This window comes from Gopherus evgoodei, chromosome 7 (genome assembly GCF_007399415.2).
Source record: "Gopherus evgoodei ecotype Sinaloan lineage chromosome 7, rGopEvg1_v1.p, whole genome shotgun sequence".
Lineage (NCBI taxonomy): Eukaryota > Metazoa > Chordata > Testudines > Testudinidae > Gopherus > Gopherus evgoodei.
Genome location: NC_044328.1, coordinates 107,248,398 through 107,319,371, shown reverse-complemented (window position 1 = coordinate 107,319,371; position 70,974 = coordinate 107,248,398). Strand labels below are relative to the sequence as shown.

The 70,974-nt window shown below is 46.2% G+C and overlaps 3 protein-coding genes across 6 annotated transcripts; all 3 read right to left on the bottom strand.

The window, feature by feature from the left end:
- Positions 1-5,720: 5,720 nt before the first annotated feature.
- Positions 5,721-8,811, bottom strand: LOC115654672 (histone H2A type 2-B). The gene is made up of 2 exons (XM_030569268.1): positions 8,750-8,811; positions 5,721-8,484 (listed from the first exon to the last, which is right to left on the bottom strand). The coding sequence occupies exon 2, from the start codon at positions 8,403-8,405 to the stop codon at positions 8,025-8,027; it is 381 nt and encodes a 126-aa protein (XP_030425128.1). The 5' UTR covers positions 8,406-8,484; positions 8,750-8,811; the 3' UTR covers positions 5,721-8,024.
- Positions 8,812-12,122: 3,311 nt separating this feature from the next.
- On the bottom strand, positions 12,123-22,981 carry HMCES (5-hydroxymethylcytosine binding, ES cell specific). 4 transcript variants are annotated; one of them, XM_030569608.1, is made up of 7 exons: positions 22,877-22,981; positions 20,771-20,967; positions 18,635-18,778; positions 17,352-17,471; positions 16,251-16,411; positions 15,432-15,624; positions 12,123-14,008 (listed from the first exon to the last, which is right to left on the bottom strand). In XM_030569608.1, the coding sequence occupies exons 2-7, from the start codon at positions 20,951-20,953 to the stop codon at positions 13,805-13,807; spliced, it is 1,005 nt and encodes a 334-aa protein (XP_030425468.1). In that variant the 5' UTR covers positions 20,954-20,967; positions 22,877-22,981; the 3' UTR covers positions 12,123-13,804. The 4 variants fall into 4 exon arrangements, with proteins under 4 accessions (XP_030425468.1, XP_030425472.1, XP_030425469.1 ...); XM_030569612.1 differs by having other exon boundaries at positions 15,567-15,624; XM_030569609.1 differs by lacking the exon at positions 22,877-22,981 and adding an exon at positions 22,837-22,861.
- A 1,457-nt stretch (positions 22,982-24,438) lies between these two features.
- On the bottom strand, positions 24,439-60,275 carry LOC115654666 (coatomer subunit gamma-1). Its single transcript, XM_030569240.1, has 24 exons — positions 60,187-60,275; positions 57,870-57,922; positions 56,891-56,971; positions 55,511-55,582; positions 54,472-54,551; positions 47,349-47,424; positions 47,066-47,158; positions 45,993-46,079; positions 45,687-45,844; positions 44,876-45,009; positions 43,902-43,969; positions 42,832-43,020; positions 42,248-42,343; positions 40,420-40,663; positions 38,908-38,983; positions 36,867-36,970; positions 36,174-36,299; positions 35,634-35,702; positions 34,544-34,686; positions 33,004-33,175; positions 31,475-31,572; positions 29,263-29,401; positions 26,432-26,530; positions 24,439-25,662 (listed from the first exon to the last, which is right to left on the bottom strand). The coding sequence occupies exons 1-24, from the start codon at positions 60,221-60,223 to the stop codon at positions 25,532-25,534; spliced, it is 2,625 nt and encodes an 874-aa protein (XP_030425100.1). The 5' UTR covers positions 60,224-60,275; the 3' UTR covers positions 24,439-25,531.
- Positions 60,276-70,974: the final 10,699 nt, after the last annotated feature.

Sequence of the window (70,974 nt, the reverse complement as noted above, 5' to 3'; positions counted from 1 at the left end):
CTTAGCAGAGGTCACAGTACTCATAACTTATTGTAAAGGTTCAGCTAGCCATAAGGTGAGGACTGATGCCCTTTCCTCGTTACTTGTAAGCAGGACTTTACAATTGGAACAGTAGATTTGTCCTCTAACACTACCTTACACATACACCCCCACTGGAGTACACTATTTGCCTACATGGTCCCCATCAAATTGAGTGAAATTGATTATAGCTCAACTTCACTTGCTATAGAGTTTTGTCTTCACAGGCTAGGTTTTAAGCCTTTGCCCATGCATCTTACTCTCAGCACTTTTGCACTTGACTGATTAGTCGTTCAGTGTAACAGACTCATCATTCCTAATAAAACATGAAGGACATCCATGCAGAGCTTTCCTTAGTTTGGAGCCCAGAAATAACACAGAATTGTTTTTCTATGCATTGTTTTTTTGGAAGGGTACGAGCAGGATATTTAGTCTACAGCTGCCCATTTACAGCCAACACCAGTAAAGTTGCTAAAAATGTGAAGTTTTCAGAGATATAAGCCAATTGCTTCAACCTCACCCTTCAAGAGCAGAGCCAGAGCACCTAAAAAGGGAAAGCTAGAGCATAAGCAGCAAGCTTTAAGCATTTCCCTTCCTATACTATAACAAGGCAGAAGAATTGATGCCCAGGAAGAAATGCACTCATCTCTTGCTATAGCACTCCCTTCTCCTATCTGCTTAGGTTTTTAATCATGGCACTCGGCAAGATTTCATTCCAGCCCTTTTATCCAAGATCCTTTCTGGGAAGCAGTCTACAGACGCTGTAATAAAATGCAGAAAAAAAAATAAAGAGTGGGTAGGAGATATCTAGGAAATAGAAAAGATGAGTGCAGGACACCTAGCTCTCAAATCCTATGTCCAACTCTCATAAGATTTGGGGTTACATGACCTCTGCCACATCAAGAGTATACTGCAACAAGCAACCATGTTGCATGCTGTAAGATGGACAGCTGTGGACTATTACAGTAGAATATACTTTTGTATATAAAGTAGGCTCCAGTCAGGACTCATCTAGGAAAGGAATGTGAGAAAGCAAAAATGAAGAAGCTGAGTAGTGTGGTTGGCAGAAGGAAAGTCTCTCACTCATTTGAAGTGCTACAGGTATCTATGGTCTCCTGTAAATAAGCATCTTCCCTAGCTGTAAACTCCAGGCAAAAAGGGAGCCAGTAATCATTAGTCAGAGGGGTAGCCGTGTTTGCTGATTTTACAGATCCAGACAGAGTCCTGGGGCATCTTATAGACTAACATGTATTGCAGTATGAGCTTTTGTGGGTGAATACTGACTTTGTCAGATGCATGTTGTGGTGCAGCCGATGAAGTGGATATTCACCCACGACATGCGTCCGACGAAGTAGGTATTCACCCACGAAAGCTCATGCTCCAATAGACTAACAGACGTATAAGATGCCCCAGGACCCACTGCTGCTTTTAGTAATCATTAGGTGAAGGGAAGTACTGTGTTCATGTCAGTAATCAGAACTTGTTTGAGAGTAACAAGCTTTCAGGATCTAAGGGTCCTACTAAAATCTGGTTTTGGAAAGACTGGGATAAAAATCTTCAGAGGCCAACTCCTGCAGCCAAATGTTCCTGGAAATTAGTAGCACACCCTTCTTTTGCTTCTGAGTGATAAAGGCAGAAAATTTTTCATTAGAAATTCATCTCTTTTCTAACATTGAAGACTATAGTGACCAGAGGCCTAGCAAAATTACAAGAGTCAAGAGAACGAGGGATTTTTAGGTAGGCCATTGAAAGTTCTGTGATTTGAGTTCACTTTTTTATTTAAGCCTGTTTAACTCTAGGTTTTCTCCAAAAATGTTGATCAAATGTTAAAAGATTCAACAACCCTATTCCTGGTCATGTAAGAGGTAGGGAGCTCAGGATATCCATCCAAGATGTTTTTCCTCAAAAAACAGGGGAACCACATGAGATATTCCTGATATTTAAGGGCTAGTCTACAGGGGAAGTTGCACCAGTTTAACTTTAAACATTTTCAACCAGCGTAATTAAGCCAATGCAAACCTCTACATGTTCACTTAAGTTTGGTTTGAGTATAACTTATTGCACTTTAAACTTAACTCCATTCCCAACAGACTTATTAAAAATCAAAAGAAGCCACTTACATCAAAATAAGCTTGGCTACAGAGGAATCTGCACTGCTTTAAATTCACATATTAGGTTATGCTGCTACAGCTTCCCCACGTACACCTAGAAAACCACCCAAAAAAAACAAACCAGCAACAATTTAAAAAACAAGCCACCCCAACTCCCCACCCAGCCCACCTGTTGGGCCTTTCCTGTAGAGTATAGAGAAACAAAAAGCCAAAGAGGCAATACAAACCCAGTTTAAAAAAAACCAAAACCAAACCTTTGTGACTGATCTTTAAGTGAACTTAGTCATCACTCTTTTCTGCCCGAAAGCCCTAGCAGGCAAGTGTGTCATAAAAAGGACTGGATGGCTTCCTGACTAGGTGCTCATCTCATCATCACTGCTTTAAATCTAGCCCAGGTTAGCAGTAGTTGTAGAAAAAGAGAGTCCTCTGAGTGAGCTTATTTCCAGGGGCTCATCAGTCTGAGAATTAGTACTTTCAGTCCAGTTCATAGTTTAATTATTTGCGTTCCTGACTGGAACCACCTCCCACAAGTTCTAGGTGATGTTAGTGTGCGCGCATGCACACACACCCTTGCTCCAAAGAACTTCTAATCTAAAAAAACATGAAAATCTGGGTAGCCAACAGAAAAGCAGAGCTCGCTGGACTTACAGCATGATTCCATTCCAGTTTCTCCTTCACTTGATGACCCTGCCAGTTTCCCTAATGTTATAATTAATAAGGGCCCCTGATTAAATCCATACAGAAATCCAACACACACACCCACCCACCCCTGGGCATCAGCAAGCTCTGGGTAAAGCCCTAGGAGCTTACCTCACAAGAGCACTCCCCCCCATCACCTGCAGCAATGGTTCCTGCAGACCAGGGCAGGCCCATTGATAGGACAGCACGGAGAAGACAGTTACTGCAGTTACACATGGAAACCCAAGTCATGAACCAGGACTCCATTGTGCTAGGCCCTGTACCAAGAGAACAAAGAGTTTACTGTATAAAGACAAGAGATGGCAGCCAGAGGCAGACACGGAGCACAAAGAAACAATACAAGACTTGCACTGTCACTGGCCTTGGTGTATACAATCTGTGGGCAGACAGGACTGCAGTCTACTACACCATCACAGCACAGAAGCAAAGTAAATGACTAGATGAAAATGGTCCTTCCTTTACATCAGAGCCCTCTGATTTACTGCCACAACTTGTGCTCCTTGTTATACAACTATACAGAAGGGGGAGTGGGGAGGGGTGAATTCTATTCTATCAACAAAGTCATAAGCTAAGTCTGATTACAGAATCTTTGTAATTGACATGCAGAAGAACATAGCTTGATTTTCAAATCCCAGGTGGAGTTGCACAGCTGGGGGATATAAACCTGCAATCACAGAGAAGTTAAAACAAGAGATTTGCTAGGTTAAGTCAGTCACTTCAGTGCATTGTCCTAATGCAATTTTCACTATTACCATCTGCCAAGGTTATTGTGGTGCTATAAAAGGAACACATTTAGAAGCAAGTCTGGGGTAGTTTCCTTAGTCACTAGGGCCCAAATCCTCAAACAATTACAGTGGCAGTTGGGTGCCCAAACACAGTGGGAGCTAGGTACCTAATACCTTTAAGGATCTAAACCAGACAGTCAACAGGCCACCAATTATTTGAGTATGGTCAAATACGGTCAAGTATTGCAGAAAGAATGACCTGATGTAGGCAGGAGCCTACCTTTTTGACTGTTTTGCATTTTTCCTGAGTTAAAATAACTCAGTTAACTTACTAGGCTTAACTATTTAAGGGTAAGTCTATCGGAGACCATAAAGTCTTACTCTTAGTTACTGTTTTAAGAAATCAGTGCTTTCAAATATTTGACTTGCCCAACCCTAATCTGGGCCCAGATGACAACACGCATTTTTGTAGAATTTAAAGGATGTTATTAATTTGAAATCTAATCAGTTTTAGAAGAGTTAGAAGCAGTTTCAGTTGCCAGACTTGTCCAATACGCTTCTGATCATTGGGTTTTTCTGTTAATGGAACTTTTCTTCTTCTGCACTGCTATGTAAAATAGCTTCCTGCATGTATTTGTGGGTAACTGTGCATAAAATGCTGCCAAATGCACAAGGCAGACTAAAGGAAATTGAGGAAAACATTTTCTTCCCTCTTTGAGCAATAAAGAAAATCTCATGGCAGGCTACCAGCTGAAGTCTCAATACTATAAAAATCTGACAGTTAAAAAAAATACAAGTTTTTAAAGTAGGTTTGGAATCCAAAATTGCACAGTATTATTATTTGACTAGTGCAGACTGGGATGGAGTTTAAATACCCACAAGTAAAGTGCAGCACTTACCTGTGCTAAAGCCAAACCCCAGCTAATAAAAAAATAAATCACCTGCTTTTATCAACTGTATCTGTTAAGAACACATCAACCTGCCTTCCACTGGATGCAGAGCACAAGAGAAACCAAAATCCTTTCCTAAATTGAAAGAGCCAAATAGGTGGTTAGTCAGGCACTTCTGACACTTACCTAGAATTTAACAGGCAGAAGGCCCAGTGGTTGGTAGTTTTCATTATTACCCCCCTTCCTCCACTGCCAGGTTTCCAACCCCCATTCCTTCAATGGTTTGTCTCTGTCACACCCCCCCCCCCCAACTGTAAGCTCTTCACAACTGGGACAGCCTTAGTTGTGTTTGTTTAGTGCTCAGAGCGAAGGGGCCCCAATCCTTACTGGTGCTATTGGCATACAAATAATTAAGTTGCTCAATATCTTCTATTTACAGGCTCTTTAAAAAAGACAACCAGCATTTTTTTTTTCTTTCCAAGCTTGCCTGCATCCTCTCCAGGGGCGCTGGAACAATTTGTACAGTGGGGGTGCTGAGAGCCATTGAACCAAACTGTAAACCCTGGATAGAATGGAAACCACTTCAAGCCAGGGGGTCCAGCACCTATGGTCCTCTCACCCTGCACCCTTCTCCACCCCACCCTGTTTTCTTTCAATTGCCTCCCCGCCCATGGAAGAGAAAGTCAGGATTACAGTCTTGCCATTCCTGGCTTTGCAGATTGACATCCTAGATGGCTCCTGGCACATATATTGCGAGCTCTCCACCTAAGTACAAGTGGAAAAGGGTATATGAAACTTAAGTCTGTACAGGAGCTGAATTTCTAGTGTAGAACTCTTTGTATCATTTTTATTTAAACATTCTCTAATAAACTTTTACATCTCAAGCTTCTTATCAGCCAACTGAGTAAGCGTTCCAGTCCATCTTTGCTTCTCCTTGCAGGACACACCTTCTGAGGGAGATTCAAATTTGCCTCACTAGCTGGATCATCAAGCCACTCTACATTGCCAGCAGCGGGGAGAAAAATTTGGGAGGATGACTTATGTGTAATCCCCTCACCTATCTGTGTGAACAAGGTGGGGTGAAAAGTAAATATACCATCCATGGCAATTGGGATTGCTGAACTAAATCAGGTATCTCCCCCCATCCCTCCCAGGAAGACTGAATCCAAATACAAAGTTACTGACATAAAAATATAAGCCTGTTTCCTCAGATATGACAATTCCAGTGCAAGCAAGAGTTAGGTGACGTGGTGATAACAGACAGCAAGTTTGACATACATTCAATACTGAACCAGTTTAATCAGATTTTGGGTTTGCATTGTTCTTTTTTTCAGTATCACAAGTTCTGCATTTTCTAAGAAATACAAAGCAATCTCCTTTGAGTCACATAGAATGCTGGTCCTAGAGAAACAGAAGAACACAAGACACTAAGATACAGAGACATTTTAGAATCTCCATTCTCTAAACAATGGTTTGTATATAAAGAAAAATTCCTAATGGCCTCCCGCATCCACCCCAGTATGACATAATGCTCAGTTTACAGAAGGAAAAACCCAGTTGGGTCCCATGCAACAGCAGTAAGATGCAGCTGCCCAGAAACAAGACAGTTTCCCCCAGGCCAGCGCTGAGAAGGGGTGAAACCACAGAATTCCCTGTAGCCACGCCATATCAAGTTTACTTCTCCATTATTACTAATCAGTATTCTAGTAATATATCTTTTCCACATTCTACAATGGAGTGAAAGATCCCTTCATAAAACCACTTACAGGCATCCAAATTCATCTACTCTAGATAATATAATTGAATGAGAGCAAGTTATTTCATCTACAAAATTAAGAACTGATTTGATAGGTGGAACACATGCTACTTACAGCACAGACACAGTTGTCCATTGCACTTTAAGAAGATTATGAAGTTCTGCTGTCCAACAGCCTGGACACTGCTGCATGCACATGATTCTATCAACCTTCCACATAAACTGCGCTCACAATAAGGAACAAGGCTGCTCTTTATACCAATTTCTATCAGATCACAGCTACTGTGTGTCACAGGGACTGCTAGGCTGACTTTCATGCTCATACATTATCCAAATAGCCATTTAATAACCACCACATTAACTATATATTTGCTTTATGTAAATTATAGGTTTTTAAAAAAAGAGAAACATTAATCCATTAAGGAGGATTACTGTTAACAAATGTATAATTAGTACTTCATTTTAAGACCCAGAAGTAGTGATGAACAAAAACACTATGTCATTCTAAAGTGCAATTAGGGTACAAGTGCTAAATTCTCAATAAAAGTAAGAGGTTCTGCAACATAAGGCTATTAATCTGACCAAAAAAGGAAAAACCAATGGCAGCTTCCATTCCCTGCCAATGGTAAACTCATGACCTTGTAATGCTCTTTTAGAGTATTTTCAAGTGCACCCTTTCCCCCCAAACCATACAGGGCCCACACCAACTAATGAGAACTAACTAAATCCTGCTAGTCCACTGAGTGCATGAACTCAGCCAGACAGCTACAGTAAGGGATTCAAAACTTAACAGGAGACCCAAGTTAGAGCTCTTTTACAGTTGACGACATCTTAGCTCATACCACTGGACAAAACAAGATGTGGTATCTGAATGACCAGTTCCTCCCAGAAACAGATACTACTTTTTCACATTTGGAAAGTCTCCTGGCCTCCCACCCTCCTTGTACTTACTAAGTCCATTTGTGATCACATTTCTGGGGATGTGCAGCAACAACAGGTAAAATTATCACCCTCCTGAACTTCCCTACCTCCTGCACGGAGCAAGGTGAGAAAGTAAAGTAGATCATTCGTGCAAAAGTTAAGCAACAGGGAGAGATCACCCTCCATGATTCTCCCACCCCCGCCCAAATAATATCCAGGTACAATACAAAGGAAAGGCATGGTATCTTCGATTACATCCACAAAACACAACATAAATAAAAAGTGTATTGATCAAGCCCAGTCTTCCTGCTCCAGGCTGGAGTTTTCACTGCGCAAAATATTTTCCCTTGCAGTTAGTTACACCCTCCGGAGTGGGAGGGAAAGAGAGAGAACCAACCAACTCTTCCTTCTCCCAACTGCTTCTTCCAACCGAATATAAGCAGGTCCAGAAAAACAAGCCACCAACCCCACAGATGCTGCTCTGAGAACAGAGTTGTTGACCAGCAACCCTGGAAGGATAGCTTTGCAGCCTAACAGTCCAGAAAGCAATCTAGGAGCACCAGGCAGGGTGCTGGCACCCAGGAAAGGGCTTTTTTATAATTAATTATTATTTCAAATTCAGATTGCTTGCTTGCTTACCTCCCTCCTTGCTGGGGGCTGGAGAGAAAGGGAAAAAATCACAGGCTCATAATCATTCTGTAATAAGAGCTACATCCTCCCCTGCTGCAGGACTGCAAAGCTAGCACATGGGGGTCAGGAGGGTCATGCCCCACGGCAGCAGTGGAGGGAATGTGGGGGTCGCGGGGGAGAGTGGGCACACGGACAGCATACGAGGGGAACGCCAATGCTGGCTGCACCGCCTCGCGGAGCGATTGACTTTCTGGGAATGCGGGTGGCTCGGGGCTCACTTCTTGGAGCTCTGGGTTTTCTTGGGCAGCAGCACGGCCTGGATGTTGGGCAAGACGCCGCCCTGGGCGATGGTCACCCCGCCCAGCAGCTTGTTGAGCTCCTCGTCGTTGCGGATGGCGAGCTGCAGGTGCCGGGGGATGATCCGCGTCTTCTTGTTGTCCCGGGCGGCGTTACCGGCCAGCTCCAGGATTTCCGCCGACAGGTACTCGAGCACGGCGGCCAGGTAGACCGGTGCCCCGGCCCCGACCCGCTCCGCGTAGTTGCCCTTCCTCAGGAGCCGGTGCACGCGGCCCACCGGGAACTGGAGACCAGCCCGGGAGGAGCGCGACTTGGCTTTGGCTCTCGCTTTGCCGCCGGATTTCCCTCGGCCGGACATGGCGGGGGTGACGCGGCAAGCAGAGGCCGATGCCGGCAGCTGCCGGCCGGGAGAAGAGGCGCCGAGCCGGTCCCGGGGCCTAGGGAAGGGGACACAACACTGTTATAACGCGCAGGGGCAGCCAGCCCCGCGGGCCACGACCCGCTCCTAGAGACCGCACCAAGAGCCGCCCGCCAGGGCTACAACGTGCCCGCGGGCTGCAGCGCCGAGAGGCCCGGCGACCTGCACCCAGCCCAACCGGCTACATGCCCCCGCCTGCAGCGAACCACACCGCACAGCGGCGCGCATGCAATTAAAATAAACCCTACAGGGACTAAACCCCCAGGCACAGCCCTGGCCCTCACCACCGCACTGAGAGCGATCCGCTCTGCTAGACGCCCGCAGCTGCAATGACAATAATACTTACAGCCGCTAGCGGATATAAATCCAAACCCAGGCCGCCGGCCGCTTCCCATTGGCGGCAGTGCGAGCCGACCAGGCTCCCATTGGCGGGTATTCCGATCCCTGATTTGCATAGGGCTCGCAACGCCCTGTACTCGGCTTTGGATGGGGCTGGAGTGGCAGTCGAGACGCTGGCTAGGCGGCCTGCAAAGAGGGCTGGTGGTGAAGCATATTAATGTGCAGCAACAGCAGCTGTAAGGAGACGGGAATCTTTGGCTGCCTCACAAAGCGATGCACTAGGGAAAGGAGATTTCTTCCCCTGCTTCGGCTATAGTGCTTTAAGTAGTCACGCTAGGCGTCTTTGGCGTCTGATCTGCTTCCTATCAGGCTCGGAGAAAACCCTCCACGCTTGTGTTCACCTTCTAGTCCCGCTATAAACACCAGTTCCTTGCACTGCACTGTGCCCCAGTAGCTCTGGGACTCCCGGCTGAGCCTCTTTCTTTTTGGGTACAATATTCCCCTCTCTTCTTGCCCATGTATGGGCCAAATCACTTTAGTATTGGATTGAGGGGGAGGGAGAGAGTCGTCACAGGCAAGAAAAAAATATATTTTTCTCCTCTATTGTTAAGAACAATGTGGGCAGGTAGATTTTGTGCCAGGGCAAATGACTACTGCTCCTGTCTTTCAGAACAGGGCACCCTAGCTTTGTAAGCAGGAAACTAAGAAGGAGGAAGCCTCACTCTAGCCTTTTGGCACCACTTTACCTCTCTTGAATATCAGCTTCCACAGCTTTAAGACTTTCCCCAGGACTGCTATGAAGTATATACACATGTGGACCACTTAAACTTGAATAAATGTTTATAAAACATTTGGAAGGGCTGTATCAGTGTTAAATGCTCTAGTAGGAATAAACATTAGACACAAACCTGGCTGTATGATCCAGACTCTGCCCCTCCTGTTCAACTCTGCTATTTTGACCCATCATGAATTTTGGGTAGCTCCAAACTCCAGGCTTATGCTCATGAGCAATACTTAAGTGCTAACCTGGGTTGAAGCACACCCAATGGAAGGGGAAGCAACTGGCCACCAGGTTCCTATATTAAAGTAAAAAGAGGAGTGTGCAGATTATCAGTTTGAACAGCTGTAAGTACCACCACTGGTACCTGTCCTGCTTGTGCTGGGAAGATGGACAGCTTTTGTCTACAAAACAGCAGGACTCTGAAATGAAGAGGTTTTTTTTAAAAGATCTGCCAACATAGTGACACTGTAGACCACAAACAGAAGAGCAGCCAGTAGATCACTCTCTCCCTACTTGAGCAAGCTGTATTTCCCCTAGGGGAGTACCATGGAGGAGCAAGCAGTCTCTCATCTTCTCATCTTCTCAATAAAATCAAGGACAATCAGCAAAATACAGGGGATCCCAGCTCTCTTGTAGATCCCAATTTTGGTAGGGCAGATCTGCTATCTTGGCTAATGTAAACACAGCCTTTTTTCAGCAAATAAATCCCACCATTTCTAATACTGGAGTAGTTCCATCACTGGGAGCCCTAGTGTACAGCAGCTACATCATCATATAAATCTACACGACACAGCGGTTAAAACCCTAGTTGCTGCTGCTTCCACCAACTTTTTCTATATTAGGGCTTCCATTTTGCTACCACCAGTGAGGGAGTGTGAAACTTTTCAGAAAAAAGGCTAATGTAGACATGTCCACATTGTCCGTCTTTGATCAAACCGATAATGCTACTACCTGCCCTTCTAGAAAAAGGTCTATTATCTCACTGTGCAAACACCTAAAGAAAATCTCATTTAATTTCAGTCTCCTGCTACCTTAACAGGATGGGCTTTTTCCTTTCCCAAAACTAATAAACTTCCCTGGCTAGTGGCAATGGGTTTGCAAGCCCTTGGTTTTAGGGGCTAGGTTTTATACTCGCATGTAAAAGACAATTCCTCATTCCTGAGAGATCAACACTAAAAAAAAAATAAAAAATTGTTTTCTAAGGTTACTGACACAGCTGCTGGCAGAACTGGCATTTGGCTTTCAACAGAAGGGCTTTATTTGAAGCAAGTATATGAGCTTCAGGATGAGATTATGGCACCAAGTATGTTCATTTAAAAAAAATTAACAGTTTCTGAATGGAGACACATTTGATTTGGAAATAGACATAAGTTTAAAGGTGTTTAGAAATAACAGTTATAAATATAGTTATTTAGTGATAACACTTCTGGTGCTTTCTACCTGCAAAATGCTCTACACATAATTAGCCCTTATGAGTGTTGGGGGAAGGATTATTCCCCATTTTACAGATGGGAAAATGGAGGCAGAGAGGGATTATGAGTGGCTCAAGGCAATAAAGGAGTATTAGGAGGATTAGAATTCAGGTATTCCTGATTGCCAGGTCTGTATTCACCTCATGCCTCCCTCCATTAGTAGCAACAGGGAGTTTAAAAACAATTATTAAATGCATGCTTGTTACTTTTTGTAGAGTCTGTTCTGTAATGGTTGATGTTTACAGCCAATGCACTGAAGAAAGACAGCAAAATCATTCTGTCTAGAGAAGAAATTACTTGGCAGGGGAAGAAAACTATTTCTCATTTTCTGCACGTTGCTTGCTAAAGTACATAGATGGTGTTGAGGCAAAAGTTTCAGGGACCACAAATCAAGCCCTCTGATTCTTCCAGTTTGGAATAGGGCTGAAATTATTTTGTCTTGAGAGATTAATGATGGAAATGATAGGGAAATAGACTGCAAAACTGTTTCTGGCTAGTTTACGTTAACCATAGACTAGGGGAAACCCTACATCCACCCAAACTACTGATGAGCTAGCAGGAGACATTCCCTAGCTCCTCAAAGATGTCAGAAATGGGGCTCAATGGAGCATTTCCCAATGAATGTAATGTAGCGAGTTATGGTCAGATTCTCATATATCTTGGATACAGTTTGCTACTTTTAAAATAACTCACTTCCCTGCAGCATGGATTTGGTTCTCCCCCATTTAATGGTATCTCACCATACTCCTGTTTGACACTCCAAGGGCTGCTGCTCAACCGCCCATCCCCCAAGACTCTCCACAGCAGCTAAGCATCTGTGGAGCTCCCTTAGAACAAAGCAGTTCTGAGTGGAGCCATCAATCTGCCTTCTGAGAATATTTTAATTTGTAAATAAACTCTTACCTCTCCAGGAACTTTATCCAACCAAAAGTCTTACAGCTCACTATACTCTACGAATTCTCTCTTTTCCCAAGAGTGAGGAAGACACATTATTCACATTGCTTGTGGAATGGATGATTATGGATTGATAACAAGTACAGAGAGACAGACTCACGGACACATCACAACAAGCCAACTGATCACTTTTTATTTTCTACAAACTACTACTTCAAATACAAATAAGTGATGCTCTCCAGAGAACTCCCACATGCTAAGGGCTTTGCTCTAACATTTGACTCTCACTGTTTGTTCAGGTCCCAGACCAAATACAAAAAAATATACTTTAGTGACAGTCCAGTGATCTACCTACTCAACAGAGTGATTGTTCCCTCTCTGAATCAAGAATTCAGAAAATACTCTCTAAATCTTAAAATCCTATTAATAAAAAGATTGCACAAACATTATGGCCAAGACAAGGTTTCCCACACTACTCCCCCCAAAAAATAATAAAGCTAGGAGTTATGGCTGCCACAGGAGACAGATTAAACCCAGTAATTCTCAGGAACCTACTCTCTAAGGTCATGCCAACGCATTAAAGCTTGTTTTTCAGTGGTACTGAGTACCTGCGGCTTCTACTGACTTCATTTGGAGCTGTGGGCACTCAGCACTTCTGAACATCAGAACTTTTCTCTTTAAATTTACCAGTGTTGCTACTGTCAATGTGAGATCTGGTGTAGACAATATGCTGCCATTTTACCACTGTGTCATCTAACCCTGCTCAGAGCATGGTTAGACAAAACTGGTTAAAATACTGATTCATGCCTACATTATAACTTCCATTGCTGCCACCAGTGGTAGCAACAGTGGGAAATTTGAGGGGATACTTCTAGTGGCTTCCATATTATATCACCACTGGGAAATGGTTTTCAAAGCAGCCCTTGACAATAGCACACAGACTCCTTAAAGACAGGTCAGCCTGTCAGAAATGGGACAGACAATGCGCATGGAAAAGGACTTAAAGGTAAGGCCACTTTTTACTTTCACCAGCAAAAATGACTTAAGGCATTTCTCTCTTATTCTTACACACACACAAACACACAGTCCTCCCCATTTCCACAGCAGAATGCTTCCTCAGTTTTAAAAGGGACCTGTATCCATGGCACTTACTTCCAGGATCCTGAACTTCCTCCTTTCCACATCAGGATTCCACTGTTCTGGAACCCGTATGCAGAGGCCCATACATGTTGCTGTGCTGACATAAAGCAAGGCAGGTTACCCCAGAATTTCCTGACCTTGGGAAATGGGGCTTTGTCTCTGATTTAAATACCAATTTAACATAGGTTATTTTGTTCATTTTTCAGCTGCAGAAGTTCTTAAGCATCAAAAGTGTCCAAAATAATCTATATAGAACAGACACTATATAGGAGAATTAACACAAAGGAGAACCAGTTGAATACCACTGCAGGAAGAATTCCATGCAGTTTTTCTGTTCCTCATCCAATGGGAAGAGCATGGACTGGGTTTAAGCGCCTCTCACACATGTACCTAATCCATAAATGTTCCCAAGGCAGGTCAGTGACAAGCACTGGGCTACAGTGAAAAAGTTGGTGGGAGGTGAGCATTTCACATTAAATCTATGTCCCTGCTAAGGGACGGCAACAAAGAAAGTTTTAAAAACCAAACACTGCTCTCTTGAATCAGTAAATCATCAGCACAAGAAGGGAAACAAGCTACAAAAATCACATGAGTGCTAGAGATCATGTTTAAATGCTCAATGCAACAAGGTCACAGGAATCTCAGTACCAGTCTGCAGGATCTAACAGGCTAACATGCTGCATCTACTTAGGAACACAGAACTGAAAGTCAGTTCATTGAGTTTTGGGCTTCTTTGCACAAGGATCCCCTTCTTCCTTCTTCAGCCACTGTTGCATTAAGGCTGCACTGGTTCTCTTGGGTGCAGCGATTTGGATGAACTGGCTGGACCATCTTGGCAAATCATCTTCCTCTTTCTTGGGAGATTTGTTTTTCACCCAATCCAACATCATTTTGCTGCTAGTGCTGACTTTGGTTTCCTGGCAGGACAAATTACAATAAGAAGAACAAGAACCACAGAAATAGCTGGTCATATATGCAAGGCACATCGGAAAATGCCCACATGGGTACCAAGTCAATGAGCTGGGTCCATTTTCAGAATGGGGAAGGTGCAGCAGCAACATCACTCCCTACAGTTACACAGCCTTGCAGAAGGTCCCCATGGAAGTCCCAGTCAGATTAATCCTAAATGCCATTCAGGAAAGAATATACTGTACTAAGCAGAGTGATCCTGACACTTCACAACATGGTTTATTTCTGGAAAAGCAGGAAAAGGAATGGGAATCCTAGAGGGGCTTTCACTGCAGTGACTCTCTCTCCAACTGAGGATGGATGGCTGCCTTTGGAAACATAAAAACAGCCATACTAGGTCCAAAGGTCCATCTATCCCAGTATCCTGTCTTCCAACAGTGGCCAATACCAAGTGCCCTCAAGGGAATGAGCAGAAAAGGTAATCACCAAGTGATCCATCCCCTGTCACCCATTCCCAGCTTCTAACAAACAGAGGCTAGGGACACCATCCCTATCCATCCTGGCTAATAGCCATTGATGGACCTGTCCTCCATGAACTTACCTAGATCTTTTTTGAACCCTGTTATAGACTTGGCCTTCACAACATCCTCTGGCAAGGAGTTCCACAGGTTGACTGTGTGTTGTGTGAAAAAATACTTCCTTTTGTTTGTTCTAAACCTTCTGCCTGTTAATTTCATTTGGTGACCCCTAGTTCTTGTGTTATGAGAAGGAGTAAATAACACTCCCTGATTTGGGAGTTTCTCAGAGCCATCCTGAATCAATTAGAAGGAGTAGCTCAAGAATCTTACATGGCATAATCTACCTCTCATCCTCAAGCGCTGAGTGAGCTCCCAGCCCCTAATGAACATCTAACAAAACATGTGATTTATTCTCTTATATTCTATGGCGTGGCCTCCCTCCATGAGTAAAATTTTTGAATACCTTATTTTTTATTGCATTTTTAGCCCATTACACAACTTTGATGCATTATTTATTCTGTCATATAAGATGATAAATTTGCATGCTAGGATCTGCAATCTGTATTTATATTTTACTTCAAACATTCTATTTTCCCTTTTGTCGCTATTAACGAAAACAGCACACACACACCCCGAGCCTGGTAACCCTTAAGCCTGGCACTCCAGACAGTCACCTGCCCCTAAATCCAGCCCTCCATTTTCTCCTCTGTAAAAGGCCCTTCCAGGCTGAACAATCTATGCATCTATGAAAATGGGTATAAATTATCTACCTGACAGGCAGGATTAATCCATTAACGTTTGGAAAGAGCAGCGGAACCCCCACTTAGACAGAGGACAAAGTACAATTATATTTATTATTATTAAACAGTATTATGGTAGGGAAGTCTGTTTTGTGTCAACCACCAGATCTTACCATCTTTGGTCCCAACCCAATGGGAACGAGGCATTCTGGTGTATTGTTTCTGGAGTTGTTTACTATAGTGGAAACCGGGTGGAAAGCAATGTTCTCTGTGGAGTGGATGAGCCTAAGGGCTTCCTGTGTTGATACCTCTGTAAAGTCCAACCATTTCCTGATGGCCTCATCCCCATCCAGGATAGCTGGCATCCTAAACATGGGAGGAGATGCAGAAATCTTAAGACCACATAGAGAAACACAACTTATCCGCCATGTGGCAGGACTGGGTGATTTGGGTGAAAGCCAAATTAAGATCCAGAATTAACATGATCCAGATTCCAGCTATCTGGGGATTAACTGTGTTGGCAATAACTCTTATGTTAAGAAAAGGCTAAAAGGCATACAGACCTCATTTCTGAAGCCGTGGGGAAAGGACTGAGCAATGCAATGTTTTTCTGTGAGGCAAACAGTGTGCTAACTTCACCAAAGCAGCCTGCTTCCCCAGAGGAGGCAAAGGGTCTGTCAATCACTAGGCAGCCCTATGAGCAATTCAATTCTTATTGCTACCAGCAAGGGGCCAAACACAGTGATTTATGGCAAGAGCAAAATTCAGTGACCTGAAACAAGTCAGTAATGTTCTAATGTACTTCTCTAAGGGGATCAGGCAGAAAGAGCATGGAAGAATTTCTGGCCTGTGTGTTCTTGGCCACCAAGGCTATGTATGTACAGTCATACTACCTGCTCCACAGAGGTAAAAGTAACGTTTTCTGCCACACACTCCCCACTAATCTCTGCCAGTCTAAACTCTACCAGTCATAGCCAGTCATTCTCACTTGCCTGTTATGGATAGCACTTAAGCCTTTAGACGCATCTACTGTGATGATGGTGTAGGTGTACAATGCATCCCCTCCATCAGGAGGTTCCCAGCAATCAAAAATCCCAGCCATGGTGAGTAACCTCCAGCCTTTCCACTCTTCATCATCATCTTTCCCATCTGCCTGGAAAAAAAAAAGATACAGAATGATCACAATCTTTCCTAACCTCCTTCCTGTGCTAGGCAATTTCAATACAAAGATATTTAAAGGCTATCTGATACCTCACAGAAAACACTGAAAACCAGTGTAGTTCAGCTACCCGTGACTCATTTGCTATTTTAATTACTCTTCTCTATTTCTAGGGATGTTTACACAAAAACTTTATTAGGAGCATCATCTTACACTGATACTTTTCCACCTCTCAAAGTCAATATCCTCCACCTGTGCATCGTAATCTGTTACTTTGTAAATTATTGTGAAGTCACAGAAGAGGAGAAAGGATAAGCAACAGTAGCAGAGAAGATATTCCATGTAACAGATTACATTTCCATGAAAAAATAAATAATGAGGGGAGAAAGCACAACAGACAGAGAAGAGTTTCTGAGATTACTCAGAACTCTGCTCTGTGAAATTTTAGCAAGGCCCACTGACTTCAACGGGAGCACTTTGTGCTCAGCACTTCTCAGGATCAAGCCCTACGTTAGAACAGTGATGAGCACACTGTAGATCAAAAGGCCATGCACAGACTGCAGCGTTGGGTGTACCAACACATATTACAGCAACAGTTCCAAACATAAGAGACGTTAATCTTTCTGCATTTCAGGACTTTAATATATAGGGGATGACTACATGACTGCAGGACATCTTCCATCACCGCCAAAGCCCTCTTTCCACCTGCCTGGAAGTTAGGCCTCACCACACATTCAAGCTGCGCTGTCTCCAATATCCTATGCCTGAACCTCAATCACAAACACAGCTGGAGCGAGCAGGAATTTACAAAATAAATATGTTTTTCTTCAGGATAAGTGACAACTGATTAATATTTCTAAAGCCTTTGCAAACCGAAAAGTGCTATATTGCATTGCTGAATATTAAAACAACATTGTTGCTGGGAATCCAGTACCATTTCTTGCTTGGGCTGTGGGAAGTAAATGAAATAGGGCTGCTTCTTTCCATTGTGCTGCTGCCATTCATAGAATCCATCTGCCAGCACTACACAGCGCTTGCCCTTTATCAGAGGTCCCTTTGGGAAGAGAAGATTTGACCATGTCACAAATCAAAGCAGATGGCAGCTTGGAAGGTATTAAAATAAAAGAAACATGTTTGTCAGGAGGGGAGGACAAGGCCATGGCTGAAGTATAGGGAACACATTTATTTATAACCCTTTTCGTATTTTATAACTGATCCTCAAATGCATAGACATAAAAGCTGTAGGTCCATACTGAGGTTCTGTTCACATAAAACTATGCTCTGCTATCAGGGTGTATGCCACTATTAAAAGCTCTTGAGGAAGTTAGAGCCTTATTATGTAGTTAATTACTGTATATGTGTCTTATACATAGTTATCTGGTAGTGTCCCCTAACCACCTAGGAATTAAAATGCATTAATACATGGTGGTGGCAGCATGAGAACTCCACACTAGCACAAGATGGAAATCTAGTCATTCTATTCCATTCAAGAAGTTTGATTTAGTTTAAAATATGTCACTGTAGTAATTGGCACTCTGTCTACTCCCTTTCATTAATATCAATGGGAGATAGGCACTTAAATCCCCACCCCACACCAAAATTAAGTTGGAGGTCTTCTGCAAGTAATACTTAGGGTAATTCTGAAAGTCTCTATTTCACTGAAGGTTATGAGCAGTAAGACAAAATAATCCTTCATGTTCTCACCTTCCATCATTTACAGCATGACAGAACCCCTTTTATAGACTCCCACCAAACAGTACACCCACCTTCCAGCTGAGGGGGGTAGTATAAGTCTACCTCTGGAACTCTTTGTGCTGCTGCTCAATAGGCTTAGCAGACAAGCTTTTTATTAATTTCAAGTAGAATTTTATTCCAAAAGCTTTCTTTTTATAGAGCCAATGCCATTGTTTTCTCCAGTCTGATCTGTACTTGAACCAAACAGTGGGTTATCTTAAGGCCACCTGGTCAAATACAGCATGCGAAAAGCTATCACTTGTCGGGTACTTCTATTTCAATGAAACTGAGATGCAAGATTTTACAATGTGTCATTCAGAAGGATTTATTTTCTGTGCAACAGGGTGGTGGTGGCCAATTCTTGTTAGGAAGAGGTTTAGATCTCTGGTTTACAAGTCATTAGTAGCACTGCTAGGAGCTGATGATTATAAAATCTTCTCTCTCTCTCAAGACTTATTAAACGCGATAATATTGTAAACTTACCTTGTAGGAGAGTTTCTCCATCATAGTATCGCTGCGACAGTTGGACGTTTTATACTGCATTTTGGAAGGGTCATCGTCTCTAAACCAGGCTGGGACTAATCCCCAGCGCATAGCTGCAATGACACGCTCAGAAGAGTCAGCATCCTGTCACATAAAATAGAAAAACACCTCATGCAAGTACATGCAAGACAGGAGCAGACAGCAAATTACAAAGTAATCAGAGCATATCATAGCTCTCTGCCTTCTCCATTATATAGTGGAAACTACAAACAAATCACAGCAAACTCACTCACTACAACTAGTGGCAGAGAGCCTAACAAGAAAAAAGGAGCTTACAGATAACTTATTAAAGTAACATCTTACATTTTACGAAGAAAGGTTACTTTCTGACGAGAAAGAAACGTTTGGTTACTGTTCTGCTAGTTACTTTTCTTTGCAATTCTATCACTTCTGTTTTGTATGGGTGTGAGAATATACTCTGTGCTGATACATGACTGCAATCGAAAAATGATTAAAAAGTAATCAGTAATTATTACTCCTCTGAGAAAGTCATTGAAAATATGCAAGGGATTAATTTTCAGACCCAGCAATATGCAGTAAGGCTATTTTAAAAAAATAAATATTAACACCAGTGGTTATAAGGAACATTCACTATATAATACAATATTTGCGTATAATAGTAAATTTGCAATTTTTACTTAACTAATACTATTCAGGGATCTTCCACTCTAAGCATATTATACATTCTGCCCTACTAAAAAAAGTCCCAGCAACACTGTCATCTTAGGGCCTTTCCCAATGCAGTGAATAATTATAAAAGGACACTGTTAGGTTCCTTATATTTTTTATTTTAAAAAAAATTCTTACAAATGTTACAAAAATAACTTTGTTTTAATAATCTGAGCATTTTTAAAGTCTAACTTCCTTTCACTGTTCACATTTTTGCATTTTTTCTCAGCTTGGACAATGGAAACAGACTGTGGGTTTCACTTCTGCTTCTAGTCAAATTCACTTTCTGATTCTCAGGTGCTAGCCAAAAGCTGCAATGTTTGGGTGGTTAATACCACAGGGAAATGGTTTGTTAAAAAAAGTTCCCAATGAACAAAACTACACAGAAACATTTCTATTGGCCTTCAGTTTTGAAAAACCTTTCAGGCCTACAAGCAGAACAGAAAGCAGCAAAGAAAAGCACAAATCCAATTGTTTCTGCTTCAACATTGTAAATAAAGTGTGTCACACTGTCCCCAAATAGTGAATAAGCAAGGAAAGTAGTTTAATAAAGATGACTGGATGATCAGATGTTTGCCTGTGTTAATAGTTAGGCTGCTGGAACGCTCGAGACACTACTATCATATTGACCAATACCATCTCATTGTTTCCTTATACTCCTCCATCAGTCTGCCTACATCCATCTGTTGTCTCTGGTCTTACACACTGATATTAAGTTCCTTGAGACAGGGACAATCTTTTTTGTTCTCTGTTTGTATAGCGCCTAGCATAATGGGGTCCTGGTCCATAAATGGGGCTCCTAAGCACTACAGTAATATAAATAATAAATAGATATGTTTCAAGCACCATCTTTTTCTTCTTTGTGATCTCATCAGCTATTGCAGGAGAATTGTGGAATTTTAAGTATAATATTTAAGCAGTAAAGGAAGAAGTAGTTTTCAAATGCTGTGTTTTAAAATGCTGTACAGGTGTATTGGTTTAGGATGATAAAGTGTTAATATTTTTAAATTTAATCTTTAAACATTTCTGGTTCTATAAATCTAAGCAGTTGTAACAAATAACTAATTCCTGACATTTCAGCAGAACTTAAAACACCTTTTTACTGTAGAAGTGGGAACACATACAGAACTATTAATATGGCAAGCATGTGTACTGAAAAGCCTGAAATGTCAGTATGAATTCCTGCAAAGCAAATACTAGCAGTAGGAGTCTGGAGATACAGAACTAAAACTAAACTACTAAGGCTTGAAGAGACTGAAACCTGTGATACTCCAAAATATAAAGACATTTATATCAAATTGGTCAAGTACAGTTGTGAAATATACAGTTACCCCCCTTCAAACTACTATTCATTGTATATGATGCACCATAATGCATGCTGAGTAATTTGTTCTGCTTGAAGGCTACCTTCTCAAAGTGTCGTCGGGAAACCAGCACAGGGCTGTTGGACTGGGGACTCTTGTTGTAGGAGGGGCTGTATTTATCAGCATCTCTCCATTCAGGTTGTCTTATTCTACCATGGTTATCACGGTACACACAGGCCCGGCGGATGCGATCTGCTCCCAGAGCACAGGCCGTGCGCCCACACATTCTTCACAAGTTTCCTAAAGGAAGAAGATATTATATGCTGTGGAACAATGGCCTAAAATCTGACTTCAGGTGACAAAGCATGATCACATTTCTCCTACATGCATGTCTTCCCCTACAACTCAGCCTATGGCAAGGTGTCAGGGGTTTATTATTTACCGAGCCCAAAAGTGTGCTGATACTGTAAAAAAAATAAAAAAAGACCCTAAGACTTTAATGATCTAAGGAAGCATACAATGAACAGATGAGAGTACAAGTGGTGAGTGGCTAAAGTGTCATATTTAACGCACACCACATAGTTCCATGGGCTTTTTAATACTTAATTCTCCCAAACCTTCTCCTCCACTTCTTTCAGTGGGATAACTAAGGACTGCAGTTGAGTAACATTCAGAGGGGGGCTGGGAGGCCACATGCTCAAAGCTATCTTTAATTGTTACATGGTGCTCAGATAGAAGAAATAGGTGCCTTGAAAAAAAAATAAGATGGATTGGTTTTGCTGCCCACTAACATATCCACTGAAACAGACCTCCGGACACAGGCTAAGGGAGCCCTTTGTTCCCCTGTGTTTACTTTAACCATACATTTAAATCTACAGGAATCAGTAAGTCAGGGGATGCCCCAAGCAGCACAGCTCTGGGAAAGGGGGAGTGGGAATTGCTACTCTGGGTCACTGGTTGTTGGACTGGGGTTTTTGAGGGCCAGCCTGGTAGAGTATGGAAAAGGGGTCCCCTGCTCAGACAGAGAGGAGTTTGGAGAAAGTCAGGGGACTGAGAGGGGCTGCTGATAGGGGGAGGGGGAATTGTAGGGGGTTCCTGGTGGGGGAGAAAGGGGCTGAGAGAGTTCGGTGCAGGACTCACCACCCAGGGACTGTGGGGGTCTCTGGTGGGGGAGGGGGAGAGTTCCTGCCCAGCAACTGAGGGGGTTTCTCATGGGGGGCAGAGAGGTGGGGGGGGGAGGTTCCTGCCCAGGGATTGAGGGGTTCTCCAGTGGGGCGCTGGGGAGGGGTTCTTGCCCAGGGACGGAGGGGCTCTCCGGTGGGGGGGGGGGAGATTCCTGCCCAGGGACGGAGGGGCTCTCCGGTGGGGGGGAGGTCGGGTCCTGCCCAGGGACGGAGGGTCTCTCCGGGGGGGGGGGGAGAGTGCGGGGCGGGTCCTGCCCAGGGACGGAGGGTCTCTCCGGGGGGGGGGGGAGTGCGGGGCGGGTCCTGCCCAGGGACGGAGGGTCTCTCCGGGGGGGGGGGTCGGGGCGGGTCCTGCCCAGGGACGGAGGGGCTCTCCGGGAGGGGGGTTCCTGCCCAGGGACGCAGGGTCTCTCCGGGGGGGGTCGGGGCGGGTCCTGCCCAGGGACGGAGGGGCTCTCCGGTGGGGGGGGTCGGGGCGGGTCCTGCCCAGGGACGGAGGGGCTCTCCGGTGGGGGGGGGGAGATTCCTGCCCAGGGACGCAGGGTCTCTCCGGTGGGGGTCGGGGGCGGGTCCTGCCCAGGGACACAGGGTCTCTCCGGTGGGGGGGGGGGGGTCGGGTCCTGCCCAGGGACGGAGGGGCTCTCCGGTGGGGGGGGTCGGGGCGGGTCCTGCCCAGGGACGGAGGGGCTCTCCGGTGGGGGTCGGGCGGGTCCTGCCCAGGGACGGAGGGGCTCTCCGGTGCGGGGGGTCGGGTCCTGCCCAGGGACGGAGGGGCTCTCCGGGGGGGGGAGGGGAGATTCCTGCCCAGGGACGGAGGGGCTCTCCGGGGGGGGGAGGGGAGATTCCTGCCCAGGGACGGAGGGGCTCTCCGGGGGGGGTCGGGTCCTGCCCAGGGACGGAGGGGCTCTCCGGTGGGGGGTCCTGTCCGGGGTACGCTGGCCCCATGGTGGGTTTCTATTGGGCTCGCCTCGCCCTGGTCTCTCCCAGGCCGCTCCGCCGCCCAGCCCAGGGTAGGTCCCGCTCACCCGGCCGTTACCGACACCTCAGCCCGCCCGCTGCTCCTGCCGCCAACAAGCCGGCGGTGGCGGGTCCGAGCCGCCGCCTGTGAGAGGGCAGCGGTGGGCACGTGACGGGGATGGTGCAGCGCCCCGCAAGGCTCTGCCCGCGGCACCGCCACCTGGCGAGGGTGGGGTGAGCGCGGGGGCAGCCCCTCCCATCCCCGCCGCAGCCAGGCGGGGCAGTCCCAGCTCAGCCCCCGCGGGAGAGCCGGGCCCCACGCTGGGCAGTGGGACCAGACAGCAAATGTGAAAATCGGGACGGGGGGTGAGGGTAATTGGAGCCTAAATAGGAAAAAGACCCAAATATCGCGACTGTCCCTATAAAATGAGAAATCTGGGGAAGGGCCATGTTCGGGAGCTGTCCAGGGCCAGGAGGGAAAGCGGGGGCAGGGAGGCCTCCAGGGCCAGGAGGGAAAGCGGGGGCAGGGAGGCCTCCAGGGCCACTGCTACCATTTAGGCAGCCTAGGGCGCCAGAATAATTGGTGGGCAGCATTTTGCCGGAGGGGGCGGCAGGTGGCTCCGGTGGCGCTGCCACAGTGGTGCCTGCTGGCGGGCGGCTCCGCGCGTGGCTCCAGTAGACCTCCCACAGGCACCACGGCGGCAGCTCTACGGGAACCGCGGGACCAGCGCGTGGGGTGGCGAAATTGCCGTGCGCCGAGGGCACTCAAACCCCTAGCGCCGGTCCTGGGTGCCTCAACCTGTCTGCTCTCTCTAGAGCTGTAGGCCCCCAGCTCTGCTCTGCTGTGGGGCTCTGGGCACAGCCCAGGTGCACCCATCACCCATGAACCTGCCCCCAGTAGCGCTCTGCACCTTGTAACCCCTCAGTCAGGCCTAGATGGTGAAGCCATATCAACCTCATCAGAACGTGGGGGCCAGCCTGAGCTGGTGGAATGAGCATTCCTGGCTCCCTGCCTGTCAGCTACACATCTCTGCCAAAGACCTTCCCAAACCCTCCCTTGTGTGCCTGCAGGCTGTGCAGTCAGCTGCCTGCTCAGCCTTGTGTTTTGCTGTAATTCTCATAGTGCTGCTGCAAATGCAGCAAAGGGAAATAGGACCACTCTAGTAAGAGGAGACACAAGAGCTCATTCTCCTAGCTGACAGACAGCTGCAGAAGCCTCAGGCTAGCACAGGGCGTTGCACAGGTGCATTTGTTTCCCTATAGTGGCCAAAGCCACAGGACCAGGAGCGACAAGGTTTGCTTTAAAACAAACAAACAAACAAAAAAAGAAGAAAACTGAAGTGGGAGGCTCATGCAGAAGGTGATGAGTAAGGAGAACTCCTTGAGTATTAGCACGGGATATGGTGAACACCCCAGTAGGGTGGTGAGAAAGGTGAACAGAAGAGGCAATGACAAAAAACTGGTGCTACCCTGGATAATCCCTCTGTTTAAAGCATGCAAGACAGGCATTGTCTATGACAATATCCCAACCAGTCATACATGCCTTGTCAGTCTTGCAGTACTGAGTTGGTGCAATGCCTTTGGCTACACCTTTAGACCAATAATAAATAATTATGTAAATTCCATCAGAATCTTTTAATACTTTGTTTAATGTTACATTATATGGTGACATTTTGCATAAAAAAATACAGGCAGAGTAGAACAAAGATCAATTATAGGTGCTAGAAACAGACTTTTCTCCTGTTTTCCCCTTATCTGGCATAAACTCATAAGCTAACCAAAATGATGTCTCCAGAGAGGAATGACAATAGCTCTGGTTGATATATTACATACTGTCTGATGTTACACATCACCATATTGCTTCTTTCATACTCAAAAATCTAACTGGTCACTTTTCCTCAGGATACTACACACCAAAAAAATCACATAATCCTCTACCACTTATACAGTAGGCTTTCAGTGGTGGATCTAACAACAACTGAGAAACCAGTTACTGATAACTAGGGGAATGTGAACAGCCAAACCAATTATACACAGTGTGTTAATTGATTTGCACTTTACACAGACTCTTTCCTTGTGACAGGGTTGTGCAAAGCTACAGCTAGGCACTTATTTTCCATTTTTTGACTGAATATAATTGCAAGCCAGCCAATCCCAACCCACTATGTTGAGGGATAAGTACCCTGGGAGATCAGCCTGTCATTTTCCATGAAGATAGCAGTGGAAGGCAGCCAAGTTCTATACCTGCAGGAGAGGGAATTTTATAATTTTATTTATTTATCATGTCCTGTTTTTAAGAGTCTTTTAAAGACATAAAAATACTAGCAAAATTAGTGATAATTAAAAGCACACTAATTTCAGATTCCAAGTGACCACTTAATGGGTTTGATAGTGTTACCATAATATGAATTGTTAAATAAGGCTTCATTGGAAACACAGGACCCCCAGACTGCAGAGTTCAGCAACTTGGTATTAAATGGGCTGATTCTTCAGAGGAGTTTATAGATTTAAGTGAAACTGAATGCTTCCTAAAACCTCCTGTCAGGGCATAAAAAACACCACAATTTTATTTAGAAAAACCCAAATAACTGTCCTAGTTTTTACTAATGATAAAAAGCTGCAGTAAGTGACTGTGATTCCAATTCAGTGTCCAGAACAGAGGGAAACCAAGAACATTCTCCCTTTATGGGCCTTATGTCAGAGTGCAGTCTCAGAAACACAGTTTAGCCAACCGAGGCCATGATTATGTCCACAGGAAGCTCTTCTCCACTGCGGGCTGTGACCTGCATTGTTACAGTGTCTGTCAGGACAAGACGAGAACGCACCAAGAGATCATGGCCACCCCGAAACACACCTGGAACAGCGAGGAGAAGAAAGAGAATAAAGTGCTTGAATGCCACTAGCTCATCCATCAAATTCTAAGGATACTCATGTGACTGGAGCAAGGTCTGCTCTCCAAAAAGCATCAGCTGAACATAGTCCAAAAAAATCCCCAATGCAGCTAGATAGTTATAAACCCCACAGCAGCACATTAAGGTACCCAGATGAGTTAGTCACTAGTATAAATCTTTCAAAACCCCACAGACACACAAATTAAATTTATATTTTAGACTCAAATGGGGAGAAGATCAAGACATTTCTGATATCACCATCAGTTGCTCATCCAGTGTGCATCTTAGTTTAACATCTAGAATTACATTCAGTTGTTGCTCAAGTCCTCCTTGCATCTCCCATAGAATACTTCAGTTCACCTCCTTCTGGAAATCCAGGAACTCCCACAAATGTTGGGCTAACAGCTCCCTGAAGATCATGCAGGCCGGTTCTGAACTCAATTCAAACTATCCCAGGGATTGGGCTTGTCCCTAATCCCTATCCCTATCCCCAAGTAATTCTTCTGATCCCAACATTATCAGCTGCCCTGAATTTGAAGGGATAGGGAGCACAAGAGGAACAGGCCAATGAATGTTATCTGAGGCTGTGGCAACTGAGTGACAGGCTGTGCACTGGTTGGGCTAACATCCTGAGCACTACTGTTCAGTCTCAAAACAGACTAATCCCCAGAGTTGCCAAGAGTGCCACATAAGGTGGGGCAGAGATCCCAACAGAGAATCCTAACACTTTACCTGCCAGGTACAACGTGTGAGAGTTCTTGTTGTCTGGCACTTTATCCGAACGCTCGCACGGCTGCATCCCCAGGAACTTCACAATATTACTGACTGCCTCTGTTAAAAGAAATAACAGAGGGTCAGTTTCATGGGTTTATTTAATATCATTATTTTAACAGTGTTCAAAGGTACAATAAGGCCCTCCTCCCAATACAGAGAAGAGATGTGGTCTCTGCTCCAAGGGGCTTACAAAGTAGCTCTTCAAGCAGAGAGTGCCTCCATATGTGTTCGTACAGGGCCCAGCTCAGTGGGGCCCTGATTCTGAGAGAGATCTTTGGAGACTAATGCAATACAAATCATAAATAATACATTTTGTACATGACACAACAAGGGTGCATGGGTAACATGAAGGTGAGCAGGAAGGAGGACAGGGACAGCATCAAGATGACTCCACACTAATTCAGCAAGGCTAGTGCACAGCAGTGGTATAACTTATTTGAGGAGATAACGGTGGACAAAATGAAGATGGAGACAATGAGCTTCTTTCAGGCTTTGCAGGAGACGCAGGTCTTCAGGAGGGATTTCAAATAAGAGAGGGTTGTGGCTTCGAGTACTAGCTCAGGGAGGGTATTCCATGCATGAGGTGACATGGAAGACAGCACAGAAATAGCCAAAGAGAAGAGACAAGGGGCAGCAAACTAAGGACTAATCCCCATCAGGCAGTGACTATTAAAGGGAGCAACACCAAACTGCATGATGAGGGCCCAATATGAAAGTACCCTCAGAAGTTGTCACCTCAACAGACTTCAGTGGGCTCTGGAAGAGGCAAAGACAGAATCTTTAAAATTAAAATAAGTAAATAAAATAAACTGAGTGTGAGGATGAGAACGAGAGGTCATTTCAGGATCCCTTCTCCCTAGCTTCATATTACCTCTACGGTTTACTCCTCCTTCCTACCGTTGGGCCCTAAGACGCAGCCTCTCTCCTCTTGTGCAAGGACAGCTAGAGTAAAGGCTGAACCATGTTCCAGCTTCTTGAAAAGGGTGTTGCTCAAGACCATTGCAGGGTGCTCCCTTCCTCACCATACGGCATTCCCAGTACCCTCAGGATACTCAGAATTTAGGATGTGCTTCCATCACAACAATGACCAAACCAACATGGTTTCTTTTGAAATTAAAAGTAGCTTTTTGTCATGAAAGGCCAATACTGTGCACAACAGGACAAATCCAATTCTATGAACCTACGCCAGAGATGAATTTGGCCCGTCACAAGTTTACTCAAAAAGAGGTCTGTATTGGACCGTAGACCTTAACTGAGCCTCAAGCAGACCATAGGGAGCCACAGCTCTAAGGGTATATCTACGCTTGTCATAACTCTCCTACTCAGATCTGAACCTTAGAGTTCAGAACATGAGAAGCTAGCATGAAACCTTCAAACTTAATTACCAGCTTGGATCTGATATCGCTGCCACCAGCCAGAATTCCAGTGTCTGGCTCACTCTGGTCTCCCCAAAACCTTCCCTGGGGAATCCCAAGACTCAGATGCCCTGAGTCTCACCAGAAAGGGAAATAACCCATTTCCCTTCTCCCTCCTTACCTCCTCCCAGATTTCCCTGCCCTGGGTACTCTAGGAGATTCCCTGCTTCAAGTCCTTGAAACACAAGTACCGAGAGATCAATCTCTCTCTCCCCTCACCCAGAGGGTATGCAAAGTCAGGCTTAGTAAATCTAACACAAAGAGATTCTCTCTTCCCCCCTATCTTCTTCCTCCCACCAATTCCCTGGTGAGCTGCAGACTCAATCCCCATGAGCCCCCACTAAAAAAAAAATCCACAGGTCTTAAAAAGAAAGCTTTATATAAAAAGGAAGAAAAAGACATAAAATGGTTTCTGTATTAAGGTGACAATATACAGGGTCAATTGCTTAACAGAAAAAATGAATAAACAGCCTTATCCAAAAAGAATACAATTTAAAACATTCCAGCAACTACACACATGTAAATACAAAAAAACAATATAAACCTATTGTCTTACTATCCTTGTACTTACAACTTGGAAACAGAAGATTAGAAAGCCTGGAGATAGAAAGATCACTCTCAGAGCCGAGAGGGTCACCGAACCAAGACAAAGAACAAAGAACTCACACCCAAAACTTCCCTCCACCCAGATCTGAAAAAGTCTTGTTTCCTGATTGGTCGTCTGGTCAGGTGTTTGGTTCCCTTTGTTAACCCTTTACAGGTAAAAGAACATTAACCCTTAGCTATCTGTTTATGACACGCCCCCCAAATTGCAGACAGTGGGGAACCTCACTGGCGGCAATTTCCTCCTAGAACTTTAAAATAAACAGATTAATACAACACATGCACCTTTACATATACCACTAAGTATATAACTAACAGACTTTTATATTTTAAGAACACTTTTTAACTACTGGATTGTGGGAAACTTTCACGAGAGAGTGCATGAGCTACTTTGTTAGAAGCTCCTGAAATGTGCTGGGCAGCCAGACTTTCACTAGCTCAGCTCAAGCTAGTGTGCAAAAAATAGCAGTATGGGTGTTGCAGCAGTGGCCAGGGCTTGGTCTAGCCTTCCAAGCTCAGACTCATGTGGGCACGTGGGCCTGGACTTGGGCTGCTAGCCCAAGCCGCCACTAGTGCTGCAACATCCACACTGCTAGTTTTAGCATGCTAACTTGAGCTGAGCTGAGCTAGTGCGAGTCTGTCTACTTGTTCTGGGAATCACACCTCTCTGCTGCAGTGCAGACAGATATACTCTAAAAGGCCAGAGTTCAGACTCTGCCTCTTGCAAGCAGGGAAATGCGAGGAGTTCTGTGGGGGTCTGGGGGTCCTTACCTTCCAATGTTTTAATGGTGGATAAAGTGAAGGTCTCTTCCTTTTCAAACTCATCACCAACCTCGTCCCAGGCTGCGCCAAAGTTTGGCTTCAGAACCCTCTGGATGTGATCAGCTACTGTCACCTCAATGTCTTCAAGCTGATAGGGAAAAAAAGTTTTACATAAATAAGATAGTTATTGTCGGGGGAAAGCTATAGACTTGGCTCACTGCAATCAAGTAAAGATGGTGACATTTACTTTTGATCATGGATTTTCTCAGAATTAGCTTCCTGCCTCCCTTCTGATTTATTTGAGCAATGATATTTTGGTACAATCTGTTTTGATTGGGTACTGGAGTTGGAAGAGCCTTCAGCTCTTCCATGCCCAGGGTTTTATGACGGTATTTCCCATTCCGAGCACAGCTTTCAACGTGCCAAAGATCAAAATGTCTGAGAAAGATCAAAAGAAGGGACAACACAAAAATAAAATTTAACAAAATAGAGGCAGGGGCTTGGACTAATGCAAGATTTACATTTCTGGAATACTGAGAAACTTCTCTATATTCTGCATCCCAGCTCATCATTTCTGAGATCAATAATGTACAGTGCGATCCCCAGGTCCAAGAAGGACTGACATCGGAGTCTATAATGGAGAAGGGTATATGCCTACATTTGAGACCTTCTCAGGAAGTATCATACCTGATACCATCCACCAGTGAATGTTCAATGAGCTGAGCTGCTGTTGTGGCCACATTTATGGGAGGTGGAACCTGCCTCACTGGATAAGCCCATCTCTCCAGTGCATATACACCTGGAAACACTCCTCTGAAGGATCATGATCAAAATCTCCTCATAATTCTAGTTTAATTAATGGATGGACTATGGTTGTTACTTAAAATTTCTCAAGTGCCGTAGCAGAGAGAGATGAGTGTCTCGTATAACTTGGTACAGAGAAGGGTCTAGCTGCGCAGTGTCTTTTGGAAAATCCTCTCTATTCCCTCTGCTTGGACAAAGCTCCACCGGCTCTTACTACAGCTCATGCTGACTAGTACTGCCAAGTAGTTTCTACAGTCAGATACTCATGAGTGCCCGGTGAGAAAGGGGCAGGGAAATACAGGAGTCAACAGAACAGGTTAAGGTTCAGACACATCACATCATCTACTCCAAAAGGCAAACAAAGCCACCCTGTGTGAAGCGACCAAAGCCGCTGGCTAAGTTCAAGGTAACTTTTCGCTCCCAATGAGCAACCGAGACCTCAGCATGAAGATTGGTTTTTGTGCTCAAAAGCTCTGTCTGGATATAGCAATGGGCTCAGACAGAAGCCCTTACACAGAACCCTAATACAGCCCTTATCTCACTGTCAAGAGGAAGGAGCCAAGGTTCCCTTCCAGGCTCAAGGGCCAGCAATGGAATTTTCCTGGTACCAGACTCAGACTCTGGCCTATAAAGTGAAACTCATTCAGTGCAAGAGCTGGCCAAACAGCATCCATTCATTAAAGCAGACACTGTGTTGGTGGAAAGTCATGCATCCGACGAAGTGGGTATTCACTCATGAAAACTCATGCTCCAAAACGTCTGTTAGTCTATAAGGTGCCACAGGATTCTTTGCTGCGTTGGTGGAGCCCACTGTCCTGTTTTGAGCACCGACAGGTTATTTTTAAAGTAAAAGCACTTTTTCAAGAACAGAAGGAGCTTTATTTACCCTCCAACAGAGAGTTCTAGTTCACAGGAGGGCTGCCCATGCTGCCCAAGGTGTGAGAAGGAACCATGCCAGCTTTTCCACACAGCTTTGCCAACACCCTTCATTCCTGATGTGTGACAATGCATGCTAACCCAGGGCAACCCAATCTGAGGGAGACACCACCGCCTCCCTAAAGGCAGATGTCCAGTGTAGGTAGATACGTGTATGAAGAGTACTCATAGGAAGGTACTCCAGCTTAGGCAGAGTAAACCATCTTTCCATGCTGAGATTTTACAGCTTGTGAAGCTCAGAGCTTCATTAAATTTGTGTTCTGGCCCCAACAATCAGAAGAGAAGCTGCAGAGACTGGGGAAACTCAGGACAAGCAACTTCTGTCTCTCCATGGGAGGAACCCCACACCCCTCTTCACAGAAAGTGCCCAAAGCTTCTGTGGTCGGATTACATTTCAGAGGAACAGGCTATCAGTGCACAGAAAATACAAGGGAAACAAAAGCCCCTGGACCTACTGAAGCTCCAGTTATCAGATCCTTACCACATACTCATCCTCATAGCCCTCATCGTCCATTTCACCAGTGTTTACGTCACAATCCTTGACAGTGAATTTCATCATGCAGCTGAATGTACAGGCCACTGGGGAAAGGGGTGGCAAAGGAAAGGCTCATGTTACCATCTCACATGCATTTCTCTTCAAGATTAGGAGCATGGTGCAGTGTTCAAAATAGGGGACTGGAAGAGTCCTGGGTTCTATCCTCAGTTCTGCCACTGACTTGCTGTGTGAACTTGGACAAGTCACTTCCCCTCTCTGTGCTTCAGTCTCCCAAATGTGAAATGTGTACACTCTATTTATTTTGATTTAGTAAATGATTATAGATACAGGGGATTGTGAGAATTGTTTGTAAAACACTGAGATCCTTAGATTAAGTTATATTATTCTTCATGGGAGGATCTCAAATAATGTTAGGAATGCTCATTAAATAAGCCTCTCTGCCCCTGCGAGATACTCAAGATATTATCTAGGAGTCACTTCAACTACCACTGAAATGTCACCTCTGCATTGCAACACAGCAGCTGATTAAAACTTCTTTACAAATTAAGGCAGGCAGTGATGAACTCTCTCAGATGAAACAGACATTACCCAGTGAAGAATAAAAGAGATATAGCAGTCATCAGTTGTGTTACTACAAAGAAAACCAAGACTGAAGCGTGGAGAAAGCCCATTTCACTTTCCGATTGGTGAGGTCATAAGTGAGCTGGAGACTCAGCTGTACCCATTCTACTATGCATTCCAACTTCAATCCACCTACTGTAGGTACTTACATGGCTCCCGTTCCCATAGTGACTGAGTGCACTACAAACATCTCATAACATCCTCGGGAGGCAGAGCAGTATTATTATCCCAGTTTCACACATGGAGAACTGAAGCACAGAGAGACTAAGTGATATCTGTGGCAGAGCAGGGAACTAAATCCCAGTCTTCTGAGTCCCAGGCTAGTGCCCTCACCACCAGATCATCCTTCCTTTCTTTACAAGTTGCCTGAGCAATCTCAGCTTTCAGTCATAAAATCCATTAAGGATACTGGTAAGGGCATTTCCAGTGCAATGGGTATCTCAGGCCTATGCTGCAGGGGAAAGACAACTACTTTTAAGAGGTAAGATTAGGCAAGAAGGAATTTAGCTTCTGGTAGTGTGGGACCCTCCAAATGTAGCTCCCAGGCCCACCCCACAGACCTCATCAGTAGCCAGTGTCACAGTAATTGTTACATTCACGCCAAGCAGTCTTCCTAGGGTCTGAAAAGAAGGGAGACAAAGGGCTGTGCACAGCCTCACTCTGAAATGCTCTGAAGCAAGTTAACCTAGAAGATGCGGGAGGAATTCTTCCAGGAGGGGAGCCTTGAGAGGTTATATTCCACAGAGTAGTGAAGAGAAACTGTACTCGGTGCTGTTGGATGGTGTGTTCATTTACCAGCTATAGTAAATGGCTTGTACATGGGGCAGAGGGTATAGGGAATACAGTTTGGGTTATTTGAGGGGAATGGCAATCTACGAGGACAAGCTGCTTACCTGCAGTGGGGTCCTCTTCAGGCAGTGCCACCAGCGTGTAGCAGATACCAGGCTGGTTATACAGTAGGCTTTTGGCAGGTATGTAGCCAATGACCTCATACCCCTCTGTCGGCTCCATCTGTACTGTGACGTTTTCCAGGATCTGATCATTCAGTGTATTTGTACAATCAAACTATACAGGGAAGGAAAGGGAAGCAACAGCTTGAAGCCATTAATAATGGACATAATAGGAGATAGTGTTTCAGGCAGAGGAGTTGCTCAGTGTGATTTTTAACGCTAACTCCCTTTTGCAATATCTGCTACCTAAATACAAACTCTGTTCTACTGGATGTCAACTTGTGTAGTCAAAGGACCTTCCTGTGAAGGCTGAATTAGACATGTACCACATAGAAGCTGGCATTTATACTTTTTCAGTTGAGAAGTTAAAAACCCCAATTAATGCAGAGACCTCTGTAAATATTTAATAGGAAAAGAAATTTAAAATAAAGACACAATGGCCCAGTGGCTCGATCTTAGCCTTCGGCCTGACAGGAATCAGAGGGTAGTTGTTCTCTTTCAGTGCAGTATTGTGTCTTAGTGCTTTGTGCAGGGCAGTTTTAAATGTCTCCAGAAAGACAGCTTTCCATTACTTCCCCAGGGAAAGTATTCTAAGATCTTCAATATAAGGAAGGCTAGATTGACACATATATAGCTTACATTCTCCTTCCTCAATTTCATACAAATGCAGTATCTCAGAGTTGAGTTGGAGTGGCCCTTCTAATGGCTAGAGCAGAGAAGAGGGAATCAGGACACCTGGCTTCTATTTAGGCTCTGCCACTGACTCATTATATGACCTCAGGCAAGTGTGTGTGTGTTCACCTGGGTGTAAAATGGATGTAGATAATGAATGTGTGTCTCTGTAAAGAGTTTTAAGAGTCTCTGTAAAAGGAGTTAGGTAAGCATAAAATATTCATACTCTTCATAAACTAACTAGCTGCAAAACTTCTCATGCCCTGGGCCACTTGGAGTCTCAGATGCCCAGGTGAAAAGTTGCACATGCATCATAAAGAATGTCTTTTAGACATAGTAGGAGCATGCTGGGGGCATAGCCAAGTAATACAGAGGGAGTATATACATTATTCATGGCTTAAATGAGTATAAGTCTTCTCTCCTCTTGGACTGTCTTTCTATTGTAACCTTCTCACACTGTCAAATTAAGGAAGCTTCACCCTTTCTTGACCCTGACTCCGAGACCTCTGGTTGAGGAACCTTTCCGTCCAACCCCATAAACAAAGTAGCTCTGCACCGCTCACATACACACTATGAATGAGAACAGCACCACCTAGTGACTGTGCACATGCTTTAGATGTACAATATGCACACATCCTTAGGTTAAATTCAAATTACTTGGGCCCAGAGTATGGAAGAAGCGGTCTCAATACCATTCACCTCTGCTACATATTGTGAACTAAACAAGACACACCACTGGGAAGAAACAGCCCAGTGGGTAATTAACAATTAGGAGATTATTTTTACAACCCTGTAGCAGCAGCCTACGCACCTGGAACACCATGTGGTTGACAAATGTATGCTTGGTGCAACGGATCACATACTCAGTCTCAGATTCTGTAAGAGCCACAGGCTCTGGAGAGGACTTGAAGAGTGGGCCCAGCCCTCGGAACTCTGGGATAGCTGCCAGTTGCTCTAAAACAGAGTTAACAGAAAGAAATGTTTCTTTTTCAGAACTCGCATGTATCAGGTAGCAGGTCTCATTCAGAGGCTCTAAGAAGCACTTGTTAAGTCATCTGAAAGTGTTTTAGCAAAGAGCTACCAGCAACTAAATACATTAATTAGGACATTAAAATCTAGCACCAAATTCTTTCTATGGACATCCCAGCCATCCACCTAAGCAGGAGCCAGACATGAGTATGCCCTGAAGGTAGAGCTGGGCCCCAAATATCATGAGTGAAAGTGCCCAGAACAGAGAGAGATTTCAAAGCTCAATTAAATCCTGCTCATCTTTGTAATAAATCACTGATCCAACACTGTGCACAGGGATAGATTCAGGGTGAGTGTGACCACACTGACAGGAGCAGTGAAGGGCCCCAAACTTGGTCCCAGGGTGTGCTTGAGCAGGGGGGACACGAAAGAAAGCAAAACACCACACACATACAGGAATTAGAGGCTTAGATCAGCCAATCTCCTGGGTCTGGTATTGATCGGTTATTGAGTGCACACATTCACCATTCCTGCTGCATATATAACCTGAAAATCAGAAGCATTGTTGGCCCTTCAAGTTTGGAATTCCCTCCAGATAAGGAACACAGGAATTGCCATATTGGTTACGTCTAATGGCGCATCTAGTCCCCATATTCTATCAGTGGCTAGTATCAGAAACTTCAGCAGATAGGCAAGAAACACTGCTGTGGGCACTTGTGAGATAACCTGCCCCCAGGAGAAGATCCCCGAACCATTACTCCACTAGTTAGAAGTTGGCTTGAAGCACAACGGTCTATTTCCCTTTCATGAGGGCAAACTCAGATGGTGAAAGACTACAGGATTTAGGCAGGCCCAACAAATCACATGACCGCTACGTCCGCACCTCTTCTGCCTACACAGGGTTAATGAAAGATGCCCCACATTCTGCTTACCTTGGAATATTTCTTGCCTTGTTGCTGCCACCTTCTCTGGCTGTTTGACCACAGTGACAGGAATACTTTCTGCAGGGACAGAAGCCAGAGAAATTAATTGACAAGCTCACTAGCTCACATACGTAAAACATCTTGATAGGGACTCCTTCAAAATATGAAGGAAGCCCATTTTTTGTCTTGCTACAGACTCCATTACTCTCAGTCCAAGTAATGCATCCTATTGTACTCAAAATCCTAACATTACTTCCAAAATAGCTTTGGAACAACAGTAGCTTCAATGAGGATTATGAGCGATTACTATTATAAACAGGAGGATTATAACAGAATCCTAATCTGGGAGCAACTGAATTTACCAGCATGGATTTTACAGAAAATAAACACCCCAAAATTCAAACAAGATGGATCTTAACAATGCACAGCATCACACAAGCTGGAGATAAAGATGCCCATGAGGTCCCATCCATTCCATCTCCTGAGGGGATGTTGAAAGCAATCAGCTTTAATACTGGAGAGGAGTGCCCTCTGTTATTTCATGGGTACCTGTTCTTTGTTCTGTGATGGGAGCAGTTGCCAAAGGAACAGATTTCAGGTCAAAGGGTTTCTCAGAGGGTTCCAGGGTATACTGCTGCAGCGCCCTCTCCAGGCCAGGGATGGACACTGTCAAGCCTGAGGAAAGAAGGGAGATCACTGAAGTCACAGCAAACACCAACTCTGTGAGCCACTAAGTCAGAGTCCAACTAAAATCTCCATCTCTGCTCTTCTTAATTGGCTAGTGTAGTAGAAAGCATATGTACCCAGTGTTCATGCACTGGACATACTGAATCCAGAATTTCTGAAAATACTATGAGGACATTTATGCAAATGATTATCATCCCCAGAGCAAACCTGTAAGCTGCAAACATTTGGAATGCATTTGACAATTCTGTTGTAACCACTTTCCTCAGGGCCTGAATCTGGGTGTCTGATGCACAGCCATCACTGCACTGCAGCCTGAGAAGTCAGCCACGCTACTGCATACATATGAGCAGATTTGGAAAGGACAGCAGAAATGCATGTGTCCTTCACATCAAGAGGTAACCTACCAAATGTCTTTACCCTGCCCTTACCATTCATGCAATTACAGGCCAATTGACATATTTATGACAGTCTGAAGAACGTTCAAGGAACCAGTCTGTTCCCTAGGGACCTTCGGTAAAAAAAATGCAGCTTTATTCTGAAAAGCCTCCACATTACCATTCAGGATGTAGCCAGCATTGAGAGCTTTCTGCTTCTGCTCCAGGACATTTAGGTAGAACGTGGCTCTGTCCCTCACTTCATTATCATCATCCATCACGCACCTGAAGGCAAGACAAAACCCAGCTGTGAGCATTGTGAATGTATGCAGATGACTGATTTAACTTCGTGATGGCTTACAGAAACTGAAAATATGCGCTGTAGAATAGGGTAAGTTGTGGCACTGGTGATCATACTAATACGGCAATAAATCAATCAATAGTTTGCCTCCTTCCGACAGCCATTCTGGGAAAAAAAAACTTCAAAAACAGACTCCAATGAGAAACTGCAGAATTGGAATTAATTTGCAAACTGGACACCATTAAATTAGGCTTGAATAAAGACTGAGAGCGGATGCGTCATTCCACAAAGTAAAAACTAATTTCCCCATGCTAATTTTTTTTCCTTCTTGTCAACTGTTGGAAATGGGCCATCCTGATTATCACTACAAAAGTTTTTTTTCCTCCTGCTGATGATAGCCCACCTTAATTGATTATTCTCATTATAGTTAGTATGGCAATACCCATTTTTTCATGTTCTCTGTGTATATGTATCTTCCTACTGTATTCTCCACTGCGTGTATCCGAAGTTTAGCCCACGAAACCCTAGATCTACGCTACTGAATTTGAATGAGGAGCACTTGTGGCAATTTAAAGACTAACAACTTTATTTGAGCATATGCTTTCATGGGCTAAAACAGCTCACGGAAGCTTATGCTCAAATAAATGTGTTAGTCTCCAAGGTGCCACAAGTACTCCTCGTTCTTTTTGCTGATACAGACTAACATGGCTACCACTCTGAAACCAGCAATATTAGAATCTGTCATGGGAGGCAGTGTTCTATATACACCTCTACCCCGATATAACGCGACCTGATATAATACGAATTCGGATGTAACGCGGTAAAGCAGTGCTCGGGGGGGGGGAGGGGGGGGCGCTGCACACTCCGGTGGATCAAAGTAAGTTCGATATAATGTGGTTTCACCTATAACACAGTAAGATTTTTTGGCTCCCGAGGACAGCATTATATCGAGGTAGAGGTGTACCCAATAGTGGCTCTAGGACTGTCATAAACATACAGCTAAGGGTAGCATCAATCCCTCCTTACCTGTAAGGGGTTAGAAACTCAAATAACCTGGTTGGCACCTGACCAAAAGGACCAATAAAAAAGAGGATACTTTCAAATCTGGGGAGGGGGAGGGGAAGGTTTTGTTTGTTCTCTCTTGGACAAAGAGAGACCAAGCAGGTAATCCAGCTCCTACTGAAATGATGCATCTAAAATGATAGAAATTGTAAGTAATAGCAAGGAAATGCATTAGATTATCTTTTGTTTTAGCTTGTGAATTTTCCCTATGCTAAGAGGGAGGTTTATTCCTATTTTGTAATTTTGAAGTTGAGCCTAGAGGAGAATTCTCGGTGTTTTAAATCTTTTATTACTCTGTAAAATTACCTTCCATCCTGATTTTACAGAGGTGCTTCTTTTACTTTTTCTTTATAATAAAGTTCTTCTTTTAAGTGTCCTAAAAAACCCAAGGGTCTGGTCTATGCTCACCTTGTTAACCTATTGGTTGGTATATTATTCTCAAGCTTCCCGAGGAAAGGGGGTGAAGGGGCTTGGGGGATATTTTGGGTGAGATAAGCTCCAAGTGGCCCCTCCTGAATGTTTGTTTAAATCATTTGGTGGTGGCAGCAATACCGTCCAAGGACAAGGAAAGGAATTTGTGCCTTGGGGAAGTTTTTAACCTAAACTGGTGGAATATAAGCTTAGGGGGTCTTTCATGCAGGTCCCCATATCTGTACCCCAGATTTCAGAGTGGGGAGGGAACCCTGACAAGGACTCTGCACCCAAAATACTGTGGAAGTCCAGAGGTCTCATTATATTCTACCAGGTGGGTCAGGAGCTCCAGTATGTCAAGAAAATCCCAGGTGTGACAAACATTTAAAGTTCTTAGGAAGAATCTCTGAAATGTCTGCTGGGACAGAGGGCAGATGATGTAGCTCACCTTTTCAATAACACTAAGATGCTGGGTAACACATCCTCGTTCTGGGCTCCAAATTTAGCCAGAGCACTTACTGCACCTGTAGCAACAGCAGGAAAACAGGATCAGCTGGCAAAGTTAGCAGCTGGAAGTTCCCTCTGTTTTGTGATCTTACTTTAATGCAACAGTTTGAGAGACAAAAGACAAAACTAACAGCAAATTTGTTTTTTCAAGTTAATCAGAAGCAGGAAGCCTGCCAATCAGACAATATAAATTACTCAAGTTAGTTAAGTCTAAAGCAGACTGTGAAGAGTTACAAAGGGATCTCACAAAACTGGGCAAGGGCAACAAAATGGCAGATTAAATTCGATGGTGATAAATGCAAAATAATGCACATTGGAAATCATAATACCAACTATACATACAAAATGATGGGATCTAAATTAGCTGTTATCACTCAGGAAAGATCTTGGAGTCATCATGGATAGTTCTCTGGAAACATCTGCTCAGTGTGTAGCAGCTGTCAAAAAGCTAATATTATTATCTATCCCTTTCCTAATGGCTCATAAGAGAGAAAATATCATAATGCCACTATATAAATCCATGCTATGCCCATACTTTGAATACTGCATGCAGTTCTGATCTATCCATTGAAAAAAATGTACATTAGAATTGGAAAAAGCATAAAGAAGGGCAACTAAAATGACTGTGAGAAGAGATCAAAAAGACCAAGACTGTTCAGCTTTTAAAGGAGATGACTGAGGAGGGACATGATAGAGGTCTATAAAATTATGAACGGTGTGGAGAAAGGGAATAGGGACGTGTTATTTACCCCTTCATGTAACATAAGAACCAGTGGTCACCTAATGAAATTAACATGCAGCAGGTTTAACAAACATAAGGAAGTACTTCATCACACAATGCACAACCAACCTGTTACCAGGGGATGTTGTATAAGCCAAAAGTATAACAGGGTTAAAAAAAGAATTAGATAAGTTCATGAAGGATAGGTATATCAATGATTAGGCAAGATGCTCAGGGATGCAACCCCATGCTCTGGGGATCCCTAAGCCCCTAACTACTAGAAGCTGGGACTGGGATGGATCACTCGATAAACTGCCCTGTTCTAATCACTGAAGCATCTGGCACGAGCCACTGTCAGAAGACAGGATACTGGGCTAGATGGACCAGTGGTCTGACCCACTGTGCCCATTCTTATGTAGAACACAGGGCCAGGCATAGTGCAGCAAAGTGCCAGCAAATCTTCCTCCATCCATCTCAACCAAAACATCAAAACCTGCCCACTGTGTATTCCTCTACATGGAGATTAGCACACTTGCTAAGGGATGTTGGAGTTTCCTTACTATGGACAAAGGGTTGTTAGGGACTAAGCTGAGTGCCAAATCGTATTTGAACTCATTCCACAGAAGGTAAAAAGCAAGTGGATTAGCCCACTGAGAAACCCTTTACTTGAAGTTCAGTCACAGAATTTACTCAGCCTTGAAGGACATGCATCTTTCTAGGCCAGCACGTTACCTGCACGGACCTCCTCATGCTCCAAGACGACCCTGTTGTAGATGAAGCGAATGTATTTTGAAGGATTATTGGTCTTGGGCCCTTCCTGCCCCAGCAGATGAAGGATACGGGTGGCCAGAACAGTGAACTCGCAGTCCTCAATGAACTCGCACAGGTGAGACAGGCCAGTCTCTTTGCTCTCAGAGTTTTCCTCAATGATGCTGATGATGCAGTCCACAATGGCTCGCTTGTATTCAAAACCACCCTATGCAGCAGAGGCCAGTGAGAAAATTCAGAGGAGGCCAGAAGTTCTAACTGGGAATGTTAACCAGCCAGGGAGGGATTCAGTTAAGAGAGAGATCCGCAATTGCTGACTTTTAACCTGCGTTTGGGTAGCAACACTGCCCCACTCAGTCAAGTCTGCTCAGCTACTTCCATATGTGTTCTGCACCTCAAAAAAATTGCACTGACAGAACCATACTGGGTCCAGCTCTTATAAACATGACAGGAATTGGAAGCACATCACAACCCTTAGTTTTTCAATGGGACTTTGGAGTTACTTCTGTGCTTACGTAGGAACTGCTAATATTCAAGGTCTCTGTGCAGCTAGCTCTAAACAGAGAACAATTACAAACATACCGATTAAAAAGCAAGCCTTAAAGAAGGGGCTGCAGCTGAAGGATTTACATCTCTTTTAAGAAAGCCCCCATTTTGAGTCACTCTGCTGGTAGAAACATTACATAAAACAGCTATATGAGGGGAAATAATCCCTCTTCCCACACCAGACATCCAAGTATGAATCACAAAAGCAACACATTAGGTATCAAATCAACCACTGCAGGGCCAATCAAATACAATACATTAGAGTAGGAAGATGAAAGATCAGTAGCTCCCCTGGCATACCCTGCAACTGGCTACTAAATACACATAAGATTACCTTCAGATGTTACTTACTCATGTTCATTTGAACAATGGGGTATTAAACAGAGTGATGCCTTCTTATAATTTACGTGCACAATTTTGGGTCCTCTGAATATATTAGGAGCTACAGTGAATGAAAGAGCCATAAAATTGAGTGGTCTGAACTCTGAAACCATATTTCAAAATTATACCAGCCACCCAGGCAGAATCTGTGAAAATGGAATATTCTACTTTCAAAGTACAAGACAAGAGGTCTTGGTATGATCCAAAATGGGAAGTTTTAATAGGCAGAACATGATATCATAACTGACAATGTTAATGCCAGCTGGGTAGCAGGCATATGTGGAGTCCTGAGTGCTACAGGAGATTATTTAGAAAGGGTTTCAGAAAAACTCTAACAGTGCCTTTATGAAATTCTGCATCTGAAGGCATACAGAGAATGACTTCAGGTATGACCCCTCATTGCAACAGCAGAGGGAGCAGAACTAAAATAGTTTTAGGTCACTTGATAATGGATATTTGACACAAGAAAAGGCTTCTTAGAATTTAATATCAAAATACAATGGGCAGCAACAGAAGCTGGCTCAATGTTCTGCAGACATGTATTGCCAGTGCAACTCCTGTTACATGCATTTGCTTTGAAAGTTAATAAAGCCCAGCACCAGAATCCCACTCATGCTGCAAATCAGATCATGGAAACACACTGATAAATAGTTTTTGATGTCACTTTGCACACAATTGTCACATATCAAGCTTGTCATTTCTACTAGCCATGCTTACATTGGGACTGCAAGCTTTTCACCTGCTACACAGCACTTGCTATAATACAGCACTTAACACTGCAGGCCTCATTCTGACTGGGGCATGTAGGTACTACTGCAATACAAATAAATAACAATAATACAAAATAGCTGACCAGTAGCCTTACCTCTTCCCGGAGCATAGTGAAGAGGAAATTCATGAGGACTGCATGCTTACGTGGGTACTTCTGACACAAGGCACTGATAGCCTGCACCACCACGACCTGACCGGGTTTAGAAACAGGGCATTTAACAAGGAGAATTCTGCCTTATTTCAATTTGTTTTTTTTCTCCCCTCCACATGAATTTTAAGCTGAACTGAGAAGCCCAGGTGACCATAGCTCTCCCTTCACCTACAAGAGGGGTAGCATGCACTGGAGAAGCAGCCAGAGGGATGAGAGGGGACTCCTCTCTCCATGCACTAGTTAGTCCCTAGAGAAGGCTGGTAGTGGGGCCCATTGAAATAGGGATTTCATTACTATGGGTAGTCTCCAGAACAGAGCCTTCTAATGGTGGCAAGTTATAGAGACTGTGGGATACTTTGGGGATAGGTCAATACCATCATCCCCTTGCACTCATGTCTCCAGCAGATCTGAAGTCCAGTCTCTGGAAGTGAAAGAGTGGTGTAACTTGACCGAGACTTCAGAAGGCAAGTGTAAACAGAGAAAGACAAAGGCCCAGTACAGTTCTCACCAGGGGACACCTTCCATACCTTGAACTCATCTGAGATTTCTGACATGAAGGAAGAGATCTGCTTCATGAGCCGGTCAATGCTGCTCTCACTACCAGTTTTCAGCAGTGTGGTGATAGCCAGCGTAGCGATGCTGCGGTTGGAATCCGTCACTAGGTTCTCCAGGTCCAGGTTACAGGCAGTCACAGCAGATGGGTGCTTCATGGCAACCTAGTGAGGAGAAACAATGGAATTCACTGAATACATGGAAAGTGTCCAGCTGACAGAACCAAATGCTATACAGACCCTATACAGCACTCAAGCCTGTCTACCAAACCAAATATAACAGGTTCTAAGAGGCCGTCCCAGATAACTTTACCCTCAGGTGAGTTATCAGCTTTGTTCTCCCAAAGAAATATACCCCCTGCTGAAAGACAGACATTGGTAACCTGGCCTTTAAATACTGTGTCCCCATTTTCCCGCCCTCCATTTATTAAGGCTCAGGCCCTATCCATTGTCACACAGGAAGCCAGAAGTCCCTGTGGGCATCTGAACTTCTGTTCTCCATGGACCTCAGCTCTGCAGTTTCTTTGGAGCCAGGCTCAGACCAGCCACTACACAGACTCTGTAGCTCTTCCCTTTGGAATTGAAGGGAGCAAAGTAAAGGCTATGAAAGGCTGCTCCACACCTTGCACTAGAGCAAAAGTTGCTATAGGGATAAGGTGAGGAGGAGTAAAAGGATTTGGTCCCAGTCGCTTAACAAGGAGCTGCTTCATCATAAGAAGAGACTTGGAGGCATCAAGGGAAATGCAATACTGCACAACCCCTGAGATTCGCTGTCACTAGAGACCACTAGTCAGTGTGATTTTCTGATGTGTTCCTGGATGTTCTCATTTTGCACAGAAAGCAATGAAATAGAAACTCTGGTTTCCTAATTTCTAAACACTTGGGAACCATGTGCAGGACAGGGAGAGAGGAGGGTAAGAGTGACAGAAATCAAATCTTTACATAGCCTGACCCCCTTTTTCTTCTCTGGCCCCTGGACCTGAGGGGGTCTGGACCTCACCATCCAGGGGAGGCGAAAGCTATTCTAACTCCTAGAACAGCCTTACCTTGTTGAGGGTGCGGACAGCTGCATATCTAAGAGCTGCTTTCGGGGAGCTGCAGAACAACTGTAACACTGAAACAGCAACAAATGCAGACATTTAGAAATTGATGAACCAGGAGTGCCCCACACAAAAGATTCTAATTCACTGTAAGAGCAACAGTGAGCAGGGAATAATTGGAAGCTCTCTGGATTTACTCTCTCAGAATCATAGGGACCCATGGAAGGTTAGCTAGTCCAGTGATTTTCAGCAAGTGGTCCACGGACACCTGGGGGCCCACAGACAATACCTAAGAGACCTGCGAAAGGTTGTCGTTACCATAGAACAGTGGTTTTCAATGTGTGGTCCATGGACTATATTTAAGATTTCCAAAGGGGACCACATTTCCATTTGAAACTGAAAACCACTGAGCGAGTCCATCTCCCTCCTTTCCCTAACATCACTAAAAGGTGCTCATCTCCATCCCCTAGTTGATCTTCCCAACGAACCTTTATTTCAGCTGCCACTTAAACCCATTTTTTCTTGTTACGATTTAAATCCCATTCTATTCCATGTGTTGTTGGCCAACAGAGAGCATTGTTATTGCAGATGGAGGTCTCCTACACACACCTTTCCCAGAGCCCAAATGCAACACCTCAGTGAGCATCTGAACTCCATGGGTCTGGGAAGCTAGAGCCCCCTGGTTGCTTCAGAATCCAGGTCTCTCACAGAGGCAAAAGGCAGGTCACAAGGCAAAAGGATTTTTGTTGTTGTTGCTAGTTAAAATGAGACTGCATTGTAGAGAGACAGACCCTAGAACAATCCACACTGAAAGCAGCAGGGAAATACCTTCAAGCATCAGCAAAGACATCTATAGGCAATGATGACTTCTCAACAAGCCTGAGTACTGATAAAGACCTTACATCGCAGGGTAGTCAGCAAATGCAATTGTCATCGGCCCATAATCCCCCCGTTACACCCTTAAATAGCACTAGACGTACCAGACACGGCAGGTGCCAGCTCTTTGGCAGTGCAGCTAGGCAGGTTAACAATGGCAGAAGCAGCTTCATAGACCACCATCTCGTGTTTGTTTCTTAAGCAGTTCTCAATGAAATCAAACAAGAGGCTGTCATGGCTAGGAGACAAAGTCAAGAAATTAAAAGGAGCCTTAGGCACTGGAAGGACAGACTGGGCTGGCAGAGAAGGAATGGCTCTCAGAGCTACTGGAAGTTGCATTTTATGAAAAAGAAATATGATTGTAATCAGTGTGTTCAGTCAAGGCTTTGTGGCTGTCACTATGCTGCACTAACTTGCATTGCAGGGATAGAACTGAGACCCTCCTACCCCAAAAGCATAGATCTCTCCCTGATGAAGTAAAGGAGAATTTCCATTAGCTGTTAGACATATAGGGCTCATGACAATCAACGGTGCAGTTCTGGTGCACTCCAGCAGAGGGCAATGATACGTACACACTATCCACTTAATTACAACAGGATATGGAAAATCAAATGAAAGATTTCAATGAAGTGTGAGAACCGTACACAAGGGGACAGCATAAACATGGAAGCAAAGTGCCAGATCACCAAACACCTGGATTAGACTCACACAGATTATCCAGTTACAAAATAAAGCGACAGGGAATCACCTCCCACTCCCTTTTTCTGTGCTACGTTTTAACTATTAATAAAAGGAAAGGGGCTGCATCATGTTGCATGTTATTTCTTAAAGGTTGATAACAGGACAAGCCTGTAAGAGGAGATTCCTCCGATCCTACTTTGTAAGTCTTCCAATGTGGCAAAACAACTTCCTCACCTTCCAGCCTCTTCCTCTAGCAATTTGCTGGCCACTCGGATCATCATGCAGTAGGCAAAGGGCGACTTCAGGCCATGGCGCATGAACTTGCTGAGCATCTTGTTGACTGCCAGACGGTCATTCTTACGCACATGGTAGAGTAAGCCGAGGGCATGATACTGCGCAGATCAGCAAAGGAGAAAAGAGAGGGATTCACAAACCACATGCTATGTTATTTATGGCCCAGGGATGTACAACTGAGCTTGGAGAATACCAAAACCCCTGCTTTGCTCTTTGATCTGCTGCATGAGCCTGAGGGTTTCTTACCTGCACCATGATATTGTCACTGGAAGCTGCCTCCTGCGCTTCGTTCACCCAGCGTTTGACGATGTCAAAGCTGGTCTTCAGCAGGTGCTGTGGGCACAGAATAACTCATAAGAAAAGAGCCCATCGAGGTCCAGGATAAACTAATATGAATCAGTGAATCACAAAAACAGCAACAACCCCCATCTTCTCCATCTTGGGTTCTGGAGAGAATGATATATAGACCTACCTCATAGGTGTGTTGTGAGCACTTTCATCAACTTTACATGGAGGACAAACGGAGAATCTGGATTTACATTCCAGTAATTCCCTGAGGCCCCAATCAGGATTGAAGCCTCACTGTGCTGGGTGACAACACCCCCGCCCGACACACACACAAAGCCTCAGTCCCTGCCCAGAAGAGCTTGCCATCTAATTCCAACATTGTGTCAGTTAAGCAATTTCAAATCTACTTTTACAGACACACAAATCACCAGACCAGAAGGGATTTCTGCTTTCCCCTGGCTCCAGTCTCACAGTTCTCATTAACGAGAGGAAGAATTATACACACCACAACGGAGGAGAGGCCCTGTGTCTGATGTCATGACACCTCCACAAAGCACCATATAAGCTTCCTGCCAGAATGACCACAAATGGAACATTTTCTGGCGGCCAGGCTGTTCCCGCACAAATGCTATTTCTCATCGGGTTCTGATCCAAGTCCAGTTTTAAATCCAAGACCAAATTCTGCAGACTGACATTCAGGGTAAATGCTGTCCATGGGAGATGTGAGCATTACAAAGGAACATGGGTCAAAAAGCTAGTCCAGCATGAGTAGGTCCTGTAAGCTTCCTCCCCCTATCATGCCTATTTCCCAAATGGACCAATGCAGGCCCACAGAAGATGTGACTCAGTGTTATCAAGTGTGTCCTAGTCAATCATACTTCATATTTAAAGAAAAATTTTTCTCTACTGAAAAGATGGGTCATATTTTAACATGTGAAAATACTGGAGAACATGCTGCTCAGCTCCCAACATAGATAGTTGTTTCCTGATTTAACTGGTCCTCACACAAGTCCCTGCAGGTGCATACATACCAATGATGACACCAGGGCAGAGCTGGACACACTGGGCACCTTGTCCACAATCGCCTGCTTCATGTAGCGCTCAATGGCCTGCAGCATGGTACTCTGCAGAGAGAGAAAATGAGAACCAACTCCCTTGAGGAGTTACAAAGAAAGCTGAGAAGACTGCAAGGGGGATGGGAGCGGGAGGGGGTGTAGGGGGGGAAGGAAAGCAAGGCCAGATATGGGATGCAAGGGCAGGGTTGGGAGGAGCAGGCAGACAGGACCAATTGCCTGAGTAGCAGATGGCACTTACATCAGTGATTTGGCAGAGTGCTCTCACAGCAGGGCCTCGGTAATTGTCATCCTTCCCAGTCATGTCTTTGGTTAAACTGTATAAATGTGAAGGAAGTTTTTTAGTATTGCGTATTTTACCCACTAGTGCTATAAAAAGCACACAAACAGCGTTGCACATACTAACACATGGGCACTGGATTTCACAGCCAAAATCCACAATAGGAGGGTAAGAGGATATGACAATGCTGCCTTCAGCCTAGTCTTGCTCCAACAGGGAAAGTTTGGTCACAAGAGGAATGACAGGAGCCCTTATGCCATTCAGATCACCTCAAGAGACCAAAACACCAATGCAGCTACTTAGAGTTAAAGGACAGAGTAATGCCTGGATTCCTTCCCTGAACATCCTGCCCTTGCCCAAGGCAATGGACTGTGTTTGATGCAAAAGTACATGTGGGGAAGGGGACTGACAGTCCATATACGTGGGGGCTGATTTCTGAATGCTGCATGGGCCCAAGCAGTGGAGTATGTTAAGCAGCGCCCAATGAGGTTAGAACAATAGAAGTCACACGGCCAAATCCCTGCCTATCTATTTGGCTATGTATCCCCCAGAGAATACTTCAAGACCCGGAGAAACGTTGAAGTGCTCACACAGAAAAGCAAGAGTTAAAAAACAGCCCTTTACAAAAGAAGGTGGTGAGATACCATGGTGTGGGCGCAGCATGGGAAAAGACGGTTACTCACCTTTGTAACTGTTGTTCTTCGAGATGTGTTGCTCATATCCATTCCAGGTGGTGTACGCGCTGCGCGTGCACGTCTGCCGGAAACTTTTTACCCTAACAACTCCAGTGGGCCGGCAGGTCGCCCCCTAGAGTGGTGCCAGTATGGCACCAGATATATACCCCTGCCGGCCCACCCGCTCCTCAGTTCCTTCTTGCCGGCTACTCCGACAGTGGGGAAGGAGGGCGGCTGTGGAATGGATATGAGCAACACATCTCGAAGAACAACAGTTACAAAGGTGAGTAACCGTCTTTTCTTCTTCGAGTGATTGCTCATATCCATTCCATGTAGGTGATTCCCAAGCCTTACCTAGGCGGTGGGGTCGGAGTGAAAAGTCGTGGCCTGGAGTACTGCAGAGCCAAAGGCCACATCATCTCTGGACTGCTGAACCAGGGCGTAATGGGAAGCGAATGTGTGGACCGATGACCAGGTCGCCGCCCTACAAATCTCTTGGATCGGTACGCGGGCCAGGAAAGCCAGCGATGATGCTTGTGCTCTGGTGGAGTGAGCAGTCATACGGCCCGCTGGAACGTGGGCCAGGTCGTAGCAGGTCCTGATGCAGGAGGTAACCCAGGAAGATAGCCTCTGGGAGGAAATCGGCAGCCCCTTAACCCGGTCCGCTACCGCCACAAATAACTGGGGGGACTTGCGGAAGGGTTTGGTCCTGTCCACATAAAATGCTAGCGCCCGACGTACATCTAGCGAGTGGAGCTGTTGCTCTCTGCGGGACGAATGGGGCTTTGGGAAAAAGACTGGGAGGAAAATCTCCTGATCAACATGGAAAGCTGAGGCCACCTTTCTGGGAAGAAAGGCAGGGTGAGGCCTCAGCTGTACCTTGTCTTTATGGAAGATGGTATACGGCGGGTCCACTGTGAGGGCCCTCAGTTCGGACACTCGTCTAGCTGAGGTAATGGCCACTAGGAAGGCGGTCTTCCACGAGAGGTAGAGCAGGGAGCAAGTAGCTAATGGCTCGAATGGAGGGCCCATGAGCCGAGTTAGGACCAGGTTGAGGTCCCATGAAGGGGCTGGAGGGCGGATTTGTGGATAGAGCCGCTCCAGTCCCTTCAGGAATCTCGCCACCATAGGGTGGGAGAAGACAGAACAACCGTCCATTCCCGGGTGAAACGCGGAGATGGCCGCTAGGTGGACCTGGAGGGATGACAACGCTAGACCCTGGGTCTTGAGGGACCAGATGTAGTCTAAAATAGTGGTGACGGGAGTCTCCACAGGGCGAAGAGCTTTCTCTGAACACCAGCAGGAGAAACGCTTCCACTTAGCTGAGTAAGTCGCCCTGGTGGAACGCTTTCTACTGCCCATGAGAACCTCCCAAACCGGGGTAGAACAGCGCAACTCGGAGCCTGTCAACCACGCAGGAGCCACGCCGTAAGGTGTAGAGACGGAAGGTCCGGGTGACATAGCCTGCCGTGGTCCTGGGTGATCAGGTCCCGATGTAGGGGCAGGGTAACTGGGTTGGCTACTGAGAGGTCCAGCAACATGGGGTACCAATGCTGTCCTGGCCCATGCTGGAGCTATGAGAATCACCCGGGCTCTGTCTCTGAGCACCTTGAGGAGAACCCTGTGTATCAGCGGAACGGGAGGGAATGCGTAACACAGGTGGGCTGTCCATAGGATCAGGAATGCATCTGCTAGAGACCCTGGTTCCCGACCCTGGAAGGAGCAGAATGCTCGACACTTCCTGTTCTGCGTGGACGCGAAGTGGTCCATCCGGGACGACCCCACCTCTGGAAGAGTGAGAGGGCGACGTCCGGACGGAGGGACCACTCGTGCGAACGGAAGGATCTGCTCAGCCGATCCGCCAGAGTGTTCTGCACTCACCGGGAGATAGGAGGCGGAAAGGTGAACCGAATGGGCTATGCAAAACTCCCAGAGGCGCATTGCCTCGAGACACAGGGGAGAGGATCTGGTGCCGCCCTGCTTGTTGATGTAAAACATGGTCGTCGTGTTGTCGGTGAACACTGTGACACAACGACCTTGAAGGAGATGGACAAACGCTTGACAAGCAAGGCGGACCGCTCTCAACTCTCGTATGTTGATATGGAGGTTGATCTCTTGAGGTGTCCACAAGCTCTGAGTTCTCTGGGTGCCACAGTGCGCTCCCCAGCCCAGATCTGAGGCGTCCGTGGTCAGGGATGCCGAGGGTTGGGTGGATGAACGGGAACCGCGCACAGACCATGGACCGGTCAAGCCACCAGCGAAGAGAGTCCAGTACCCTCTGAGGAACGGTGACGACTGTGTCCAACGAATGTCTGGCCGGCCGATACTGCGCAATGAGCCATGATTGAAGAGGCCTCATGCGGAGACGGGCATATGCCGTTACGAGCGTACAGGCCGCCATGTGGCCTAGAAGGGCCAGACATGTTCGCAGAGAGGTCAGCAGGGCCGCCTGCAAACGTAGAATGATGGCCAACAGCGACCTGGAACCCGGGGAAGGGTAGCAAGGCCCTAGCCAGGGTAGAGTCCAGAATGGCCCCGATGAACTCTATCCGCTGCATGGGGAGCAGAGTAGACTTGTCCACATTGATGACGAGGCCCAAGGCAGCAAAGAGGGTGCTGATCCTGTCGACATGGGCACGGACCTGCAGCTCCGATGTGCCTCGGATCAGCCAGTCGTCCAGGTAGGGGAAGACGTGAATGCGGCAACGTCGAAGGTGTGCGACGACTGCCATGTATTTCGTAAACACCCTCGGGGCCATAGAGAGGCCAAACGGAAGGACCGCAAAGTGATAATGTTGGCGGCCGACCACAAAGCGGAGAAAACGTCTGTGTTGGGGGGCAATGGAGATGTGAAAGTAAGCGTCCTGCATATCGAGGGCAGCGTACCAGTCTCCGGGATCCAGGGATGGGATGATGGTTCCAAGGGATACCATGCGGAACTTCAACTTCATGATATACTTGTTGAGTTCCCGCAGGTCGAGGATGGGCCTGAGGCCGCCCTTGGATTTGGGGATTAGAAAGTAGCGGGAATAAAATCCCTTGCCCTTCTCGTTGTCCGGAACCGCCTCTACGGCTCCCTTGACAAGGAGCGTGTGTACCTCCTGACGGAGGAATTGCTCGTGAGAGGGGTCCCTGAAGAGGGACGGGGAAGGAGGGGGGGGGGGCGAAGAAAACTGCAGGCGATAACCGGCCTGCACCGTACGCAAGACCCAACGGTCCGACGTTATTCGGGTCCATGCCGGGAGGAAAAAAGAAAGGCGGTTGGAAAACTGTGGGGAGGATTCCGGAGGGGGAAACTGGTACTGCGCCCTTGGGCGCACCTCCAAAAGGAAGAGCTTAGGCCCTGGAGGGGCCTTGGCAGAGCCTTGGTTCTGCCCCGCTTGGCCACTGGACTGCCTGCGGCGGTTGTTCCTGCCGCGGCGCCTAGAGAGGTCCTGCCTTGGGCGGAACTGGGGGTACGGCCGCCGCTGCTGCTGCTGGTTTTGCTGCCGGAATGGCCTGCGCTGCGTCGCAGGCGTGTGCATGCCGAGCGACCGTATTATGACCCTGTTGTCTTTGAGGTCTTTTAGTCTCGGGTCTGTTTTATCAGAAAACAGGCCCTGGCCTTCAAAGGGGAGGTCCTGGATTGTATGTTGGAGCTCCGGTGGAAGGCCAGAGACCTGCAGCCAGGAAACTCGGCGCATCGTGAGCCCCAAGGCCAGGGTCCGAGCGGCCGAATCGGCAGCATCAAGGGAGGACTGTAGCGATGTTCTTGCTACTTTCTTGCCCTCGTCCAGGATGGTGGAAAATTCCTGGCAGGCGTCCTGAGGCAAGAGCTCCGCGAACTTCCCCGCCGCTACCCACGAGTTGAAGGAGTAGCGGCTGAGGAGGGCCTGCTGGTTTGAGACCCGGAGCTGTAGCGTCCCCGCCGAATAGACCTTGCGGCCCAGGAGGTCCATCCTTCTCGCCTCCTTCGACTTGGGCACTGGGGCCTCTTGCCCGTGGCGCTCCCTGTAGTTCACCAACTGGATCACTAACGAGCAGGGTGTCGGGTGAACATATAAGTATTCATAGCCCTTCGAGGGGGCCATGCACTTTCTTTCCACCCCTCGAGCGGTCGGAGGGATGGAGGCCGGTGACTGCCAGATGTTATTGGCGTTGGCCTGGATTGTCTTTATAAAGGGCAGGGCCACTCTGGTGGGCGCATCGGCGGAAAGGATGCTCGCCACCGGGTCCTCAATTTCAGACACCTCCTCCGCTTGCAAGTCCAGGTTCTGTGCCACCCGGCGGAGGAGGTCTTGGTGCGCCCTAAGATCCAGCGGGGGAGGACTGGAGGACGAGGTACCCGCCACTGCCTCATCTGGAGACGAGGACGAGGAAACCCCCGGCAACAAAGTGTCCACGGGGGGGTCCGCGTGGGGCTGCACCTCCGTCCCTGGAGGGAGCTCTGAGTCTAGGTGACTGGACCTGCCATCCGCTTCCAGAGAGTGAGGGGGTCTCGATACCGTCGCCTCTGGAGGTCTGCGTTCCCCCGTAGGTCGGGGGGGTAATGTGTTGCGGGCCCTGGGCCTGGGAATACACCCAAGGGGTCCAAACCCCCCACAGCTGAGGCCCTCGCTCCTGTGGGGGAGGGGTCCTGGAACAGGGCCGAGTGCGTGCCTTGGCCCATGGCATAGGGGCTGTCAGTCTGGGAAGAGACCGACGGCTCCCGAGACGGCCACGGAGGCGCTGAGCCTGATTGGTATACGACTTTGTGCGCCGAGACCGACGCTCCCCTCGGTGCCGAGGCTTGGTGCCGCGACGCACATCGGTGCCGGGATCGGGATTGGCGTGATGACCGGTGCCGGGATCCGGATCGGGATCGATGTCGGTGCCGGGAGCGGGACCGCGACCCTCGATGAGCACGGTACCGGGACAGCAGCGGAGACCGGGACCTGCCACCGCGCAGTGCCGGGAGGTCGACCGGGATCGGGTCCCACCACCGGTTCGGTGCCGGGAGGTCGACCGAGGCGCCGAATGCCGAGGTGAACGGCTCCTGGAGTCTCGGTGCCGGCGGTGAGACGAGCCCGACCGGGACCGTACAGATGGCGATTGGTGCCGCGAGTATGACTGGTACCGCCTGGGAGAGCGGTGCCGGGACTCAGAGCGGCGCCCCGAGCGCGAGCGTTCACGCCTCCGGGGTGATCGGTGCCGGGGCTCAGGAGACAGTGCTCGAAGCATCGGTTTACCCCTGGAGGTTACCCGTCCCGGGGGTGCCGGCTGAGGCTGCGATGGCTCCGTCATCGCGATCAGGTCCCGAGCCGAGGCAAAGGTCTCCGGCGTAGACGGTACCCGGAGCTCGATCCCTGATCTTAAGAGGGAGCTATGAGGGGCTGGACTTGATGGACCTTCTGGGCCCGGAGTCGACAGCAGTCCTGCAGGCGGTGCCGCGGCTAAGGTAGGTGCCGGGCGGTCCACTTGGGCCTGCTGGATGGTGTTGCAGACGTCGATGGACGAGAGTCTGCTCCCGGTGCCGGAGATGGTCGGTGCCAGGGAGTCTTGCCGGTGCCGGCGCGGTCCGGTGCCGGAGTAGAACTGGCTGACTGCGCCGATGGTGCCAGAGACAGAGCCGCTTCCATAAGGAGAGCGCGGAGTCTTTGGTCTCTCTCCTTCTTCATGCGAGGCTTAAAAGCCTTGCAAATGCGGCACTTTTTGCTGATATGCGATTCCCCCAGGCACTTAAGGCACGCGTTGTGGGGATCGCTCGTAGGCATCGGCTTCTTGCACGCCGAGCACTGCTTGAAGCCCAGCGAGCCAGGCATGGGCCCGGTGCCGGGTGCCGGGGAGGGCAACAGCCCACCCGCAAGCAATGTTAGACAGCTATATTACAAGATTCCAACTAACTACTAACGAACAGTCTATTAACTAACTATGAACTATTTATAACGAAAGATGATGAACAAATACAGGAGAGCTAGGGAAGTGGAGGTCAGCAAGCCGCACTCCACAGTTCCAGTAACTGACACGGTGGTAAGAAGGAACTGAGGAGCGGGTGGGCCGGCGGGGGTATATATCTGGTGCCATACTGGCGCCACTCTAGGGGGCGACCTGCCGGCCCACTGGAGTTGCTAGGGTAAAAAGTTTCCGGCAGACGTGCACACGTGGCGCGTACACCACCTGGAATGGATATGAGCAATCACTCGAAGAAGAACCCAGAGAGACAAACCAAACACACAAAGGCCTGGCATATGGTATATGCTGCACCGTAAGTTCCCATATATTGTTGGGAATTCAGTGCCTATATTTCAATGGCCCCCTTTAAACAAGAGCATTTCCTCAACTTCATACCTCCCTGCAGGGATTACAGCTCTCTCTAGATGGCCGGAGAAGATTTGTTGGAAGGAACAGGCAAATAGTGGTGAAAAGAAAGGGGCACCCCAGAAAGGACTCACCTACTGGTCACAATGATGACATCCTCAGAGATGGAGGACATCTCTTTGATGGTCAGGTAACACATCCTGCGAAGAGTCGGCTGGCAGGGAAGACAGGCAACATAAGCATTAGCTGGCAGCACACCAACCCTGGCAGGGTGGGCAGAGTTGCCAACTCTCATGATTTTACTGAAAATCTGATATTTGTCATTTTCCTTTAAACCCCAGCTCCTGGAGCCAAGTGACTATGTGAGAATCGCAGGTGGCAACTTTTAAGGACTCCCACAGTATAAATGTTAAATAATAAAGGCACTTAAGACGGAAGAGCCCAGATGGATGGTGAAGCCTGATGAGCATGTCTTATCAGATGGCTTGGTTATGCAGACAGCACACATTTGGAAGAGCTGGGAATGAAGTGATGGTGACGAAAGCCATTTGCACATGGTGACTCTCTGAATACTTTATGTGATACAACTAGCCATTAAAAAGTTCAGTTGCTTTTTATTTTTGAATGGGAAGGTTCCCAGCCAGGAAATGGAGTCACCCTTTCCCTTCAGTATATTTGTCTGTAGGTTGTATTAGCATTAGCTAAAGTGCTATCTACCTTGATATGCAGCTTCAGAACCTTTGTGCAGGTTCTCGCTCTCTGTAGGAATCTCCCAAAGAAGTGCTTCTCTACACACAGACTTTGTGGAAATCAAAGCACACTATGGAACTTTTAATGTGCAGTAACAGAGTCCACAGGGCAGTGAGTGTGTAGCAAGCTAGTGCGCTCTAGATTCACACTCTCTTTTTCCGCATACAAAGTCTTCATGTAGATAAGCCCCAAGTCACCAAAGACCAACAGGGAAAAATGAGGCACTACTAAGATGTCAGTAACTAGAAACAGATGCACTTCATAATAATCATGTGCATGTGGGAGGCATGGATCAAGTGATTCTACCCAGGGGAGAGCAGCTTGTCACATAAAGAGACAGCTCAGGGCTGAATGTGAGGCTCTCACCAGCATCACATCCTGCTAGACAGATGTACACACAAAATGTCTAAGTATAAGACTTACATCATTGGACTGGAACAGCTTGGTCATGGCAAAGAAGGATTCCGTAGCTTCCATCACACCCAGGTGCTCCCCCTAGAATGGGCAAAATGGGGACAGAAATTCTTATTTACAAAAAAGCAATTTTTGTACAGGTTAAAGGTTCCAGGACAACAGACTGTTTATCCAAAGAACAGGTACAGCTTGGGTCATGATAAGGTGAGTTCCCCCCTAGTTTGCCTCAACACTGGCAGAGAGGAACCACCTCCAATGACCATCGATAGGGCCCTACCAAATTCACAGCTGTGAAAAATGCATCATGGACCATGAAATCTGGTCTTTTGTGTGCTTTTACCCTATAATATACAGATTTCATGGGGGAAACCAGCATTTCTCAAACTGGGGTCCCAACCCAAAAAAGGATGGGGGGCTTGCATGGTTATTGTGGGGAGTCACGGTATTGCCACTCTTCCTTCTGTGCTGCTTTCAGAGCTGGATGGCCAGAGAGTGGTGGCTGCTGGCCAGGCGCTCAGCTCTGATGGTGGCGCCCCACCAGTAGCAGCACAGCATTACCATACCATGCCATTACCATACCATACCATCCTTATGCGCTGCTGCCTTCAGAGTTGGGTCAGGACCCCCCCAGTTACAATGCTGTGAACTTTCAGATTTAAATATCTGAAATCATGACATGTATGATTTAAAAAATCCTATGACCCTGAAATTGGCCAAAATGGACCGTAAATTTGGTAGGGCCCTACCCATCGACACTAGAAATTGGCCTGAGTGACCCCCTGATGTGGCGCTGAAAGTGGTTTAATTGCTGGCGTAGGTGGAAGAAAACCTTACTCAGCACTGTTCCAGAAGCGTGACAACTGCCAGCGACAAGCCAATGTCCTGAAGGATGAGAGAGGAGTTCAGACTACTTAGCCCATTCAATACTCCATCTCAACTGAGATGGCTAATAAGGGGCCAGTTTGGTCCAGATTTTTAAAAGTAGTTAGGTACCTAAAGATGCACATAAGACACTGAGTGAGATTTACAAAATCCCACTAGGCACCTACCTGCTTCTTAAGGTGCCTAAATACCTTTATAAGTCTGGCTCTTAGTAACCACTGCTATGTGAATACCTGACCACTAGGAATTGGATTTAGAACCAAGGTGGTCAGCAAACAGCTGTAAAGATAATAACTTAGAGCTGCTACCAATCTGAGCATTTTGTTTTTTAAATTGCCCATTCTATCACTCCAGTACCCTTTGGGCTTGGAGAAAGTGGTAACTTACTGGAACAGCTGTTTAAGTAACATTTCATAAGGCACTAGCTAAAATTAGCAGACCAGACTAGTTTACAAAAGAAAAATATTTAAAATCTAAAGAACCCCTAGCTCATGTTCTTTCCATTACCTGGTTTATGAGGTATAGAATCTTGGTGAGGATGTGAGCACATTTCCGAGGGTTTATTGGTGTCTCATTAAACACCCGAGCCTAGAAACAAACAAAAGCATGAAGAAGAGCCCAGGAGACCATATCTGTGGTTTATCTAGCACATTGTGTGAACTGAGCCACTGATGCAAGTTACAGACTGGATGTTTTAGGATTCTCTCAATGACTTCAGATCAGACTTGCTCAGTTTGAGACAAAAGAGATATCCATACCTTCCCAACAACCATCTCTACTAACTCACCATGGGATCTGAAAGCCAAACTGTGATAAAGTTTCTATAGGCCACATTTCAATCTCAACTACACTTATGCAACCCCACTGTAAGAGGAACAATTCTGGTGACGATGCACAAACCAGAATAGAATCCAGCTCCCTCTCTCAGAACGGAGCTGTTTCTCCGGGCTAACAAGAGCAAACAGTACTAAAAAATGTTATTTCTGTCACTGAAGTGAACAGATATAACTCTGAATTTCAAGGAGCAGGTCTGTGGACCAAAACAAAACAAAACAAAAAGCCTTTTTAAAAAAAAAGTAATTTTTCAGAGCAGAACCACCCTTTAAAGGCAAAGATTGTTCAATAGCCAACCACATCCTATTTTTCAATTTCCCTGTCCTACCAGAATTTTAGGGCACCCAAAGTAGATTCCCCCCTAGTAAGAAGAGCTGGGAAAAACTGGAAAAATCTATTCTTACTACAGACAAAATACATCTATTTACTCACATTTATAGTTTACTAACTCTCTTCATTATTATACAAACAGGATCCAATTGTGCCCCCTCCAAAAAAATCAGTGGGAACTTCCCCTTTGCTATTTATTGAAATGGCAGCAGGACTGGGACCAGAGTGTAGTTAATTTCTAAAGATCTCTAACTTCCTACCCCAGAGAGGAGACTATACCACTGAGGATGTCCATAAAAGACAGAGGATTTTTACAATTTACCTCTTGCAACACTGCACTCTTCTCCAGGTGCTGGAATGGATTGGAACCTCCACCTGTAAAATAAGAACAACAGTGATCCCAGGAACTGTGCTGTGTGAAAAGATACTAGAAAGCCTCCCTTTTGATCATCTCTTTTACACTTACATCTTAAAAAGCTTAAACATGAACTCACTTTTCAGAGAATTTTCCAAAAACATCAAGTGATTGTTGATGTTTTTCTTGGCATTACTAATTAGTCAACCTTATCCCTGCTCATTGAGGGCATCCAATAGATTCTCCCTGCCTTGCAGCAATTATCTATCACTTAAGGAAAACAGTATGAGACTTTCTTCAGAGCTAATCATGTTACTCCTAGATGGGCCAGAGGAGGTTGCTGAATATAAAGAGCTCCCACTTTCAGTTTCCAGGTCTGAGAGCACTGCCAGCTATGGGAGCAAATGATCAGGCTCAGAAATTAAACCCAGTGTAGCAACTGCCATAGAAAACACTAAACACAAGACTGTGCGAACCTGGACTACTTTATACTTTGCATTATAAAACAATCAGAGAATTCATCAGTAAACTATATTTTTGGATATACAGCTAATTAGAAAAAACAAGACAGTGGACTGGAGAGCCTGGAAAAGGTTCATTTAATCATTCCGTTTAGTAGACTGCATGCTACTTTCTGTGAAAACCAGGAAAAAATGGGCCTGGAATGATCAGAAGGCAAGAACTACAATTATGATGAGTATCTAGTCCTCATTAAGTGTTTACTAGTGAGCTGCAGCCTTTCATAAGCTGATTGCTCTTGATAAGCAAATTTAATTAGTGCCTAACCTCAGCGTGGCCCATAGGCTATATACAGCCCATGGAACTCCACACTGCAGCCTATGGCCAGGTCATGTTTAATACAGAAATGCTGCCTGCAAAGAGTAGAGCTCCTGACATGCAATGATCTGGACTTGAAACATCACATGCTGGGCTCAGTAGTCTTTGTAAGAATCATCCCTAAAGACAAGGTTCCTGTGGTGTTTGCCTGCAGCAGGGGCTCCAAAATGCTCAAAGTAACATAAAATGTATTAGTATAGGGATGATTCTTACAAAGACTGCTGGTGCCAGTCTGTGATGCTTCAAGTCCAGATCATAATGGAGCATTGCATTCTGCTGATTCTTATGCAAGTAAGATGCAGCCATTAGGCTCCAAATAAGTTACAAAGACAGTACCTGGCTGGGCAAAGCTTGGACACATACATGTTGGAGTGGGAAAAGAATGAGAAGTGAGTAGGTTAACATAAAATCCCAGTGTGTGCATATGCACATGTTCCAAAGAGGGATTTGAAAAAGCACTCCTAGTAATTTTATTGGCAACTACATACAACTAACTCTGCATCCTGACAGCCACTCTGAGCTCCATTTGTGATTCTGAAATTAACAGCAACAATCCCCATCAATTACTTCATTCTTCTCTAGCATATTTCATCTAAGCATCCCAAAGCACTTTACATAGTTTGATGTAAACAATTATCTCTATTTTAGAGATGGCGAAAACTGAGGCACAGAGAAGTTCAGGGCTACACTTTCAAACATGGCCTCTGTTTTTGGGTGACCAACTTGATATGCTTTGGGTCTGATTTTCAGGTGTGGTCTCAATTGACTTCAATTTGTGTTGGGGGTGCTTAGAACCATTACATGTCTAAAGTTGAGCCCCCAAAATTAGAGTCCACTTTTGAAAATATGTCCTTAAATCACTTGACCCAGACCACATAAGAAGTCTGCTTTATAAACTTGCAATTGGAACATCAGAATATCAGCCATATATTTTTTAAAGCTATCCACACATATGCCAGCTGGGCCAGTGACTGATTTGGGGGACAAAGAGCCAGGAGACGGGGCAGGGAGACAAGAGGAGGCAAAGCATGAGGGGATGGGGTAGTTAGGGTTTCTCTAGTCATTTCAGGTGCACAGTGAAGGGCAGGTGATTAAGGAGGATGCAACTGGCTCTGGGACATCACTGATGTGCAATGGGTACATAAGGACTTTATAAATCAGTGGGGCGCGAGGTGAGGTGAGCAGCCCAGAAAACAAAGGACCCCACAACGTCAAGTGGCTGGGTCTGCAAGGTTGGCATGGGCAGCCAGAGCCCCGGGGGTGTTGGGGGCAGAGTTAAGGAGAACGCCTGGAAAGGTCACTAGCCGAGCCCGGGAAGGGGCCGAGACCCGGGGCAAAGGGCTGAACAGACACTGACAGGAGCCGCGGGAGGGGGGGGGGGGGGGGGGCGCAGACAGAGGGCCCCACGTCAGCACATTCCCCCGGGACGGGCCCGTCACACACTCACCGGCCTCCTCATCCTTCTTATCAAACTTCTTCAGCATCCTGCCCCGGGCTGGGGGCGGCGGGGCCTGGGGCGCGCGGGGGGGCGTCTAGCCCAGCACCTCCACTTCCGGCTGCGGCGCCGCTTCCTGCCAGCCTGTCACTGGGACAGCTCAGCCCGACAGCGCCGCGCACGCGCATTCGGGCCTGGAGGCTGGTCGGGCTGACGTGGCTGCCTGGCCCAAGGCCTGACAAGGGGAGGAGGTGTTGGCGCTATGCGGGGTCGGGGCAATGACTGGGGGGGGGCAGAGCCTGGGGGCAGTGATGCGGGGGCGGGGCAGTGACTGAGGGGGGCCCAGAGCCTGGGGGCAGGATGGGGGGCGGGCGGGCAGTGACTGAGGGGGGCCCAGAGCCTGGGGGCAGTGATGGGGGGCGGGGCAGTGACTGGGGGGGCCCAGAGCCTGGGGGCAGTGATGGGGGGCAGGGCAGTGACTGGGGGGGCCCAGAGCCTGGGGGCAGTGATGGGGGGCGGGGCAGTGACTGAGGGGGGCCCAGAGCCTGGGGGCAGTGATGGGGGGCAGGGCAATGACTGAGGGGGGCCCAGAGCCTGGGGGCAGTGATGGGGGGCGGGGCAGTGACTGAGGGGGGCCCAGAGCCTGGGGGCAGTGATGGGGGGAGGCATGACTGAGGGGGGCCCAGAGCCTGGGGGCAGTGATGGGGGGCGAGGCAGTGACTGAGGGGGGCCCAGAGCCTGGGGGCAGTGATGGGGGGCGGGGCAGTGACTGAGGGGGGCCCAGAGCCTGGGGGCAGTGATGGGGGGGCGGGGCAGTGACTGAGGGGGGCCCAGAGCCTGGGGCAGTGATGGGGGGCGGGCAGTGACTGAGGGGGGCCCAGAGCCTGGGGGCAGTGATGGGGGGGCGGGGCAGTGACTGAGGGGGCCCAGAGCCTGGGGGCAGTGATGGGGGGCGGGGCAGTGACTGAGGGGGGCCCAGAGCCTGGGGGCAGTGATGGGGGGGCGGGGCAGTGACTGAGGGGGGCCCAGAGCTTGGGGGCAGTGATGGGGGGGCGGGACAGTGACTGAGGGGGGCCCAGAGCCTGGGGGCAGTGATGGGGGGTGGGGCAGTGACTGAGGGGGCCCAGAGCCTGGGGCAGTGATGGGGGGGTGGGGCAGTGACTGAGGGGGCCCAGAGCCTGGGGGCAGTGAGGGGGGGCAGGGCAGTGACTGAGGGGGGCCCAGAGCCTGGGGGCAGTGATGGATGGGCAGGGCAGTGACTGAGGGGGGCCCAGAGCCTGGGGGCAGTGATGGGGGGTAGGGTAGTGACTGAGGGGGGCCCAGAGTCTGGGGGCAGTGATTGGGGGGCAGGGCAGTGACTGAGGGGGGCCCAGAGCCTGGAGCCAGTGATTGGGGCGGGGCAGTGACTGAGGGGGGCCCAGAGCCTGGGGGCAGTGATGGGGGGCAGGGCAGTGACTGAGGGGGGTACAGAGCCTGTGAGGCAGTGACTGTAAGGGGCACAGCCTGTGGGGCAGTGACCTGAGTAATTAAAAGTTTCTCTGATGTAGGTTATTTCAGATCCTGTATTTGTTAATTTCCTGCCCCTCTGCAGCGGGATTGGGACACAGGATTACTATTTCCTGGGGAAGCTCAGTACTATTAGAGGGAGAATAACTCATGCCAGATGTGGGATGTGGCAACAGATAATTGATAGGGGTGGGCCAAGGTATCTCCTTTACCTACTGCACAGTGGCCCTGCCCCACCAATTTCCTGGGGACTTTCATTGGCAGCAGGGCTCAAAAGTGGGTGACATTTCCAGCCTATAGTGAAGAATGTGAGAGACCTTTAAGGTTTATATTGAACCTAGGATTTGGTTTAACATTTCACAAAAGCCTTTTCTGCCTATATCTAGAGGGGTCTGTTGGAGGAGAATATTAAAGATCACAGGATGTTTGATAATCTGATGGGATTATTGAAGGGGTCTTGGCTCACAGTCCTTTCTGCAATAATACACCTGCTGCCACATGTGAGCTATCACTAAGGACAGGGTGACTGCTGGGGTCATTTCTACAGTCCCATTGTGGCCAGTTCCTTTTTCTTTCTCTATAGGCTATTGGGACACCCTGAGTGCTCTTTACAATCATACGCTGTAAGTTATTCTAGGCTTAAAAGCCAGCTGCTGATTTCACATGGTTATATTTAAAGGCATCCTTTCAGGGGGTGCAGTTCCCCTCTAGAGCTTGCATTCCCAGGCAAAGCTTAAAGGAGGAAAAATAAATGTTTCCCACTGTTGATGTGTATTCTTAAAAAATGAATCCCTTCCCTCATGTTGAAAGTTGTAGTCCACAGTGCATGAGCCACACCAAAGCAGTAAAGCGTTCCTGTCCCGCAGAGCCTACACTAACTATAAGTGAGGATAATATAGAAAAATAGAATACTTAGCTAAGACAGAAGGTGGTGCTCATAGCTAGACACTCCAAACTCGAAATAAAGTGCACATTTTTAAAAGCAAGAGTAACTAACTATTGGAAGAATGTATCAGGGAATGTGGTGGATTCTCCATCATTTGAAATCTTTAATCAGAACTGGATGTCTTTCTGAAAACTAGGCTCTAGTTCAACCCCAGCTAAAAGCTTTTCCATTCCTGCCTTGCCCCCAGAAACACCACTGCTGTTCCCTGGCATCATGAACCCATCTACTGCCCACCCCCCAAATAGCAGTAATGCATCCCACAGGTTACTTTGCTCCTCTTATCTACCTCTTGAATGCCTCTAACAGTTTTCTGGATTGTATCAGGATTGTTTCAGGCAAGCAAGGAATAACTAGTAATATCTCAGTTTGTTTATGTTGCTCCTTTCCCCCAAAACAGATAATATGTTATGTACTGGGATTCTCTCATCCAGCACTAGGGTGCAACATGACGGCTGTTGAGAGCACAGTAACACTAAACAATTTAGGAATATGAGAAAACATACTATATCCCATGTAAACTACAGGGGAAATTAAGGAAAGCAGAATGGAATTAATCAAGTCCAATTTGGCCAAGACATTGGGGTTAGGAGACTGGCTCTTGTAAAAAAAAAAACCCCATGGGAGCGCTAATGACCAAATGAAATCATGACAAATTTTACATCTCATTCTAACATGGCGCTTCCAACCACACAGCACAGCACCCCCTATCATCATGATGGCACATTTGTTCAGTACTGACTCAGGGAGAAGGACATGAGTTACCAAACCACTGAAACTCTACACTACCTTTTACAGGTGAGCCATCAAGAACTAGTTCTGATCCAGCCCAGCCCAGCCCAGCCCTGCTTAACTTGTGAGAGTCAAGATTTGAGATGGCTGTAAGTCAGACAGTGGTGGGTGGGATCATTTAGCCCTTTTAACAAATGGGCTTGTCAGCCACCCCGTACTGAGCTGTGGATTGCTTAGTCATCTTCTGCAGTTATCCCAACTTGGATTCAAAGTGCTTGCAAAAAGAAACCTGGTATGTTATGAATCTACCCCAGATCTTATTGTTGTCAAAGTTAGTGGTGTTTTACCAAAAGTTGCCTGCTAATGGCATACTGTTTTGTTCACCTGCCTGCTCCCCTAAATCAAGAAGTGCATAGGAGGTCTGTTCAAGGGCATGTAGCCTGACACTATAGCTCTGCTTTAATGCCTGCTGGGAAAATATGTAATAAGAAATGTACTTACTGTAGAGTAAGTAGTCCTCAGAGAACATGGTAATGTCTGGGGTAAACTCCAGCTAGTTTGAGGACGGCTTCTCATTCTGGTCTGTCCTTTACTTGTTCTGTGTAAATGGCCCATGTACTTTGTACCAGTGTGTCAGCCCCAGCTCTCGGCTGTTATCTCAAAACCTCACTGAAGGAGTTGGAGTCAGGTCCAACAGGGAAACCTGACACTTCACACTTACACACAATTGCATTCATGACTTGTAAAAGCCAGCAATTCTGCTAGATCTCTTGCTGGTGAGGGGATCCAGACAAGATACCAGAGGCAGCGAGTCAGATCCATTGCTGATGGACTGGTATAACTTCATTTCTTTCAATGTACCAGTATTTAGTGGTCTCATTTTTGAGATGATCCCTCTCTTTTAATTACCCTGCCTTTCATTTTTATTTTTATTTTTATTTCCCTACACTGACCCCTGAATCTGGTAAAGGAAGGCTGGGCACAGCTGCTTCTAGAGCCCATCAGTGCTGGGCCTGGGTCAGCCAGAGAGCAGTGGTTCAAGGGCTTAGCACATTTTATCCATCTGGAATGAAAACAAACTCCATGGGGTACTTAGCAACTCCTACCCTTCTTCCTCTCTTATCTCACCCCTGGTCCATCACTAAAACACCAAGGCCCATTTCCCTCTCCAGGTGGTTGATTTCAGGGTGAACTTGGGGCAACTTCATTTTCTTAGGGTCCTATACATGGTAAGAAGTTCTGTGTTTGTAGGATTTGACTTGCTTTTACTGATGATAGAAATGCATGACCCCTTGAGGTGTAAGGGTCTTCCAGTCTATTAAATATATAGTGAGATGCAGAGTGACAGGATAGTCCAAAATGATGTAAAAGAAATCAGATAGGATTTGAAAATGCCACTTTTTATTTTACATGTCACATGTCTTTCTGTACAGTCTCTGTGGAATTGCTAAGGGTGGTAAATAAAGCTTTATTTAAAGAAAAAATTGTCTTTAACCTAGACACAAATAGAGAGGAAAAACATTCAAGAAGTTTCATTTCAAATTTCTTGAAGATGTTCTCTTTAAAACGTATCAGCAGTTTGCTGTATTGTCTGGAAAAGCCCAGAGGTAGCTGAATCACATGAAACTATGCTACACCTGGAGCTTAAGGGTTCATTGTAAAGAGAAAAAAAGTGATGGGCCTGTTTCTGATCTAACACTGATGTAAATCAGGAGTGACTCCTCTGAAGTTAATGGCGACACACACCTATATAAAGACAAGAGAAAAATCAGGTCCCATCTATTTAAAAACAAACACTCCCCGCCTCCACCCGCTCCCAATAACACCAAAGATTATTAAAACAAATAATTCCATTGTTTCTGTTCACTAACTTCAGATTGGCACAGTAAAATTTACCCAGGCAGTTTCACTTTCTGCTTCTCCAAACTCCTGCACTAGCCTGGATGGCTTGAGTTTGTGTTTCCAAAACTATAGGGGAGAATGTTTACATATAAAAATAACTTGTTCTCATTGAAATGAAGAGATCAGGAAAATTCTGTGTATACTAGGTTGTGTGAAATTCATAATTTTTTTGCTAGGGGGACCAAACTACCTGCCAGTGATCTTTTTCATAACTCATGAAACTATAGTTTTGTTGACTACAAGGGACAGAGGGATGCTATTTATTTAATGTTACCTCTTTGTCTGTCTGCATCATCCAGCAACACTGATGCATCCCATATGTGTCATGTTCTGACAGAAGCCAAGATAATCACACAGAAGAAACACCTGCAGGTGGTCTTGGATTTGAAAAATGCTCCGTAAAACACTAACAACAGCTACTCCAAAGACCCAGTTCTGCACTTTTTTATTTCTAGCTTTTTCTTAGGCCTCCATCATTGTAGCATCTGAACACATCAAATTAATAATATCCTCACAACACCCCTGTGAGGTGGAGAAGTATATTATTGAAATTGAGACTCAAACGGATTAAGGGTCTTTTCCAAGGTTGCTATGGAGGGAGTCTGTGGAACAGCTGGGAATAGACACGAGGTCTCCCGAATTCTGGTGCAGAGCCTCAATAACCAGACCATTCTTCCTCTGGATACAGATAACTTCGATGCCAGCTCGCTCAGCTCAACAAAATGCAATCACTACATTAATAACAAATACGTCAAATTCTGAGACACTTACACAGTTTTTACTGGGTTTTCCTGAACAAGGACTGAATAAAAGCCTCAGTATTTTGCACATTAATAATACAATCACAAACTGAGATTCATCCATAAAAGTGGGTCAGCATCATTACACCCCATATTACAGATGTGGAACTGAGGCAGAGAGGGACGTGACTTGACCAATGTCACAGTGAATTAATGGCAATTGCTTGCATGGACAAGTAAAATTAGGGAAGTATTTATGTATTTTTAAGAGTCCTGCTTGTGGCTTCAGTTCTTGAAAGTGACTCCCATTCCCCTGCATCTTCCTCCTCCTCCTCTTCCTCCTCTTATATGGAGGAGGCTTCTAGTAGAGGTAGCTAAGCTGTGCAACAAAGAGCCTGGATATCTGTAGAAGCGGTTGAACAGAAAGAAGTGGAGCTGGCTCCATATGGATAGCCAGCTTTCTGTGGACCACAGACCACAACTGGAGAATCCATGTCCTAGACCACATCTGTGCTACAGAGATTTCCAAATTCAGCTGAATCTGATGGCTGTAGCTTTTCTGAATTGGAATGAGATTTATTTTTTGCGTCCAATTCGTGCCATGAGTTTTGCGTTGGCTGCTGCCTTGGCCCGCATCTGCTTAGCTTTGGCCAGGTCTATCAGGATTTTCAGGATATGGGTGGGGACATCAAGTGATAGGGAGAACTTGGTCCCAGGGCTGCTCTTTTGTACGATCATGGCTTTCTTGTGGCTGAGCGAAGGCAGCAAGGAAAGCGTCCTCTTGGCTGACTCCTTCAGCAATGCCCAACGTGTTTCCTTGTGGCTAGACCCAGCCTCATCATCACTACTATGGCGAATTCCGTTTGCTGCTGAGAGGCCCTTAGCAGCTGGAAGGTTCAGGCTCTTGCTGTTTTCCATGGTTTCTCTGCTCACTGGGTTTCCCTTCTCAGGGCCGGTTTGGTGAAAGTTTGCTTCAGCATCATAGATATTTTGAAACATCTCACTCTCCATTTTCTTAGAGGCTCTTGCTGGAGCCCAGGACAGAATCAGGAAGCTCAGTAACACTAAGATTCTGCGGCAGGGCATCTTCTAGGAAATCTGCAAATGAACATGCAATGCGCTTTCAGTAATGAGCAGGGGCCATTCCATGGAAAATCAACAGGCTATGTACAGAAAGAAAGGGTCTTTACACATGTTATAGCCACAAATCCTTGTCCTATATCAGCCACATAACAGTCTGCAAAAGGAGGATTTTCTTTTAACTGACATTAACTTGTGTTGCTGCCAGCTGCACCCAAGATGTTTAGCAGCAGAGCAATCACATTCTGTCTGCATGCAAGTGGCAGGTGCATACTGTCTAGATGTGCATCACAAATGCCTACTTGGCTGTGGTGAGTGAAGTGATTTGTGTGTGTTTTGTATAATTGCTTTGTAAAGTGTTCTGGGACCTCAGGAATAAAGGCACTAGTGCCAGGGCTGGCTCTAGGCACTAGCAAACCAAACGTGCTTGGGGCAGCACAACTTCCGGACAACTTCTTTGTTTTGTTTTTGCTGTTAGTTGCGCTCCTGGAGGGTTTGGGTTTTTTTTTTTTTCGCTTGGGGTGGCAAAAAACCTAGAACCAGCCCTGACTAGAGCAATGTAAAATATCATGCTGGTGAGTAAGATATAGAGAGCCAAGGATGTGGTCGAGACAAGCCCCCTGCACCACCTCTACACATGAGGATTCCTCTGTTATAGGGGAAATCTTGGGGGAAGGGGCTCCTCAAGGCAGCTTTATGGCTATTTTGTGTTGCTTCACCAGTGCAAAGCAGCTGGAGCCAAGATCTGGCCCATTACCTACAAATTACTTTGCTTCTCGTAAGGAGAAAGGGCGAAAAGCACCTTAGACATATAGAGGGCCAGAAAATCATGTTTTGGGAATGACAAAGCCCTTAGAGCCACTGAGAAGTGCTGGGCACCCTGCATCAATGGGTGCCAAATCCTCAGAGTTTGAGGGACGCCTTTGGGTAAGTGGCTGGGGTTTTAAAAATATATTATTTCAAGTCTTTCTTGAAAATAAAGATTTGCCATTTTTGAGCCAAGATTTTGATTGAAGAAGAACAAGAGTACTTGTGGCACCTTAGAGACTAACAAATTTATTTCAGCATGAGCTTTCGTGAGCTACAGCTCGCTTCTTCAGATGCACAGAATGGAACACACAGACAGGAGATATTTATACATACAGAGAACATGAAAAGGTGGAAGTATGCATACCAACAGGAAGAGTCTAATCAACTGAGATGAGTTGTCGTCAGCAGGGGAAAAAAAACTTTTGAAGTGATAATTAAGATGACCCATAGAAGGTGTGAGGAGAACTTAACATAGGGAAATAGATTCAATTAGTGTAATGACCCAGCCATTCCCAGTCTCTGTTAAGGCCTGAGTTAATTGTGTCTAATTTGCATATTAATTCGAGTTCAGCAGTCTCTCTTTGGAGTCTGTTTTTGAAGTTTTTTTGTTGCAAAACTGGCACCTTCAAGTCTGTCACTGGGTGGTTAGAGAGGTTGAAGTGTTCTCCCACTGGTTTTTGAATGTTATGATTCCTGATGTCAGATTTGTGTCCATTTATTCTTTGGCCAAACCGGACAGTCTCTTCGCAAATGTACATGGCAGAGGGGCATTGCTGGCACATGATGGCATATATCCCGTTGGTAGATGTGCAGGTGAATGAACCCCTGAGGGCGTGGATGATGTGATTAGGTCCTATGATGGCGTCCCTTGAATCGATATGTGGACAGAGCTGGTTTTAGTTGGGGGCTGTAGGTGATGGCTAGTGGCGTTCTGTTATTTTCTTTGTTGGGCCTGTCCTGTACTAGGTGGCTTCTGGGTACTCTTCTGGCTCTGTCAATCTGTTTTTTTTACTTCAGCAGGTGGGTATTGTAGTTTTAAGAATGCTTGATAGAGATCTTGTAGGTATTTATCTCTGAGGGATTGGAGCAAATACGGGTTGTATCTTAGAGCTTGGCTGTAGACAATGGATCGTGTGGTGTGTCCTGGATGGAAGCTGGAGGCATGTAGGTAAGTATAGCGGTCAGTGGGTTTCCGGTATAGGGTGGTGTTTATGTGACTATCGCTTATTAGCACAGTAGTGTCTAGGAAATGGACTCTTGTGTGGATTGATCTAGGCTGAGGTTGATGGTGGGATGGAAATTGTTAAAATCGGTGGAATTCCTCGAGGGCTTCTTTTCCATGAGTCCAGATGATGAAGATGTCATCAATGTAGCGCAAGTAGAGTGGGCGTTAGGGAACGAGAGCTAAGGAAGCGTTGTTCTAAGTCAGCCATAAAGATTTTGGCATACTGTGGGCCCATGCGGGTACTCACAGCAGTGCCACTGACTTGAAGGTATATATTGTCCCCAAATGTGAAATAGTTGTGGGTGAGGACAAAGTCACAAAGTTCATCCACTAGGTTAGCTGTGATGTTATCGGGGATACTATTCTTGATGGCTTGTAATCCATCTTTGTGTGGAATATTGGTGTAGAGGGCTTCCACATCCATAGTGGCCAGGATGGTGTTTTCTGGAAGATCACCAATGGATTGTAGTTTCCTCAGGAAGTCAGTGGTGTCTCGAAGATAGCTGGGAGTGCTGGTAGCATAGGGCCTGAGGAGAGAGTCCACATAGCCAGACAATCCTGCTGTTAAGGTACCAATGCTTGAGATGATGGGGCATCCAGGATTTCCTGGTTTATGGATTTTGGGTAGCAAACAGAATACACCTGGTCGGGGTTCTAGGCATGTGTCTGCACAGATCTGTTCCTGTGCTTTCTCAGGAAGTTTTTTGAGCAGATGGTGTAGTTTCTTTTGGTAATCCTCAGAGGGATCAGAGGGTAATGGCTTGTAGAATGTGGAGTTAGAGAGCTGCCTAGCAGCCTCTTGTTCATATTCCGACCTATTCATGATGACGATAGCACCTCCTTTGTCAGCCTCCAGCTTCCATCCAGGACACACCACACGATCCACTGTCTACAGCCAAGCTCTAAGATACAACCGCATTTGCTCCAATCCCTCAGACAGAGATAAATACCTACAAGATCCTTATCAAGCATTCTTAAAACTACAATACCCACCTGTCATAAACAGATAGTTAAGGGTTAATGTCTCTTTTACCTGTAAAGGGACCCAAAAACCTGACCAGAGGACCAATCAGGAGACAAGATACTTTCAAATCTCGTGTGGAGGGAAGCCTTTGTGGGTTTTGGGTTTGGCTTTGTTCTCTCTGGGTCCTGGACGGGGCTAGAGGTGCAACCAGGTTTCTGCCAATCTCCCTGCTACAGTCTCTTATCTATTCAGAATTGTAAGTAAGAAAAGGCGGTCATAGTCTTTTAATTTGTCTTTTTTCATTTGCATATGTGTACTTGCTCGAAGTAGCTTAAATTGTGTTTCTTCTGGAGAAAGTTTCTTTCTATTGTTTATAAGTTGAAAGACCCTGTAACTTTTTACTATCTAAAGTGCAGAGATAAACCTTTTACTTTTTTCCTTCTTTTTTATTAAAAGTTTTGCTTTTCAGACCTGTTTGATTTTTCTCTTCTAGTTAAGGCTCAAAGGAAGTGAGTCTGTATATACCAGGGAATTGGTGGGGACAAGGAAAAGGTAAATTTCCTCTTTGTGTTAGATTCACGGAACTTGAATCTGTATTGCCTCTGGGAGAAGGGGAGAGAGAAACTTGATCTCTCTGTGTTGTGTTTCAAGGAATTGAATCACGGTATCTCCTAGTGTACCCAGGCAGGAAAGATCTGGGAGGAGGTAAAGAGGTGGGAGGGAAGGGTTTATTTCCCTTTGTTGTGAGACTCAAGGAATCTTGGTCTTGGGGACCCCTGGGAAGGTTTTGGGGGGACCAGAGGGTATCAGGCCCTAGAAATTCCTGACTGGTGGCAGCGCTACAGAATCTAAGCTGGTAACTAAGCTTAGAGGACTTTTTGCTAGTACCCATATTCTG

Bases quoted from the DNA above. Each gene is read 5' to 3' on its own strand.
- LOC115654672 (XM_030569268.1), bottom strand. From the start codon at position 8,405: ATGTCCGGCCGAGGGAAATCCGGCGGCAAAGCGAGAGCCAAAGCCAAG.
- HMCES (XM_030569608.1), bottom strand. From the start codon at position 20,953: ATGTGTGGGCGCACGGCCTGTGCTCTGGGAGCAGATCGCATCCGCCGG. The intron at 17,472-18,634 runs GTAAGTTTACAA...CTCTTCCCAAAG, and splicing joins TGGAGAAACTCTCCTACAAG to GGACCTCTGATAAAGGGCAA. The intron at 15,625-16,250 runs GCAAGTGAGAAT...TCCCATGTTTAG, and splicing joins TTAAGTGCTATCCATAACAG to GATGCCAGCTATCCTGGATG.
- LOC115654666 (XM_030569240.1), bottom strand. From the start codon at position 60,223: ATGCTGAAGAAGTTTGATAAGAAGGATGAGGAGGCCG. The intron at 47,425-54,471 runs GTGAGTCCTTTC...ACATTTATACAG, and splicing joins GTCATCATTGTGACCAGTAG to TTTAACCAAAGACATGACTG. The intron at 47,159-47,348 runs GTAAGTGCCATC...CTCTCTCTGCAG, and splicing joins CACTCTGCCAAATCACTGAT to AGTACCATGCTGCAGGCCAT.